The 58,840-nt window shown below is 46.5% G+C and overlaps 2 protein-coding genes across 2 annotated transcripts; both read right to left on the bottom strand.

Annotated features, from left to right (window-relative positions):
• Positions 1-12,540: 12,540 nt before the first annotated feature.
• On the bottom strand, positions 12,541-13,694 carry LOC119293289 (mitogen-activated protein kinase kinase 9-like). The gene has a single exon (XM_037571806.1). It carries the CDS (start codon positions 13,593-13,595, stop codon positions 12,750-12,752), a length of 846 nt encoding a protein of 281 aa, XP_037427703.1. The 5' UTR covers positions 13,596-13,694; the 3' UTR covers positions 12,541-12,749.
• A 9-nt stretch (positions 13,695-13,703) lies between these two features.
• Positions 13,704-15,230, bottom strand: LOC119292473. The gene has a single exon (XM_037571304.1). The coding sequence runs from the start codon at positions 15,228-15,230 to the stop codon at positions 14,562-14,564; it is 669 nt and encodes a 222-aa protein (XP_037427201.1). The 3' UTR covers positions 13,704-14,561.
• Positions 15,231-58,840: the final 43,610 nt, after the last annotated feature.

The following is a 58,840-nucleotide window of genomic DNA, read 5'->3' on the forward strand; positions in this document are numbered from 1 at the left end:
ATCACATAGCATACCCTGCAAAAACAAGTTAGACGTCCTCTAATTGTTGTTGCATGTTTTACGTGGCTGCTATGGGTTCTAGCAAGAACGTTTCTTACCTACGCAAAACCACAACGTGATATGCCAATTGCTATTTACCCTTCATAAGGACCCTTTTCATCGAATCCGTTCCGACTAAAGTGGGAGAGACTGGCACCCGCTAGCCACCTTATGCACCAAGTGCATGTCAATCGGTGGAACCTGTCTCACGTAAGAGTACGTGTAAGGTCGGTCCGGGCCGCTTCATCCCACAATACCGTCGAAACAAGATTGGACTAGTAACGGTAAGCATATTGAACAACATCAACGCCCACAACTACTTTGTGTTCTACTCGTGCAAAGAATCTACGCAATAGACCTAGCTCATGATGCCACTGTTGGGGAACGTAGCAGAAATTCAAAATTTTCCTACGCGTATCACCAAGATCTATCTATGGAGAGACCAGCAACGAGTAGAAAGAGAAGTGCATCTACATACCCTTGTAGATCGCTAAGCGGAAGCGTTCAAGTGAACGGGGTTGATGGAGTCGTACTCGTCGTGATTCAGATCACCGATGATCCTAGTGCCGAACGGACGGCACCTCCGCGTTCAACACACGTACAGCCCGGTGACGTCTCCCACGCCTTGATCCAGAAAGGAGAGAGGGAGAGGTTGAGGAAGACTCCATCCAACAGCAGCACAACGGCGTGGTGGTGGTGGAGGAGCGTGGCAATCCTGCAGGGCTTCGCCAAGCACCTACGGGAGAGGAGGAGGTGTCACGGGAGGGAGGGAGGCGCCAAAGGCTCAGGTATGGATGCCCTCCCTCCCCTCCACTATATATAGGGGCAGGGGAGAGGGGGGAGGCGCAGCCTTGCCCCCTACTCCAAGCAAGGGGTGCGGCTAAGGAGGGGGGAGGAGTCCATCCTCCCCAAGGCACCTCGGAGGTGCCTTCCCCCTTTAGGACTCTCCCCTTTTTCCTTTATCTTGGCGCATGGGCCTCTAGGGGCTGGTGCCCTTGGCCCATGTAGGCCAAGGCGCACCCCCTACAGCCCATGTGGCCCCCCGGGGCAGGTGGCCCCACCCGGTGGGCCCCCGGGACCCTTCCGGTGGTCCCGATACAATACCGATGACCCCGAAACTTGTCCCGATGGCCGAAACAGGACTTCCTATATATAAATCTTTACCTCCGTACCATTCCGGAACTCCTCGTGACGTCCGGGATCTCATCCGGGACTCCGAACATCATTCGGTAACCACATACAAGCTTCCTTTATAACCCTAGCGTCATCGAACCTTAAGTGTGTAGACCCTACGGGTTCGGGAGACATGCAGACATGACCGAGACGTTCTCCGGTCAATAACCAACAGCGGGATCTGGATACCCATGTTGGCTCCCACATGTTCCACGATGATCTCATCGGATGAACCACGATGTCAAGGACTCAATCGATCCCATATACAATTCCCTTTGTCTAGCGGTATTTTACTTGCCCGAGATTCGATCGTCGGTATACCGATACCTTGTTCAATCTCGTTACCGGCAAGTCACTTTACTCGTTCGTAACACATCATCCCGTGATCAACTCCTTGGTCACATTGCGCATATGATGATGTCCTACCGAGTGGGCCCAGAGATACCTCTCCGTTTACACGGAGTGACAAATCCCAGTCTCGATCCGCATAAAACAATAGATACTTTCGGAGATACCCGTAGTGCACCTTTATAGTCACCCAGTTACGTTGTGATGTTTGAGACACCCAAAGCACTCCTACGGTATCCAGGAGTTACACGATCTCATGGTCAAAGGAAGAGATACTTGACATTGGCAAAGCTCTAGCAAATGAACTACACGATCTTTTGTGCTAGTCTTAGGATTGGGTCTTGTCCATCACATCATTCTCCTAATGATGTGATCCCGTTATCAACGACATCCAATGTCCATAGCCAGGAAACCATGACTATCTGTTGATCACAACGAGCTAGTCAACTAGAGGCTCACTAGGGACATATTGTGGTCTATGTATTCACACGTGTATTACGATTTCCGGATAATACAGTTATAGCATGAATAAAAGACAATTATCATGAACAAGGAAATATAATAATAATACTTTTATTATTGCCTCTAGGGCATATTTCCAACAGTCTCCCACTTGCACTAGAGTCAATAATCTAGTTCACATCGCCATGTGATTAACACTCACAGGTCACATCGCCATGTGACTAATACCCAAGAGTTTACTAGAGTCAGTAGTCTAGTTCACATCACTATGTGATTAACACTCAATGAGTTTTATGTTTGATTATGTTGCTTGTGAGAGAGGTTTTAGTCAACGGGTCTGAACCTTTCAGATCCGTGTTTGCTTTACAAATCTCTATGTCATCTCCTAGATGCAGCTACCACGCTCTATTTGGAGCTATTCCAAATAACTGTTCTACTTGGAGCTATTCTAAATTATTGCTCCATTATATGTATCCGGTCTCTCTACTCAGAGCTATCCGGATAGGTGTCAAGCTTGCATCGACATAACCCTTTACGACGAACTCTTTTACCACCTCCATAATCGAGAAAAATTCCTTAGTCCACTAGTTACTAAGGATAACTTTGACCGCTGTCCTGTGAGCCATTCTTGGATCACTCTTGTACCCCTTGACTGACTCATGGCAAGGCACACTTTAGGTGCGGTACACAGCATAGCATACTGAAGAGCCTACGTCTTAAGCATAGGGGACGACCTTCGTCCTTTCTCTCTATTCTGCCGTGGTCGAGCTTTAAGTCTTAACTTCGTACCTTACAATTCAGGCAAGAACTTCTTCTTTGACTGATCCATCTTGAATACCTTCAAGATCATGTCAAGGTATGTGCTCATTTGAAAGTACCATTAAGCGTTTTGATCTATCCTTATAGATCTTGATGCTCAATGTTCAAGTAGCTTAATCCAGGTTTTCTATTGAAAAACACCTTTCAAATAACCCTATATGCTTTCTAGAAATTCTACATCATCTCTGATCATCAATATGTCAACAACATATACTCATCAGAAATTCTATAGTGCTCCCACTCACTTCTTTGGAAATACAAGTTTCTCATAAACTTTGTACAAACCCAAAATCTTTGATCATCATCAAAGCATACATTCCAACTCCGAGATGCTCACTCCAGTCCATGGAAGGATCGCTGGAGCTAGCATACCTTTTAGCATCCTTAGGATCGACAAAAACTTTCTGATTTGTATCACATACAACCTTTCCATACGAAGACTGGTAAGGAAACTCGTTTTGTCATCCATCTGCCAGATTTCATAAATGCAGCTAATGCTAACATGAATCCGACGGACTTAAGCATCGCTACGGATGAGAAAATCTCATCGCAGTCAACTCCTTGAACTTGTGAAAAACTCTTCGCCACAAGTCGAGCTTCATAGATGGTGACATTACCATCCACATCCATCTTCTTCTTAAAGATCCATTTATCTCAATGGCTTGCCGATCTTTGGGCAAGTCCACCAAAGTCCATGCTTTGTTCTGATACATGGATCCTATCTCGGATTTCATGGCCTCAAGCCATTTATCAGAATCCGGGCCCACCATCGCTTCTCCATAGCTCGTAGGTTCATTGTTGTCTAGCAACATGACTTCCAAGACAGGATTACCGTACCACTCTGAAGTAGCATGTATCCTTGTCACCCTACGAGGCACGGCAGTGATTTGATCTGAAACTTCATGATCAATATCATAAGCTTCCACTTCAATTGGTGTAGGTGCCACGGGAACAACTTCCTGTGCCCTGCTACACACTGGTTGAAGTGATGGTTCAATAACCTCATCAAGTCTTCACCATCCTCCCACTCAACTCTTTCGAGAGAAACCTTTCCTCGAGAAAGGACCCGATTCTAGAAACAATTCATATTGCTTTCGGATCTGAATTAGGAGGTATACCCAACTGTTTTGGGTGTCCTATGAAGATGTATTTTATCCGCTTTGGGTTCGAGCTTATCAATCCTGAAACTTTTTCACATAAGCGTCACAGCCCCAAACCTTTAAGAGACGACAACTTAGGTTTCTCCAAACGGTGTCGTCTCAACAGAATTACGTGGTGCCCTATTTAAAGTGAATGTGGTTGTCTCTCATGCCTAACCCATGGACAATAGTGGTAATTCAATAAGAGACATCATGGTATGCATCATATCCAATAGGGTGCAACTATGATGTTCGGACACACCATCACATTATGGTGTTCCAGGCGGTATTAATTGCGAAACAATTTCCACAATGTCTTAATTGTGTGCCAAAACTCGTAACTCAGATATTCATCTCTATGATCATATCATAGACATTTTATCCTCTTGTCACAATGATCTGCTACTTCACTCTGAAATTACTTGAACCATTCAATAATTCAGACTTGTGTTTCATCAAGTAAATATTCTCAACATCTACTCGAATCATCTGTGAAGTAAGAACATAACGATATTCACTGCATGCCTCAGCACTCATTGGACTGCACACATCAAAATGTGTTGCTTCCAACAAGTTGCTATCTTGTTCCATTTTACTGAAACCGAGGCTTTTCAGTCATCTTGCCCATGTGGTATGATTTGCATGTCTCAAGTGATTCAAAATCAAGTGGGTTTAAACGGTCCATTTGCATGGAGTTTCTTCATGCATATATACCAATAGACATGGTTCGCATGTCTCAAACCTTTTCAAAAAATGAGTGAGTCCAAAGATCCATCAACATGGAGCTTCTTCATGCGTTTTGTACCATTATGACTTACATGGCAGTGCCACAAGTAAGTGGTACTATCATTACTATCTTATATCTTTTGGCATGAAAATGTGTATCACTACGATCGAGATTCAATAAACCATTCCTTTAGGTGCAAGAGCACTTATTCAGGTTTAATACTAATCTTGATGGTAGAGGGAGCGTGCGATGTTAGATCACATCAAACTTGGAAACAGTTCCAACACATATCGTCAGCTCACCTTTAGCCAGTCTCCGTTTTATTCCGTAGCTTATATTTCGAGTTACTAACACTTAGCAACCGAACCGGTATCTAATACCCTGGTGCTACTAGGAGTACTAGTAAAGTACACATTAACATAATGTATATCCAATATACTTCTATCGACCTTGCCAGCCTTCTCATCTACCAAGTATCTAGGGTAATTCTGCTCTAGTGACTGTTCCCCTTATTACAGAAGCACTTAGTCTCGGGTTTTGGGTTCAACCTTGGGTTTCTTCACTGGAGCAGCAGCTGATTTGCCGTTTCAGAAGTATCCCTTCTTGCCCTTGCCCTTCTTGAAACTAGTGGTTTCACCAACCATCAACAATTGATGCTCCTTCTTGATTTCTACTTTCGCGGTGTCAAACATCGTGAATACCTCAAGGATCATCTTATTTATCCCTGATATGTTATAGTTCATCACGAAGCTCTAGCAGCTCGGTGGCAATGACTTTGGGGAAACATCACTATCTCATCTGGAGGATCAACTCCCACTCGATTCAAGTGATTGTTGTGCTCAGACAATCTGAACACAAGCTCAACGATTGAGCTTTTCTCCCTTAGTTTGCAGGCTAAGAAAATCGTCGGAGGTCTTATACCTCTTGACGTGGGCACGAGCCTGAAATCCCAATTTCAGCCCTCGAAACATCTCATATGTTCCGCGACGTTTCGAAAACGTCTTTGGTGCCTCTACTTAAACCATTTAACTGAACTATCACGCAGTTATCAAAACGTGTATGTTCGATGTTCGAAATATCCACAAACGACGTTTGGGGTTCAGCACACTAAGCAGTGCATTAGGGACATAAGCTTTCTACTGATCGCATAATCGCTACTATCAACTTTCAACTATATTTTCTCTAGGAACATATCTAAAACAGTAGAACTATAGCGTGAACTACGACATAATTTGCAAAAAGTCTTTTGACTATGTTCAGGATAATTAAGTTCATCTTATGAACTCCCACTCAGATAGACATCCCTCTAGTCATCTAAGTGATTACATGATCCGAGTCAACTAGCCTGTGTCCGATCATCACGTGAGACGGACTAGTTTACGTTGGTGAACATCTTCATGTTGATCGTATCTACCATACGACTCATGCTCGACCTTTCGGTCTCCGTGTTCCGAGGCCATGTCTGCACATGCTAGGCTCGTCAAGTTAACCCTAAGTGTTTTCGCTGTGTAAAACTGTCTTACACCCGTTGTATGTGAACGTAAGAATCCATCACACCCGATCATCACGTGGTGCTTAGAAGCGACGAACTGTAGCAACGGTGCACAGTTAGGGGAGAACACTTCTTGAAATTTTGTAAGGGATCATCTTATTTACTACCGTCGTTCTAAGCAAACAAGATGCATAAACATGATAAACATCACATGCAATCAAATAGAGTAGTGACATGATATGGCCAATATCATATAGCTCCTTTGATCTTCATCTTCGGGGCTCCATGATCATCTTGTCACCGGCATGACACCATGATCTCCATCATCATGATCTCCATCATCGTGTCTTCATGAAGTTGTCACGCCAACGACTACTTCTACTTCTATGACTAACGCGTTTAGCAATAAAGTAAAGTAGTTTACATGGCATTCTTCAATGACACGCAGGTCATACAAAAAAATAAAGACAACTCCTATGGCTCCTGCCGGTTGTCATACTCATCGACATGCAAGTCGTGAATCCTATTACAAGAACATGATCAATCTCATACATCACATATATTCATTCATCACATCCTTTGGCCATATCACATCACATAGCATACCCTGCAAAAACAAGTTAGACGTCCTCTAATTGTTGTTGCATGTTTTACGTGGCTGCTATGGGTTCTAGCAAGAACGTTTCTTACCTACGCAAAACCACAACGTGATATGCCAATTGCTATTTACCCTTCATAAGGACCCTTTTCATCGAATCCGTTCCGACTAAAGTGGGAGAGACTGGCACCCGCTAGCCACCTTATGCACCAAGTGCATGTCAATCGGTGGAACCTGTCTCACGTAAGAGTACGTGTAAGGTCGGTCCGGGCCGCTTCATCCCACAATACCGTCGAAACAAGATTGGACTAGTAACGGTAAGCATATTGAACAACATCAACGCCCACAACTACTTTGTGTTCTACTCGTGCAAAGAATCTACGCAATAGACCTAGCTCATGATGCCACTGTTGGGGAACGTAGCAGAAATTCAAAAATTTTCCTACGAAACACCAAGATCTATCTATGGAGAGACCAGCAACGAGTAGAAAGGGGAGTGCATCTACATACCCTTGTAGATCGCTAAGCGGAAGCGTTCAAGTGAACGGGGTTGATGGAGTCGTACTCGTCGTGATTCAGATCACCGATGATCCTAGTGCCGAACGGACGGCACCTCCGCGTTCAACACACGTACAGCCCGGTGACGTCTCCCACGCCTTGATCCAGCAAGGAGAGAGGGAGAGGTTGAGGAAGACTCCATCCAACAGCAGCACAACGGCGTGGTGGTGGTGGAGGAGCGTGGCAATCCTGCAGGGCTTCGCCAAGCACCTACGGGAGAGGAGGAGGTGTCACGGGAGGGAGGGAGGCGCCAAAGGCTCAGGTATGGATGCCCTCCCTCCCCTCCACTATATATAGGGGCAGGGGAGAGGGGGGAGGCGCAGCCTTGCCCCCTACTCCAAGCAAGGGGTGCGGCTAAGGAGGGGGGAGGAGTCCATCCTCCCCAAGGCACCTCGGAGGTGCCTTCCCCCTTTAGGACTCTCCCCTTTTTCCTTTATCTTGGCGCATGGGCCTCTAGGGGCTGGTGCCCTTGGCCCATGTAGGCCAAGGCGCACCCCCTACAGCCCATGTGGCCCCCCGGGGCAGGTGGCCCCACCCGGTGGGCCCCCGGGACCCTTCCGGTGGTCCCGATACAATACCGATGACCCCGAAACTTGTCCCGATGGCCGAAACAGGACTTCCTATATATAAATCTTTACCTCCGTACCATTCCGGAACTCCTCGTGACGTCCGGGATCTCATACGGGACTCCGAACAACATTCGGTAACCACATACAAGCTTCCTTTATAACCCTAGCGTCATCGAACCTTAAGTGTGTAGACCCTACGGGTTCGGGAGACATGCAGACATGACCGAGACGTTCTCCGGTCAATAACCAACAGCGGGATCTGGATACCCATGTTGGCTCCCACATGTTCCACGATGATCTCATCGGATGAACCACGATGTCAAGGACTCAATCGATCCCATATACAATTCCCTTTGTCTAGCGGTATTTTACTTGCCCGAGATTCGATCGTCGGTATACCGATACCTTGTTCAATCTCGTTACCGGCAAGTCACTTTACTCATTCGTAACACATCATCCCGTGATCAACTCCTTGGTCACATTGCGCATATGATGATGTCCTACCGAGTGGGCCCAGAGATACCTCTCCGTTTACACGGAGTGACAAATCCCAGTCTCGATCCGCATAAAACAATAGATACTTTCGGAGATACCCGTAGTGCACCTTTATAGTCACCCAGTTACGTTGTGACGTTTGATACACCCAAAGCACTCCTACGGTATCCAGGAGTTACACGATCTCATGGTCAAAGGAAGAGATACTTGACATTGGCAAAGCTCTAGCAAATGAACTGCACGATCTTTTGTGCTAGTCTTAGGATTGGGTCTTGTCCATCACATCATTCTCCTAATGATGTGATCCCGTTATCAACGACATCCAATGTCCATAGCCAGGAAACCATGACTATCTGTTGATCACAACGAGCTAGTCAACTAGAGGCTCACTAGGGACATATTGTGGTCTATGTATTCACACGTGTATTACGATTTCCGGATAATACAGTTATAGCATGAATAAAAGACAATTATCATGAACAAGGAAATATAATAATAATACTTTTATTATTGCCTCTAGGGCATATTTCCAACAAATATATAGGCAACTAACAATTTTTAAACTTTTCTTTAACAATTTAAACCTTGCAACGAAATAGGTTGTTTAGATGTGCAACTACATGGACAACCTATATGATGCAAAGACAACTAGCACACTAGCAAGCAATAGATACAACACAAGTAAGCTTGCAAAAGTAAAGGCACAAGATAACCAAGAGTGGAGCCGGTGGAGACGAGGATGTGTTACCGAAGTTCCTTCCTTTTAAGGAGAAGTACGTCTCCGTTAGAGCGGTGTGGAGGAACAATGCTCCCCAAGAAGCCACTAGGGCCACCGTAATCTCCTCACGCCCTCACACAATGCGAGATGCCGTGATTCCACTATTGGTGCCCTTGAAGGCGGCGACCGAACCTTTACAAACAAGATTGGGGCTATCTCCACAACACTTGGAGGCTCCCAACAACGCCACGAAGCTTCACCATAATGGAGTATGGCTTCGAGGTGACCTCAACCGTCTAGGGTGCTCAACACCCAAGAGTAACAAGATCCGCTAGGGATAAGTGGGGGGAATCAAATTTCTCTTGGTGGAAGTGTAGATCTGGGCCTTCTCAACCAATCCCGAGCAAATCAACAAGTTTGATTGGCTAGGGAGAGAGATCGGGCGAAAATGGAGCTTGGAGCAACAATGGAGCTTTGGGGGAAAGAGGTAGGTCAACTTTGGGGAAGAAGACCCCTTTATATAGTGGGGGAACCAATCCAACCGTTATCCCACTAAGCAGCCCCGCACAGAGCGGTACTACCGCTTGGGCAGGGTGGTACTACCGCTTAGGGCGGTACTACCGCTCTTACCCAGCGGTACTGCCGCGCTGACAGGGTCCTGACCCCAGGGGGGTACTACCGTGGGGGTAGGCGTGGTACTACCGCCACTACTACCGCACTTAGTACCGCAAAACCCGACACGAAAAACTTCGTTCTCGAATCGAGGCGGCAGTAGCCCGGAAGCACTGCGGTACTACGGCCGAAGACCACAAGCGGTACTACCGCTTGGGAGCGGTACTACCGCTGGGGTGCTTCGGCGGTACTACCGCTGGGGACTGTGGTACTACCGCTGGGGCAGGACAAAGCATACTCAGGGGAAAAAGGGTAGCTCCAATGAAGAAGAAGGAAAACGACGGGTGTGATATGGATGTGTACGTATTGATTCCACCCTAGCCTTACCAAAGCGGATCCCCTCTTGATAGTACGGTGACTCCTACGAAACTAGTCCACCAATAACGAAACGAAGGAGCTACACCGTCTTGAATAAATCACCGAGGGGAGATAATCGCCTCGTGCCAAAGGATGAATCTCTGAAAGAACTTAACGCACACGATTAGTCCGCACAAGCATTGTCATCAATCACCAAAACATCTTGGGGATAAATATGCCCTTACAACAATGTAACTAGATTATTGACTCTAGTGCAAGTGGGAGACTATTGGAAATATGCCCTAGAGGCAATAATAAAGCATTATTGTTGTATTTCCTAGTTCATGATAATTGTCTTTTATTCATGCTATAATTGTATTATCCAGAAATCGTAATACACGTGTGAATACATAGACCACAACATGTCCCTAGTGAGCCTCTAGTTGACTAGCTCGTTGATCAACAGATAGTCATGGTTTCTTGACTATGGACATTGGATGTCGTTGATAACGAGATCACATCATTAGGAGAATGATGTGATGGACAAGACCCAATCCTATGAGCACAAGATCGTGTAGTTCGTTTGCTAGAGCTTTTCCAATGTCAAGTATCTTTTCCTTAGACCATGAGATCGTGTAACTCCCGGACACCGTAGGAGTGCTTTGGGTGTACCAAACGTCACAACGTAACTGGGTGACTATAAAGGTATACTACGGGTATCTCCGAAAGTGTCTGTTGGGTTGACACGGACCGAGACTGGGATTTGTCACTCCGTATGACGAAGAGGTATCTCTGGGCCCACTCGGTAATGCATCATCATAATGAGCTCAAAGTGACCAAGTGTCTGGTCACAGGATCATGCATTACGGTACGAGTAAAGTGACTTTCCGGTAATGAGATTGAATGAGATATTGGGATACCGACGATCGAATCTCGAGCAAGTAACATACCGATTGACAAAGGGAATTGTATACGGGGTTGCTTGAATCCTCGACATCGTGGTTCATCCGATGAGATCATCGAGGAGCATGTGGGAGCCAACATGGGTATCCAGATCCCGCTGTTGGTTATTGACCGGAGAGCCGTCTCGGTCATGTCTACGTGTCTCCCGAACCCGTTGGGTCTACACATTTAAGGTTCGGTGACGCTAGGGTTGTAGAGATATTAGTATGCAGCAAACCGAAAGTTGTTCGGAGTCCCGGATGAGATCCCGGACGTCACGAGGAGTTCCGGAATGGTCCGGAGGTAAAGACATATATATGGGAAGTCGAGTTTCGGCCATCGGGAAAGTTTCGGGCGTCACCGGTATTGTACCGGGACCACCGGAAGGGTCCCGGGGGTCCACCGGGTGGGGCCACCTATCCCGGAGGGCCCCATGGGCTGAAGTGGGAGGGGAACCAGCGGGGAGGGGGCGCCTCCACTTGCCTTGGGGGGCAAGGCACCCCCCTTGGCCGGCGCCCCCCTAGGAGATCCCATCTCCTAGGGCCGGCGCCCCCCTGGGGACCCTATATATAGAAGGGGGGGGGGAGGGAGGGCAGCCACACCCTTGCACTTGGCGCCTCCCTTTCCCCTTGCTACACCTCTCCCTCCCGCAGAAGCTTGGCGAAGCCCTGCCGGGATCCCTGCTGCATCCACCACCACGCCGTCGTGCTGCTGGATCTTCATCAACCTCTCCTTCCCCCTTGCTGGATCAAGGAGGAGACGTCACACTGATCGTACGTGTGTTGAACGCGGATGTGCCGTCCGTTCGGCGCTAGGTTCTCCGGTGATTTGGATCACGACGAGTACGACTCCCTCAACCCCGTTCTCTTGAACGCTTCCGCTCGATCTACAAGGGTATGTAGATGCACTCCTCTTTCTCGTTGCTAGATGAACTCATAGATTGATCTTGGTGAAACCGTAGAAATTTTTTTGTTTTCTACAACGTTCCCCAACAGGAGGAGATCCATGAACGAGGATGGGGTTGCCATTTCCTCGAACACCTCGTGCACGGCGGGAGGAGGTTCGGCGATGGCGGCGGACGGGGCCAAGGGCGGGGCCGCGGGCTTCTTCCGCACCGCGGGCTTCTTCCGCGGCTTCTTCACGGCCGAGGACGAGCTGGCGACCTTGGAGGCGGGCGGGGCGGGCGCGGCGGCGGCGGAGGCCTCCATGGCCGGCGGGGGGCGAGGCGGCGGGAGGAGCCGGGAGGCGGGACGAAACTTCCCTCCCGCGCGAGACGAAAGAGTGCGGGTTGGGGGAAGTTTTTCCTCTCAACCCTCACTTCTACAGGTTGGGAAACAGTTTGAGGTTGGAGCTCTAAATTTTTTTACGGGTTTGAGAGTTTAGAGGTTCTAGTCTACGACTTTTTTTCGACGAAAACTGTAAAAAGGCATTTATTTTTAAGGGTTTGAGGGTTTGAGGGCTCTACTAGACTTGCTCTAAGAGTGTTCACTGGGATTGCTTACAAAAATGACGTTCCCTGGTTAGCGATGTCAAATTGATGATCTGTAATCTTGTCGACAGAAATAATGCAACGGATAGACACCAAAACTGTTGTACCATATTAAACTATCTGGTCGATTTAAAATTTTAGTGTTCTTCCACTATCTGTATCTGCAGCTGTGCAAATGTTTGGCTACAGTTTGAGAACGGACAGTCCAATATCTACACGCGCTGCTCGATCACTTCCCGGAGCGCATGTCTCGCTGCTGCCACGTCCCTCCCGGCGACGAACGGGTGCGCGAGGAGCTCCGCGGCAGATGGCCGCCTCCGGTGGTCCTTCTGCAGGCAGGCGGACACGAAACTCCGGAGCTCCGGCGACGCCGCGCCATCGGGAAGTGCCGGCAGATCACCGAAGCAGATGGCGCACATGAGCGCCGCCCAGGTCAGCTCCTGCCCGGCGGGGAGCAGCGGGTAGCGCCCAATCAGAAGCTCCAGGACGGTCACGCCCAGCCCCCACACGTCGGCGGCGTAGGGGTCGACGCGGTTCCCCTCGCCGTCGTGCAACCGCTCCGTGTCGAATCGCTCGGGGCTCATGTAGGCGGCGGTGCCCTCGTATGCCGCGCGGTACTTGCCGGCCCGGGAGACGACCTCGGCGATGCCGAAGTCGCCGATTTTGACCTGCCCGGCCCTGTTGACCAGGAGGTTCGCCGGCTTCATGTCCCGGTGGACGACGCGGCGTGAGCGGAGGTACGCCAGGCCGGATAGCGCCTGCGCCGCCACCTCCGGCAGCGCCGCCTCCGGGAAGCCTCCCTGGCCGCCGCGGACGAGCGAGTCGAGCGAACCGCCGTCCATCAGCTCGAGGAGCAAAGCAGAGTCGCCGGACGCCGTCGGGAGTACCGAGTGACACCGGACGATGTGAGGCGAGTCGACGCGGCGGACGACGTCCACCTCCTCGCCGGCGCCGGGATGGCCGCGGTGAATGATCTTGAGCGCGTACAGCGCCGACGTGCGGCGGTGCGAGACCTTATGGACGGTCCCGCCGTTCCCGCGTCCAAGGACCTTGAGCATGTCAAAGTCGCTCAGGCGGAACTCGCCGTCCGGCCGAGCCGCCGAGGTGGACGGCGTCGCCGCGGTGACCGGCGCCGGGGCCGGGCACCGGAAGGCCCACGTTGGGGCGTCGAGCGTGAGGTGCAGCTGCGGCAGACGTCTTTCTCGGGCGGCCGCCATTAGATTGATCGCCTTGTGCGTCTGAACTCTTAAGATCGAATTTCGAAGCTGATTGATGATTTTGGATCGAGCCTTCGAATTCAGGGGGGAATGATGGAGGAGGGATCGTGATATTGGAATTCAGGTATGCTTTATACTGAAAATTGTGGCGGCTGAGATTGTGACGAGTAACGGCCGTCCTTTTTAAATCTTTCCTTGGAAAGCAATGTGAAAATGGCAATTCTTAATTAGCTTAGCCGACTACCTTATGAGAGATGTGGATATGCATGGAATTTATATCTCTGCTATTTTAGGAGTTTGGTGCATACTCAAGCTGGCTGGAGACCTACATGTTGAAATTGACAGGAAATCAATAACCTGGAGAATGATGATTTCAGAACAACAACACATGAGGATCTTTGGGATTTTTTTAGTATCCTATATACTTAAGAGCATCTCCTGGGGGGCTGCCGGCGAAATTTTTTCCTTGTGAACGAGAAAATGTCCACTCATTGGCCCCACCCACGCACTTATCCACTCGTCACCGCAGGGCAGGCCGCCTCGCCTGCCGCTCGCCGCCTCCGCCCTCGGCCCTCCTGCTCGCCGCCCTTGCCACGGCGCTGCTTGCCGCCACGGACAGCAGCGTGGACTCCATCCCCTTCGCCGGAGACCAGGACCAGTGTGGCCTGCCGGGCGTCTCGAGCAACTCGACCAGCCATGGCTTCTGGACCTGGCGCATGGCGCCCGTCCCGCCCGCACCGCGCCGTGCCCACGCCTCGCCGTCCAGGCCACAGCCGCGCCGTCGCTGATCCGCACGAATGGGGAACCTCACCACGGCGTCCTCCACCCTCTCCCGCTCCTTCCCGACGACGGAGCTGAGGCACCGCGCGAGGACGACGGCGTCCTCCAGCGCGACACACGCGCCCTGTGCCAGGTCCAGAAGCCATGGCCGTCGGGGTGCTTGGCGTGCCCCCACGAGCCCTTGTCATCCCACCCACGGCCGCGCCCGCCCATGCCGCGCCCGCCCACGCCCGCGCCCGTCCCGCCACGGCGGGGGCAGTCGTGGCGGCGTCGTTCGCGGGCTTCGCGCTCTAGGCGCTGCGTGGTGGGCAGCGAGTGGTCGGACGCGACGACGCGGCGGACCCCGAAGCGCACGCCCAAGTGCCCCGGCCGAGCGCGGCCGCCTCCTCCTCGTTCCCAGTCCCACCAGCGCTTGAGCGGGCCGCCCGCGTACTCGGCGGCGAGCGACGGCGCCAACCGGGTCCGCCGGAACGCCCACTCGGCGGACGCGGAGGAGATGGGCTGGATCTTGCGAGGATGGTGGCCATGGCGCCCAAGCGAGGAGGAAGGAGATGGTCCGCGAGCCTTGCCCGGCCATGCACGCTGTGTGGAAGGAAAGGGAGAGGAGAGGAGAAAGAAAATAAAGAAAGGGGAGGAGAGAGGAGGGAGAGGGGAGAGAGAGGGGCTGACGAGTGGCCATGTGCATGCAAAAGTCATCTGCCGGCATCCCCAGCTGCCCCCCGGGGGGCTGGGTTTGGTGTGGTAGCGCCGACCGTAAATCTTGCGGAATCCGGCAAAAAACGTGTCTCTAGGGACCCGAGTGGGGCGTTTTTTGCCCGCCGGCGTCCAAAAAATTCCTTGGGAGGCTTCCTTGGGGGGGCGGGGGCGGCTGGAGATGCTCTAAGAAGTTCACCCCTACTACTTGATTTATCTCAACATGCAGCATAGCCAAGTCATCATCCATTCACATCCAGCCACGTCACACCTCATGCATTCCCACTCAAGACAATGCCAGGTTTTTTACATATAAAAAGGTTTTCCTTCTCTGTGTAATCTTTCTATAATAATTTCTACAATGCTACATGGCACGTAATTGTAACTCTTAACATGCCACGTTTCATTACCAGCGTCCGACTGTACACCTGCCTTCTCTTGGTTTCCACTTCCAGCCGTAACACACGGACATACAACTTCATCATTGGAAAAAACACAAAACGATCGACCCCTCTGTTCCCCACAAAGAAGGACACCAGTTTTCTCCCCCGCTATGGAGGCTGGGAGCCGATCTCTACATCAGGGAACTGCTGCTCTCCTCGGGGGCTCTCTGGGATTCTCCTTGCCGGTGTATTTCCATGCGTGCGCTGGTCCTCCACTCCCCGTGTTTGCCTCCGTCATGACTAGGTAGCTGCACAGCCATTGGGGAGGTCGATGTCGGCCGGTTCCAGCAGAATCAGATCGGCGGCTGGTGGGTTTCTAATCTGAAGTTGGCTTTCTTTTCATCCTCGAAGGAACTCGATCATTGGTGCATCGCTGCACATAGCCTCAGCCATGGCGTGGAGGTATTTGTTTTCTGCCTGGAGGGAACACCCGGTGTACCGATGAGTCCACCGGGTCACGATGTCATCCAATTTTCATATTTTTCCCTTTTCATCATGGCAGGAACACATTGGTGTGCCGCCGGGCAAGGCCTCAACCATGGCGTGGAGGTTTTCTCTTTTTGGCCTGGAAGGAACTCCCATACAGGAGTCCACCGGATCACCGTGTCATTCAATTTTCAACAGAACATTGCTCCTCTCCATCTCCTACACAGTCAAGACTCTTCTCCATGCAATAGAAACAATCAATACAACGATTCTGGCATGTAACCGATGAGGCAGGCGAGTAGTCAACTTCCTATAATATATCTTGCTCACCACATCCATGCCAAAATAACGATGTTCTACTATACCCAGGCAAGCTGTTGTTACCTTTTCTTCCTGCCTCCCATTCCACGGTGGCCACCCAACCCCGGTAGTGTGCACGCCTTCACGGTTCATTTCCGAGTCCCGCCGCACCGTCTGTTGTACACTCACTGGTCTAGGTTACCAACTCTTTTGGGCGCTCTCCCTCCTCTAGCGCTCTCCCTCCTCTAGCGCTCCGTGCCGGCCGCCACTCCAGCGCCGGCGGCCACCAACCGCGCCGCCCTCCACTCCGGAGGCGGCGTCCACCGCTCCGCTGCATGGCTTCGAGGGTTTCCCGCTCTGGTTCCGCCTTCCTCTCCTCGGACGCGGGCTCCGCCATGCCCGCCTCCCCGCCGCCGCCTCCTCCCCCTCCCCCTGCTCCTGCGGCACGGCCGGTGCTCCGCTCCATCATCGTCCCGCAGGTCCTGGGCACGGCCTTTGGCCCGCTCGTCCAGGGTGGTGGCGCTGGGCCGTCGCGCGCCGCTCGTCCCCCTCCGCCGGACGGGGGGTGGCAGGTCAAGGTTGAGCGTCGTCCGAGGACCACGCGTGAGTCGGCTCCCCGGCGCCGCTCTGCCGGGCCGTCTCGTGTGTTGCCTGCCTCCCGCCCGCCACATGCCTCAAAGCTGCCGCCGAAGCTTTACGGGTGCTAGTACAACTGCGGAAGTGAGGGGCACATCCCTGTGGACTGCACGAACCCGCTGTTCTGCGTGCGCTGCCGGGGGGTGGGGCACATCTCGCGCGGCTGCACTCGCCCGCGCAGCCCTTCTCCAGTGGATATGCCGCCGCGCCTACCGCCTGCCATTCGGCACAGGATGGATGTGGACCACGCGTCTCCGCCGCTGCCGTCGCCGCCAAGGCGCGCGCTTTCTCCTCCCCTGCCACCACCACCGCCCGGCCCGCCGCCTCCTGGTGTTTTCCGTCTCTGGACTGATGCTGTGCGCGCACCGCCCGCGCCCAGGCTGCCATCTATGCACGCGCCGTGCCAGCCGAGGCCGCCGTCCGCGGGGAATTTGGCGGGGCCGGAGTTCTCGGCGCCGTTTGGCTTCGCGGAGGCGGGGCCGTCTAGGATGCCGCGGGATTGCGAGGATACGGTGGAGGCCTGCTTCTTGGAAGCGGCTGAGGATATTTGGCAGATGGAGTCGGAGCTCTCCAGGGCTATCCTCGTCACGGTCACCGGAACCAGGCCGCAAGTGGATCTGGCCTCTACTGTGGAGGCACTGCATGCGCTTTCGACGTCGGGCCGGCAGACATGTCCATTAGGGCGTTCTTCCCGGAGGACTTCCTCGTGCTCTGCCGGAGCGGTGATGTTCATGATCGGATGGTGCGTGAGGGACGGGTTCTTGCTCCCTGGTTCGAGCTGTCTCTTAGGCCATAGATCAGGCAGGCGCAGGCCACTGCTGCACCTCTCCCTTACCTCGTCCCGATCTCGCTGAAGGGGGTGCCGGCGCATGCATGGTGCCAGCGGACTGCAAGTGTGAGCTTGCGCGGCCTTGGCTACGTGGTGGGCATCGACGATAGTACTGCACGCCGGCTGGGCATGACAGATTTTCGGGTCTGGCTGCGCACAGACCGCCCAAGGCAAATTCCATGCCGTCGTCTTCTTTTCAGCGATGAGCCAAGGCGCACTCTTTGGGCGGAGCCTGAAGGGCAGAGGATGTCCATTGGAAGAAGGTCAAGCACATTGTGGTATCCCATTGAGATCACTGTTCTTGCGGATCCACGGTTGGACGATGGTGCTCCTGAGAACCGGCAGCCACCGCCGCCCTCGCCCCCTCCGATGATGCCGATCCTGAACTCCGGCAGGTGGATGGTAGGGCTATGAGGAACAATGCGGTAGGTCATGGTGATCCTAGTGGTTCTTCGCCGGGTTCGGTCGGGTCATCGACGGCGATGCCGCCGGCGCCGCCGACAGGCATGCATAGGAGGATTCAAACGGCTCTGTCTGCGGTCGTCGAGGAGGCCTGCAACTGCCGCGTGGCTACCGTCACCGGTCTGTTGCCTGATACGGTGGTGGGGCCAGGAATTAGGGGTGCTGCATGCTACCTCTTGAGCACTGCGTTGGATTTCCCCGAAAAGGAGAGGATGATGCGGTAAAGTAGCGTAAGTATTTCCCTCATTTTTTGAGAACCAAGGTATCAATCTAGTAGGAGACCACGCACAAGTCCCTCTTACCTACACAAAACGATAGCAACTCGCAACCAACGCTTAGGGGTTGTCAATCCCTTCACAGTCACTTACGAGAGTGAGATCTGGTAGAGATAATATTTTTGGTATTTTTGATAGATAGATGCAAAGTAAAAAGTAAAGGCAAAGTAAAAATAAAGCAAGTAAATAAAGTGATATAGATTGATATGATGAGAATAGACCCGGGGGCCATAGGTTTCACTAGTGGCTTCCCTCAAGAGCATAAATATTCTACGGTGGGTGAACAAATTACTGTTGAGCAATTGACAGAATTGAGCATAGTTATGAGTATATCTAGGCGATGATCATTTATATAGGCATCACGTCCAAAACAAGTAGATCGAAACGATTCTGCATCTACTACTATTACTCCACTCATCGATCGCTATCCAGCATGCATCTAGAGTATTAAGTAAAAACAGAGTAACGCCGTAAGCAAGATGACATGATGTAGAGGGATAAATTCATGCAATATGATAAAAAACCCATCTTGTTATCCTCGTTGGCAACAATACAATATGTGCCTTGCAACTCTTTCTGTCACTGAGTAAGGACACCGCAAGATTGAACCCAAAGCTAAGCACTTCTCCCATTGCAAGAACTACCAATCTAGTTGGCCAAACCAAAAAGGATAATTCGAAGAGACTTGCAAAGATAACTCAATCATACATAAAAGAATTCAGAGAAGAATCAAATCTTTTCCATAGATAATACTGGATCATAAACCCACGATTCATCGGTCTCAACAAACACACCGCAAAAAGAAGATTACATCGAATAGATCTCCACGAGAGAGGGGGAAAACATTGTATTGAGATCCAAAAAGAGAGAATAAGCCATCTAGCTACTAGCTATGGACCCGAAGGTCTGAAGTAAACTACTCACACTTCATCAGAGGGGCTATGGTGATGATGTAGAAGCCCTCCGTGGTTGATGCCCCCTCCGGCGGAGCTCCGGAACAGGCCCCAAGATGGGATCTCGTAGATACAGAAGGTTGCGGCGGTGGAATTAGGTTTTTGGCTCCTGTTCTGATCGTTCGGGGATACGTAGGTATATATAGGAGGAAGGAGTACGTCGGTGGAGCTTCGAGGGGCCCACGAGGTAGGGGGCGCACCCAGGGGGGCATGCCCTCCACCCTCGTGACCTCCTCGGGCACTGCTTGGAGTAGGGTCCAAGTCTCCTGGGTCACGTTCGGTTGGAAAATCATGATGCCGAAGGTTTCATTCCGTTTGGACTCCGTTTGATATTCTGTTTCTTCGAAATACTGAAAAAGGCAAAAAAACAGCAATTCTGGGCTGGGCCTCCGGTTAATAGGTTAGTCCCAAAATTAATATAAAAGTGGAAAATAAAGCCCAATATAGTCCAAAACTGTAGATAAAGTAGCATGGAGCAATCAAAAATTATAGATACATTGGAGACGTATCAGGCATCCCCAAGCTTAATTCCTGCTCGTCCTCGAGTAGGTAAATGATAAAAAAAGAATTTTTGATGCGGAGTGATACTTTGGCATAATTTCAATGTAAATCTTCTTAATTGTGATTTGAATATTAAGATCCGAAAGATTCAAGACAAAAGTTCATATTGACACAAAAATAATAATACTTCAAGCATACTAATCAAAGCAATCATGTCTTGTCAAAATAACATGGCAAAAGAAAGTTCATCCCTACAAAATCATATAGTTAGGCTATGCTTCATTTTTTTCACACAAAGATGTTCCCAACTTCTATACCCCCGATGACAAGCCAAGCAATTGTTTCATACTTAAATAATCTCAAACTTTTTCAACCTTCACGCAATACATGAGCGTGAGCCATGGATATATCACTATGGGTGGAATAGAATATGATGATGGGGATTGTGTGGAGAAGACAAAAAGGAGAAAGTCTCACGTTGACGAGGCTAATCAATGGGCTATGGAGATGCCCATCAATTGATGTCAACATGGGGAGTAGGGATTGCCATGCAACGGATGCACTAGAGCTATGAATGCTTGACAAAAGAAAACTAGTGGGTGTGCATCCAACTTGCTTGCTCATGAAGACCTAGGGCATTTGAGGAAGCCTATCGTAGGAATATACAAGCCAAGTTCTATTGAAAAATTCCCACTAGTATAAAAAAGACAACTTATGAGACTCACTACATGAGGAACAAGGTGCTACTTTGATGCACAATATATGAGACTCACTACATGAAGAACAAGGTGCTACTTTGAAGCACAAGTGAGGAAAAAGAGATAGTAGCATTGCCCTTTTTTTGGGCCTTTCTTTTTTATTTTTGACTTGTCTCTTTTTTTTATTTGGGCAATGCTCTAATAATGATGATCATCACACTTCTATTGATTACAACATAAGGATTACAACTCGAAACTTAGAACAAGATATGACTCTATATGAATGCCTCCGGCAGTGTACCGGGATGGTGCAATGAATCAAGAGTGACATGTATGGAAAATAATGCATGGTGGCTTTGCCACAAATACGATGTCAACTACAAGATCATGCAATGGCAATATGACAAAAGTAATGTATGTCATGATGATGATGGTGGAAGTTGCATGGCAATATATCTCGGAATGGCTATGGAAATGCCATGATGGGTAGGTATGGTGGCTGTTTTGAGGAAGATATAAGGAGGTTTATGTGTGATAGAGCGTATCGTATCACGGGGTTTGGATGCACCAGCGAAGTTTGCGCCAACTCTCAAGGTGAGAAAGGGCAATGCACAGTACCGAAGAGGCTAGCAAAGGTGGAAAGGTGAGAGTGCGTATAATCCATTGACTCAACATTAGTCAAAAGAACTCATATACTTATTGCAAAAATTTAGAAGTCATCAAAAATTCAAGTACTACGCGCATGCTCCTAGGGGGCTAGATTGGTACGAAAAGACCATCGCTCGTCCCCGACCGCCACTCATAAGGATGCACAAGCCAGGTACACTTCATGTTTCAAATTTGTTACACAACTTTAACCATACATGCATGCTATGGGACTTGCAAACTTCAACACAAGTATTTCTCAAATTCATAATCACCCAACTAGCACGACTTTGATATTATTACCTCCATATCTCAAAAAAATTATCAAGCATCAAACTTATCTTAGTATTCAATTCACTCAAAAGAAAGTTTCACATATCTTGAACACCAAGTATATTAACATTAAGCAAATTACCATGCTATTAAAGACTCTCAAAATAATCTAAGTGAAGCATGAGAGATCAAATAGTTTCTTTAAAACAAATCCACCACCGTGCTCTAAAATATCTAAGTGAAGTACTAGAGCAAAAATTATCGCGCTCAAAAGATATAAGTGAAGCACTATGAGCAAAATTATCAAGCTCAAAAGATATAAGTGAAGCACACAGAGTATTCTAACAAATTCCAATTCATGTATGGCTCTCTCAAAATGTGTGTACAGCAAGGATGATTGTGGTCTAACAAGCAAAGACTCAAATAATACAAGACGCTTCAAGCAAAACACATATCATGTTGGTGAATAAAAATATAGCTCCAAGTAAATTACCGATGGAAGTGGACGAAAGAGGGGATGCCTTCCGGGGCATCCCCAAGCTTTGAATTTTTGGTGTCCTTGGATTATCTTGGGGGTTCCATGGGCATCCCCAAGCTTAGGCTCTTGCCACTCCTTGTTCCATAATCCATCAAAAGAATTCACCCAAATCTTGAAAACTTCACAACACAAAACTCAACAGAAATCTCATGAGCTCCGTTAGAGAAAGAAAACAAAAGACTACTTCAAGGTACTGTAATGAACTCATTCTTTATTTATATTGGTGTTAAACCTACTTTATTCTAACTTCTCTATGGTTTATAAACTAATTTACTAGCCATAGATTCATCAAAATAAGCAAACAACACACGAAAAATAGAATCTATCAAAAACAGAACAGTTTGTAGCAATCTGTAACTAACGCAAACTTCTGGAACTCTAAAACTTCTACCAAAATTGTAAGTCCTGGACAATTTGTTTGTTGATCAGAAGAAAAAAGAATGAACGCAAAATTACATTCCTGTGATTTATCATAACTAAATTCGTGCGTGCAAAGTTTCTGTTTTTCAGCAGAATCAAATCAACTATCATCGTAGGTTTACCTATAGGTCCTACTTGGCACAAACACTAATTAAAACATAAAACCACATCCAAACAGAAGGTAGATGGATTATTTATTCCTAAACAGAAGCAAAAACAAAAAAACACAAAATAAAATTGGGTTGCCTCCCAACAAGCGCTATCGTTTAACGCCCTTAGCTAGGCATAAAATCAAGGATAGATCTAGGTATTGCCATCTTTGGTCGGCAATCCATAAGTGGCTCTCATGATAGATTCATATGGTAATTTTATTTTCTTTCTAGGGAAGTGTTTCATACCCTTCTTTAAGGGAAATTGGAATCTAATATTCCCTTCCTTCATATCAATAATTGCACCAATCGTTCTAAGGAAAGGTCTACCAAGAATAATAGGATATGAAGGATTGCAATCTATATCAAGAACGATAAAATCTACGGGCACATAATTCCTATTTGCAACAATAAGAACATCATTAATTCTTCCCATAGGCTTTTTAATAGTGGAATCCGCAAGATGCAAGTTTAGAGAGCAATCATCAAAATCACGGAAATCTAGCAAATCACATAAAGTTTTGGGGATAGTAGAGACACTAGCACCCAAATCACACAAAGCATGAAACTCAAAATCTTTAATTTTAATTTTAATAGTAGGTTCCCACTCATCATAGTGTTTTCTAGGGATAGAAACTTTCAACTCAAGTTTTTCTTCATAAGATTGCATCAAAGCATCAACAATATGTTCGGTAAAGGCCTTATTTTGACTATAAGCATGAGGAGATTCTAGCACGGATTGCAACAAGGAAATACAACCAATCAAAGAGCAATTTTCATAATTAAATTCCTTGAGATCCAAAATAGTTGGTTTAGCAACATCACGGTTTTTATTTATTTCAATCCCACTTTCATCAATTTCATCATCAAGATCTAGGAACTCCGAATTCTTAAAACGCCTTCTAGGTAAAGGAAGATAATCTTCAGATTCATCAAGATTCATATTGCAAAACAAAGATTTAATGGGGGATACATCAATAACTTTTAGATCTTCATCTTGATTTTCGTAGGGACTAGAAGAACATGCTTTAATAAAGGCATCTTTGGAAGCACGCATCCTAGCGGTTCTTTCCTTGCACTCATCAATGGAAATTCTCATGGCTTTGAGAGACTCATTCATATCATGCTTAGGAGTAATAGATCTAAGCTTTAAAGAATCAATTTCAAGAGAAATTCTATCAATGTTCCTAGCCAAATCATCAACTTTAAGCAATTTCTCTTCAAGCAAAGCATAAAATTCTTTTGTGAATTCATAAACTCTTTAACACTACTCTCAAATTCAGAGGGCATCTTATTAAAATTTCCATAAGAGTTATTGTAGGAATTTCCATAATTATTAGAAGGATTACTAGGATAAGGCCTAGGATTAAAATTCCCTCTATAAGCGTTGATTCCAAAACTACAAAATTCACATCCATAGATTCATATTATTCTCAAGCAAATTAGATAAAGGCATATCATTGGGATCAAGAGGAGTATTTTTAGGAGCAAACATCGTCATAAGTTCATCCATCTTTTCACTCAAAACATTGATTTCTTCTATAGCATGCACCTTTTTACTAGAAGATCTGTCGGTGTGCCATTGAGAATAATTAGCCATAATATTATCAAGCAATTTGGTAGCATCCCCTAACGTAATTTCCATAAAAGTGCCTCCCGCGGCCGAATCTAAGAGATTTCTAGAAGCAAAATTCAATCCGGCATAAAAATTTTGTATGATCATCCATAAATTCAAACCATGAGTAGGGCAATTGCGAAGCATTAATTTCATTCTTTCCCAAGATTGGGAAACATGCTCATGATAAAGTTGTTTAAAATTCATGATATCGTTCCTAAGAGTGATAATCTTAGCGGGAGGAAAATACTTAGAGATAAAAGCATCTTTGCACTTGTTCCAACAATCAATACTATTTTTAGGCAAAGATGAAAACCAAACTTTAGCACGATCTCTAAGTGAAAACGGAAATAACTTCAATTTGACAATATTGATATCCATATCTTTCTTCTTTTGCATATCACACAAATCAACAAAATTGTTTAGATGAGTAGCGTCATCTTCACTAGGAAGGCCGGCGAATTGATCTTTCATAACAAGATTCAACTAAGCGGTATTGATTTCACAAGACTCATCATTATTAAGAGGAGCAATCGGAGTACTAAGGAAATCATTATTATTGGTATTCGAAAAATCACACAATTTTGTATTATCTTGTGCCATGGCAACAAGTAATCCAACACACAAGCAAACAGAAAGGCAACGGGAAAAAGGCAAACGGGAAAGAGAGGAGGAGATTGGGAAAGAGAGGGCAAATAAAACGTCAAGGGTGAAGTGGGGGAGAGGAAAACGAGAGGCAAATGGCAAATAATGTAATGTGAGAGATAGAGATTGCGATGGGTACTTGGTATGGTTGACTTGCTTGCGTGAGCCTCCCCGGCAACGGCGACAGAAATTCTTCTTGCTACCTCTTGAGCACTGCGTTGGATTCCCCGAAGAGGCGAGGATGATGCAGTAAAGTAGCGTAAGTATTTCCCTCGGTTTTTGAGAACAAAGGTATCAATCCAGTAGGAGACCACGCACAAGTCCCTCGTAGCTACACAAAATGATAGCAACTCACAACCAACGCTTAGGGGTTGTCAATCCCTTCACGGTCACTTACGAGAGTGAGATCTGATAGAGATAATATTTTTGGTATTTTTGATAGATAGATGCAAAGTAAAAAGTAAAGGCAAAGTAAAAACAAAGCAAGTAAATAAAGTGATATAGATTGATATGATGAGAATAGACCCGGGGGCCATAGGTTTCACTAGTGGCTTCCCTCAAGAGCATAAGCATTCTACGGTGGGTGAACAAATTACTGTTGAGCAATTGACAGAATTGAGCATAGTTATGAGTATATCTAGGCGATGATCATGTATATAGGCATCATGTCCAAAACAAGTAGATTGAAACGATTATGCATCTACTACTATTACTCCACTCATCTGTAGAGGGATAAATTCATGCAATATGATAAAAACCCCATCTTGTTATCCTCGATGACAACAATACAATACGTGCCTTACAACTCTTTCTGTCACTGAGTAAGGACACTGCAAGATTAAACCCAAAGCTAAGCACTTCTCCCATTGCAAGAACTACCAATCTAGTTGGCCAAACCAAAAAGGATAATTCGAAGAGACTTGCAAATATAACTCAATCATACATAAAAGAATTCAGAGAAGAATTAAATATTTTCCATAGATAATACTGGATCATAAACCCACAATTCATCGGTCTCAACAAACACACCGCAAAAAGAAGATTACATCGAATTGATCTCCACGAGAGAGGGGGAGAACATTGTATTGAGATCCAAAAAGAGAGAAGAAGCCATCTAGCTACTAGCTATGGACCCGAAGATCTGAAGTAAACTACTCACACTTCATCGGAGGGGCTATGGTGATGATGTAGAAGCCCTCCGTGGTGGATGCCCCCTCCGGCGGAGCTCCGGAACAGGCCCCAAGATGGGATCTCGTGGATACAGAAGGTTGCGGCGGTGGAATTAGGTTTTTGGCTCCTGTTCTGATCGTTTGGGGATACGTAGGTATATATAGGAGGAAGGAGTACGTCGGTGGAGCTCCGAGGGGCCCACGGGGTAGGGGGGCGCGCCTAGGGGGGGCGCGCCCTCCACCCTCGTGACCTCCTCGGACACTGCTTGGAGTAGGGTCCAAGTCTCCTGGGTCACGTTCAGTTGGAAAATCACGATCCCGGCCGAAGGTTTCATTCCGTTTGGACTCTGTTTGATATTCTGTTTCTTTGAAATACTGAAAAAGGCAAAAAACAGCAATTCTGGGTTGGGCCTCCGGTTAATAGTTAGTCCGAAAAGTAATATAAAAGTGGAAAATAAAGCCCAATATAGTCCAAAGCAGTGGATAAAGTAGCATGGAGCAATCAAAAATTATAGATACGTTGGAGACGTATCACTGCGCCGCAGTCAATTGCGGGGAGGAGCACGACTCTGCGTGTTGCGACTGTGGCTACGGGACCGGCTGGAGTGGGTGGACAGGTGGATCAGGGTGGGCCCCTGCGACCGGGGGGATAGGCTGTGTCTCCAGTACTGGTTCGCTCCCCTGATTCGGTGCAGCTAATCAGGTGGGGGCAGGCGGATAAGACTAGCGACAGGCTGGGGGCATCGGATCAGGTGCCCAATGGGGAGTCCGTACAAATTGGCTCCTACCGCATCCCTTTGCTGCATGCAAGTGCGATGGACCAGTCCTTGGACTGCTTTTCGGAAGTTTCTGCTTTCAGCATTGGCGCGCTGCCCCAGGAAGAGGATGTGGGCTACCATGTGGGCCAGGCCTGGGAAACTTTTGAGGTCAGCCTATCGACATGGAGCTGCACCCATGCAACATGTGAGGGGCCACAGGTGGACACGCCAACCCCGGACGTGGGTGGTGGCATGCAAAATGGAATCCAAGGGCAGAGCACACTAGCGCATTCACACGAGGGGAGCCCTTTGCGTGGGAGTGCCATGCAGCCGCTCAACCATGAGCCATGTACGCCATTGGAACCTGTGGTGGGGAGCCCCCTGCAGGTCTGTGTGGAGGAGCTGCGTGCTCAAATGTGCAAGACTATTGCTCCCGTCCTCCCACTGCCTGTAGACCGAGCTGGTGTGACGAGAAACCGTAACCAGAGGAAGAAAAGGAAGCTAGACACAACACCCAGGAGGAGCGCTCGACTTGCAAAGCTCGGAGCAACTAAGCCGCAACAGATCCTCATTCGCAAACTTTGCTTGGCGCATGAGGGTGAGGTCATTTCAGAGGAGGCTCTCAAGATGTATGTTGATCTATTCTCGCGGCCGCTCTCGGACGCGCACATCGCGGCGGTGCTAGCCTTGTTTGGCTGGGAGTCACCGGTTGCGCCGCTTCAGGAGACTTTGGGGGATGCCACGGAGGTGTAGGCGTCTAGCTGGCGGCATAGGTGGGACTTGAATTATGACGATTAACACACACCCCCTAAAGATGTTAGTGTGGAACGTACGTGGCCTTAATGCCCCTGCGAGGCAGAACATAGTGTATCAGGTGGTGACCTCGGCTAGCCCGACCATTTTGTGTCTACAAGAGACTAAACTGTAGGATATCTCGGATGTCATAGTACCAGTGTATCGGAAATAAATTCGAAAAGTTTTTTTACTTGCCGGCTCTTGGAACACATGGGGGAATCTGGATAGCTTGGGATGTAACTATAATCCAGTTATCGAACCCACACTTCACCAGGCATACGGTTACAGTGCTTGTCAAGTGTTTGGAAGATGAGCAGCCGTGGTGGCTTACATGCGTGTATGGTCCACAGGATGATGTTGCTAAGGTGGAGTTCATGCAATATTTGGTGGACATCCGGGATTTGCATGCTGGGCCATGGCTTGTGGCCGGGGACTTCAATCTCCTCGCCAAGCAAGAGGATAAGAGCAACAGCTTGGTGAATAGGAGGACACTTGCGAGATTCCGGGCCAAGTTAAACTGGCTGGAGCTGAAGGAGCTCTACCTCAATGGGAGGCGCTACACATGGTCGAATGAAAGGCAGAATGCGACCCTTGAGAAAATTGATCATGTTTTTGTTTCCAAAGAGTGGGATGAGGCGCACCCCTCTTGCTTCCTTTCTGCCCTTGGCACTTCGGTCTCGGACCATTGTCCATTGATGCTGAACCTGAACATGGATATCAGTACGATGAAGCGGTTCAAGTTTGAAGCTTTCTGGTGTAAATCGGATGGTTTTATGGACGTTGTCCAAATGGCATGGACGTCAACCCCGGCAGCATTGAATGTGTATCTCACACTACACAATAAGCTCAGAGCCACGACCATTAGTCTCCAAAAGTGGAGTGATCGTTGGATTGGGAATGTGAAGCTGCAAATTAATATTGCTATGGAGGTAATCAAGCAGCTTGACACCGCAATGGACTCAAGAGAGCTCTCTGAGGAGGAAAGAAACTTGTGACGATGCTTGAAGAAAAAACTGCTAGGGTTGTGCTCTCTGGATAGAACTATTGCAAGACAACGATCCCGGCTATTACAATTGCGGGAAGGAGATGGGAACACAAGGTTGTTCCACCACAAGCGAGCCACAGGCAGAGGAAGAACATTATTAGGGTTGTGCGGCACAATGGCCAAATATACTCGGGCCAGGAGGAGGTTGCCTCGGCAGTGTATGCATACTATGGGACTGCTTTTGGCACTGTGGAGCCGCGTGAGCACACTATCCACTTAGATGCCTTGAACTTACCACATTTGAACCTCTCACACCTTGAGGAGCCGTTCACAGAAGATGAGGTCGAGAGGGTGATCAAATCCATGCCCCCGGATAAAGCTTCGGGGCCGGACGGATTCACAGGCAGGTTCTATGCAATGTGTTGGCATATCATCAAAGAGGACTTCATGGCAGCCATGCGCTGCTTCTACAATGGTGACATGAGGGGAATGGCAGCGATAAACAAGTCTCTTGTTACCATCCTGCCGAAGAAAGAGGGGGCCCTGGATGTGGGGGACTTCTGCCCCATAAATCTTGTGCATGGTGCAATCAAAATCTTTGAGAAAGTGCTCGCGTGCAGACTAGTGGTGGACTTGCCGAGACTTGTAGGCAATCATCAGAGCGCATTTGTGAAGGGTCGATCGCTGCATGACAACTTCATGCTAGTGCAATGCATGGCCAGACGCCTCAACGACTTGGGAAGGCCGGCGATTTTGCTTAAGCTTGATATCTCAAAAGCCTTCGACTCGGTGAGGTGGCCTTTTCTCATAGAGTTACTACAGCAAATGGGTTTTGGACCATGGTGGAGATCATGGATTTGCGGCATACTTGCGACCTCGTCCACCAAGGTCATGGTTAATGGTGAACCTGGTGACACTATCCTCAACTGCAAGGGGCTGAGGCAAGGTGATCCCATCTCACCAATGCTATTCATTCTGACCATGGAGCCGCTTCAGCGCTTGTTTGAGTTTGCTGCCAGTAGAGGATTCCTTGCGCCCTTGGCACATGTAGGCCTAAGGAAGAGGCTTTCCATCTTTGTGGATGATGTGGCCTTGTTTGTGAAGCCTATCCCTATGAATCTTGCTATCTGTCGGTGCATTTTTCAGCTGTTTGGAGAAGCGTCAGGCCTCAAGATCAACATGAACAAGTCGGCGGCCTTGCCAATACGCTGCATGGAGGAGGAAGTCAACTTGGTTTGTAGTCAGCTTGGATGCCCTGTGGGGTCATTCCCTATCAAGTACCTTGGCATGCATTTGTCCTTGCGGAAGCAGACCGCGCCCCAGTTGCAATATCTTGTGGATCAAATGGCAAACAAGTTGCCCTCGTGGAAAGCTGCCCTGATGCTGAAGAGTGGTAGATTGACCTTGGTGCATTCGGTCCTATGTGCCATGCCAATTGATGCGATGACGGCAAGGACCTACCCATGAAAACGATTGAAGCTATGATCAAGATATGTCGAGGCTTCCTCTGGTGCAGACGATGGGAAGCGCAGGGTGGAAACTGTGTTGTGGCTTGGGACGCTGTTTGTGCTCCCAAATGGGCAGGAGGCTTAGGCCTGCCTAAATTGAGATGGATGAACGTGGCCATGCAGTCTAGATGGTCCTGGCTCAAAAGAACAGATGTGACCAGATCATGGAATGAGTTCAGCATTAAAGTCCCTAAGGAGTCCATGCAAATCTACCACTGCGAGCCCTGCTAATGATGGACGCACAACACTCTTCTGGGAAGATCGATGGTTGCATGGGCAGAGGGTGCAGGAGATTGCACCCTTGATCTACAGCAGTATACCGAAAAGGATCCAAACCTCTATGGTGGTTAGGCAGGCCACCGAGGATGCCGCCTGGGCCAGAGATGTGGGCCCGAACCTGGGGCCGGATGCGCTGCAACAATTCTTGCTGCTTTGGCAGAGCGTGAGCACTTGGGAGGTTGTGGAAAGCATGCAGGACACAACCTCATGGTCTTGGGAGATGAACGGTCAGTTTTCGGTTTGATCCGCGTATGCGGCCAAGTTTTGGGCAAGAGAGGTTATACCCACGGCGGATCTAACTTGGAAATCATGCGCGCCATCACAATGCAAATTCTTTGCCTTGCTGGCCTTGCGGAATCGATGCTGGACGTCTGATCGCCTAGCACGGCGTGGGCTACTGCACCAGGATGCGTGCCCGTTTTGTGACCAGGAGCAGGAAACAATCAACCATCTACTACTCACGTGCGTCTTTTCCAGGACGGTCTGGAAGGAGATCTACGAGGCTTTTGGGTGGCCTGATTGGGCGCCGACACAGCACGACATCCTTGCACCTTGGCTATGCAACAAACATGGACTGAACAGCATGAGCATCAAGGATCTGCGTACTATTCTAGGACTAACTATGTGGGAGATATGGAAGCATAGGAATTCCATTGTTTTCGATGGGGCTCAACCATCATGTGAGGTGTTGCTACGTAGAATTAGGCTCGAGGGCTTAGTATGGGTGTCGGCAGGACTACTGAAAGGGGATGTAAGCCCCTTCTTTAGTTGGCTGGCACGGTGGGATAGACGCGAGGAGTAGCGTACTGAAATTGAACATTGTATTATGGTGGAGGCATTCTTTTGCCCTTCTTCTTTAATATATGATATGCACACTCGTGCATATTCGAGAAAAAAAAACTCTGCGTCTTTTCACATAGACTTCACGGAGATGCACTTTCACTTGGACATAAGGTAACAAATATCTTTGTTGATTATACATTGTTTGATTGCTAATATATGTCTTTGTTTTTCTCATGATTTTTTTACCAATTACTAAAGTGTAACGGTGTAATGCCTACCAAGATTTAATTTTGTTTCCTTCACAATTAGGCCTTTCAACTTTACTGCCTTAGTTGCTCATTATTTTCCGTCATATTGATTGATATCCCTCCCTCTGAATTTAGAACTACGAGATGATGTGTCTAACAAAAAAAACAGTGCGAGTTTACAAATTGCTCCATTGAACAGGTTAGTTACACAAGTGATCTTCCCCACAGGTTATCATATAAGTGTTGCGACTTGAATCCATCGGTTGGTATGCCTTTGCAAAGTTAGGATAGATATAGAAACATCATAATTCAACATCTATAGTTCTATACATATCTTAAACATGCTATGATTTTTTGGAAGTCGAAATAAGTTCGGATTTTACCTCTTCACGGCACACATATAAGGTAGATTCATATTAACTGAGTCATGAAATGATTCACCGATCTGGCCGAATAAGTTATTTCATGTAGTAAAAATATGTTCTTCCTTTTGTCTATTAATAGTTTGTATGCATTTAATCTTGCAAGATGCATCCTGCATGCCCATTTGGAGGAGGTATATTAATTTATTACGAAGGCAATCTATTTATTGCCATTCATCTATACGATTGTATTTTGCTTTGTTTCCTTCATATTTGTTACAAAATGCACCCTATTCTCCCTTTGGCGAACTTTCTTGCACTTATTTATTCTTTGCAGAATGTGGCAATAGAGAATTATATATATATTTGGTCATTGCTTATTGAAGAACCTCTGAACTGTTTCAAGATGCTATGGTTAGCTTTCAATTTTAGAGATTTGTTTCTTTAGTACTCCCTCTGTAAACAAATATAAGAGCGTTTAGATCACTACTTTAGTTATCTAAACGCTCTTATATTTCTTTACGGAGGGAGTACTATATATGGTTTAATGGTCGCATGTTATAATTTCTTGATCTACTATCGGTTTCACAACTAAATTTATGTTTAGTTTGCATCCAAGCAATGGGAACACGATGCCATTGACACTCATAATCTATGATAGTTATCATGTCTGATGTGCTAGAGGTAACTCATCCATCATTTGTTCGTGAGTCCCCTTAACTAAGGTGATAACTTTTTCCACTGATTTGTTGGAGATGCTTTGTGCAAATTAGTGCAGTTGTTTTGATGCTTTAGGATATGTCATGTTTCAGAGCCAAAACAAGTTTCAGTTAGTGTTACTATAAAAAATGTTTCACTTTGTTTTTTATAATATTTCCATAAGATACATATGCTGGTGGTTATCAAGTGTATTCCTCATTTTCTGTCATATGCTGCCATATCAAGATGTCAATTTTGTCATGCGGTTCCAGATTAATTGTGGTGGTTATTTGTACTGATTCCAATTTCCTAACCAAACATAGTTCCCTTTTAAAGATACTTCGATAAAATGTGTCTTTCACATTCATGAGGATGGTTATGAAATGCAAAGGATCAGCACAATCGATTATCACAAAAATATATTTCAATCAGTTCCCGCCGCAACGCACGGGGTATCATCTAGTTTTATGTATGTTTGATACACAGAGTTTAGTACAGGATAAAAAAAGACTCCACTATAAATCTGATGCCAGATTTTTTACCATGGCAAATCGAACATTTTTCATGGTAAATTATGTTTTTTGAGGATGGCAAGTTTAGTTGAAAAATTGCCATTCTTGCAAAATTATATTGTCATCATCGCATCAATATAAATTGTCATGAAAAATGTCAGATTTGCCATGCCTAAAATTCTGACGTCGGGTTTTTACCGTTTTTGTAAAAAATGAAAAAAAAGCCTAAGCTCCTACTCGGGATATTTGAGATTTCTTCTTTATACAAGTTTTTTAATATTTATATCTTGAGATTGGTTACTAGCTCTAGTTTGATAGAAATTTTTTTGGGGGAACTTGAGGGGATGTGTTCTTATTTATTGATTGCTTTTTGAGTCACTGGAGATTTTGACCTATGAATACAAATTTTAGTGTTTTCTATCTTTTGGTCAATGAGTAGTTTAAAGTTAACATGGCTTTATATCCCCGGTTATCGTAAAAGTAGTCCAACCATGTAAAGCGAATGTGGTAATAAATATTAAAAGCGGGAACGGTGAAGAAATATATTGCTCTATATCAGGAATCAAATTTGAGCCATTGGATGCAACTTGGATGTCCCAGATTAGAAGATGCCCCTTGGCCGTTGTGGTCTGAAATTGCAGAGTGCCCATTTAAATGAAGAATGACCCCTTAGAAAAATGAAGAATGAGGAGCAGTTTTGTCGTGCACGCAAGCACTGCACTCGCGGACGAGGGATACCCCCTTGTTTGTTCGGTGAGGGGATAACACTCGCGATTTACTTCTAACTCCCGAGCACAAAACAAGTGATGACATGGTGATTTTTACCCAGGTTCAGGCCACCCGGATGTGTAAAACCCTATGTCCTGCTGCTTGGATTGATTATATGATGGACATGATTACTACGGTGAGCTAGGGTCCTTCTCTCCGAGGAGTTCGAGGAGGAAGAAGAGGTGCTGCTCCTTGTCGGTGTAACTCTTTCCCTAGTAGCTCTGTGGCGTGTCTAAGCGTGACAAGTCTGAACCCTTTTTCAGGGGGCTATGGATCTCTTTTATAGTCTCAAGGAGTTGCCACAATAGACAAGCTACATCTATTACAATAAAGCATGAAATTCCTCGATATGTGTCGGTCTACCCCTTGCTGGGTAGGTGAAATGCATGTCTTGTCGAAGTAGGTATACCATGACATGTCGTGGAGGAGGTGTCATGCTCTTGGGGAAATGGGGTGCTGGCTCACCATGGTCTCCACCTAACCACCTCATAGCAGTGTTCTCCATGTGACATCTCACCCCACGCCTTTGGAGGCTTGTGGCAGGCCTGTGGACTAGGCTCACCACTGTTGGCCGTGGCACGGGTTGCCGTTACGCCCATCAGCCACTCACTGCAACATTGACGAATGGTTGCCAGGGTAGGAGCTGTTGAAGCCATTGGTGGGACGTCGACGCCAAAGAAGCGAATGATTGTAGTGATGTCCACTATGCAAGTTTATTCTTGTAGACTCTATTGGGCCTCCAAGCGCAGAGTTTTGTAGGATAGAAACATTTTTTTTCTCAAGTGGATGACCTAAGGTTTATCAATCCGTGGGAGGTGTAGGATGAAGATGGTCTCTCTCAAACAACCATGCAATCAAATACAAGATATTTCTTGTGTCCCCAACACACCCAATACAGTTTTGAATTGTATAGGTGCACTAGTTTGACGAAGAGATGGTGATACAAGTGTAATATGGATGGTAGAAATAGGTTTTATAATCTGAACAAATAAAAACAACAAGATAACAAGTAGCAATCAACGAATAAACGGTATATCAATGCTTAGAAACAAGGCATAGGGTTCATACTTTCACTAGTGCAATATCCCAACAGTGCTAACATAATTGCATCATATAACCATCCTTCAATGTGTGACAAAGAATCACTTTAAACCTCCTGTCGGAGAAAGTAGGACAAGAATGTGTATCAACCTTTGTGCCTAGATTGTCACCACGGGAATCCGCAAGTTGATTATCGAAACATATATCCGGTGACTCAATAGAATACCTTAAAGACAAAGACTCAAGTGATCTCAAATCCAAAATATTCAATTCGATAACAATGAAACCTCAAAGACAAAGACACAATTCATCACAACAAGGATAGAGAGGGAAGAACACCATATGATTCCACTATATTAACAAAGCTCATGGTACATCAAGATCATAAGCAATCAAGATCATGAGAGAGAGAGAGATCAAACACATCGCTACTGGTATATACCCTCAACCCCGGGGTGAACTACTCCCACCTCATCATGGAAGCAGCGGGGATGATGATGATGGCCTCCCATGATGATATCTCCCCTCCGTTAGTGCGCCAGAACAGGGCTCCAGATGAGATCGCTTCGGAGAGGCTTGCGGCGGCAAAAAACTCATCTAGGTTAACTTTCAGGGCTTTCTAGATTTATAGGAATTTTTAGTGTTGGAATCACGCCAAAAGGAGTTATGAGGGCCCCACAAGCTCGGATGGCCCTCCCGGCACCATAGGGCATGCCATGTGAGCTTGTGGTGTCCTCGTGGGTCTTGTGGTCCTTCCCCGAAGTTTCGAGGGTCTCTCATGTTCCAAAAAAATCAATGTATTTTTTATCGCGTTTGGACATCGTTTGGTATGGTTTTTCTGCGAAACAAAGAAATAGGCAAAAAAACAGGAACTGGCACTAGGCACGAAGTTAATAGGTTAGTCCATAAAAATCATATAAAATTTCACCAAAACTATGTAGAAATTAAGTAAATATAGCTTGAATACTTCATAAATCATTGATACCTTGGAAACGTATCAGGGAGGAAGCCGCACATAGGTTGCCGGCAAGAGGTCCTAGTAACAAGTCATTGGCTGTTCCTGGGGATGTAGTATCCTTTTACTGTAATATTGGACTTGACATTGTCAGTGGTGTCAGAGAACTCCTCTTCTAGGGCGGTGGTCTTACCAGTAAGGGTGTTCACAAAGTTTGTATGTTGAGGATACGTCTTGACAAAGATCTGCATGCCACCATGTTGCCGAAAGGCAAAGCAAAGGATGGACACCTTTTGGATGTTGTAGCCAACAAGGGTGTTTCCATCCTCAAGATGCATGCCAAGAAGATGGAGCATGACTGTGGGAGGGAGGGAGCCTTTCTATTCTTAAATTTTGACAAAGATCTGCATGCCACCTTGGAGGCATCCAGGTCTTGCGTTACCATGAGGTAACTGTCCGTAGAGTGCCAAGCACGACCATGATGGCCCATGTTGGGTCTCACACCCTGGTTCTCACGGGACTTGTAAGTTCTAAAGGGAGGTTCATAGTAGGGGATTGATTCTTGCTAGGGCATGACAGAAGATTCCAACATGTAATCAACATTGTAAAAGGAACAATTTGCTCTGACGTGCTAATGTGTGCTATTATGATTCATGTGTTCCGAACAAGTATGGTCAGTTATTAGAAATTATTACTGTTGGGGAATGCATTAATTCAAAAAAAATCCTATGATCATGCAAAATCTATCTAGGAGAAGCATAGCAATGAGACGGGAGATTGTGTCCACGTACCCTCGTAGACCGAAAGCGGAAGCGTTTAGTAACGCGGTTGATGTAGTCGAACGTCTTCACGATCCAACCGATCCAAGTATCGAATGTATAGAACCTCCGTGTTTAGCACACGTTCAGCACGATGACGTCCCTCGAGATCTTGGCCCAGTATAGGATCAAGGGAGAGTTCCGTCAACACGACAACATGGCGACGGTGTTGATGAAGTTACCGGCGCAGGGCTTCACCTAAGCACTACGACGATATGACTGAGGTGTTAAACTATGGAGGGGGGCACCGCACACGGCTAAGAGATTGTCTGTTGTGCTTTGGGGTGCCCCCTGTCCCCGTATATAAAGGAGGGAGGGAGGAGGCCGGCGGCCAGGAGGGGCGCACGCCATAGGGGGAGTCCAACTAGGATTCCCAATCCTAGTTGGAGTCCCCTTCCTTTTCCAAGAGGGGGAGTGAGGGAAGGAGGAGGAGAGGGAGAAGGAAAGAGGGGGCGCTGCCCCCGCCCTAGTCCAGTTCGGACTTGCCATGGGGAGCGGCCTCCCTTGCGGCCCTCCGCTCCTTTCCACTAAGGCCCATGAAGGCCCACTATTCAAAGTGCAAGTGGCACTTATACTATATTTTGGTGTGATGACAATGTGGTTAGTTGAACTAATATCGGTTGCTAAAGTTTATCTTAGGATATTGGTTCTAAGTGCCCACGATGGAGATGTGCGACCCCTCCATTTCAAAAAGGGCAAAGGTGTGGTATTTCGACGCTTTGACGGTTTTAGTTTTGGTTTGCTTCGAGTTGTAGGAAAGACCGCACTATTAAGAGGGGTTTGTGTGGATGAAAGTCGTGTGTGAATGCCATTGCCGAACCTTACTCTCTTATCCTTCCCACTCCGACCACCTAAAGAACCTAGTGTGTGTGTTGTGGTACTCAGAAAGCTTGCAACAGAAAGTTACTGGGTACACCGTGCTCACGGGGTCTTTTGACCCCCGTGCGCATGGGGTACTGCGTAACTCTCTGAGTACCCCGTGCGCACGGGGTCTTTTGACCCCCGTTCGCACGGGGTACTATGTAAACTCTCTGAGTACCCCGTGCACATAGGGTCTTTTGACCCCCGTGCGCACGGGGTGGTGTGAAAGTCTTTGAGTACCCCGTGCGCATGGGGCTGACTTAGCCCATGCGCACCGGGTCCAATAGGCAGAATTCCCCACCAGCCAAGAACACTATATATATGCCCTTCTTCCTCCTCCAACCCCTAACCCTAATGTCTTGTTGAGCTCCACCATTGCTACACCCCATTTTTCTCAATACTCTCAATCCCTCCACCCAAACTTGTTGAAACTTTCGGGATTGGGAGAGCAAGACCTGATCTACAAATTGACCAAACCAAATCGCGTTCCCTGCAACATTTCTTCACAATTGACTCATTACTCTTGGAGCTTGGGCTCCTAGGCGGCTAGAGGTTCCTTCAGAAGCTTCCTTGCTTGTGGTGTGCTCCCGAGAAGTTTGTAAAGGTGTGGTGTTCGCCTTCAAGACCAACCCCGAGTGATTCGAGGCTCATCCGTTGGGGGTGACTCGAAGGAGATTACGGTGAGCCTTTGGTGGCGTTCTCCAAGCTTTGGCTCCAGCACCGCTCCAAATGGAGAGTAGCTCTTCCCCAAGGAAGAGTGAACTTCGGTATAAAATCTGCGTCCTCGTCTCACTTGTGGTTAGTCCTTTCCTGCACCTTACTTTGTTGTTGTATACTTGTTGGTGTGCTACTTAGTTTGTAACCTAGCATATTTCTCTTGGAGCTTGCTTGTCATATAGGTTGCATTCACCTAGTTGCATATCTAGTGAACTCTATTTATCCGCGAACCCTTAGAATGACAAGAATGATTAAAATTTGTAGTCTCCTATTCACCCCCCTCTAGTTGACCGTATCGATCCTTTCAATAGGTATCAGAGCCTCGTTCTCTAATATAAGGTTTTACAACCTTGGAGGATATGGTGAATCTAGGGAATGAGGGAGGGGACGCACCTGTTGCGGGGGATGGTCAAAACCTACCCCCCACCGCGAACGAGGCACTTGGTGCCCCGATCGTTGCTCCCACCGCTCCTCCTGACCCGGCCGCCCCTTTGACCGCGGCCGATATTCTTTCAATGTTTGCGGACCTCAAAGCCTCTATGTTGAAAGAAGTTCGGTCCTCGGTCAAGGAGGAAATTGATGCTCGCTTGAAGCCATCAACATCTGCGTCAAACTCGTTTGATCGAAATGTTGTTCATGATGCGGAGGACTCGAGGGAACCTCTTGCTTCTCCGGCTCGTACTTAAGTCCCCAAGTACAATGTCGTGGAACCCTTTTCCTCTCCCCAACCTTTGCAACATCCTCGCATTAATCCTGTTGGGACTCCGCCCCCTTTGAAAGCTAATGCGTTTGCTAAGTGGAAGCTAGATATGGAGTCCTACATGCGCAGTGCTTCAACTCAACTGTGGTGGATTGTGGTCAATGGATTCAACCCCAAGGACCCAATGAATCTCACTACAAGGGAAGCGGTTGATGACCAACTCAATGCAACCGCACACAACATGTTGCGCACCGCTGTGACCGAAGACTATAGTGACTCCATTGCTCGTCTCAAAACCGCAAAGGAAATTTGGGATTGCCTTGAGGAAGCTCTTGAAGGAGATGAAGCAATTCGAAGATCTCGTTTGGCTTTGCTCAAGCAAGAAGTCAATCTCTTTGTGAGGAATGAGGGTGAGTCCAATGAAGAGGTTTTCTGAAGGTTGAAGTCCCTTGTGCTCAATTTGAGAACCTTTGGGTGCAGTTGGGCAAATGATGACTTCATCAAGGACAAGTTCATAGATGCTATGGTTCGCACGGAACATACCATGGTCATGATGGTGCATCAACTTCCGGACTATCACAAGTTGACCGTGGCTCAAGTTGTTTCCACCTTCTCTACTCATGTTGTTTTGGAAACCAAGTCCAAGAAAACCTTTGCAATAGCTGAAGCAACCAAGAACTCCAATCTTGCTTTGAAGGTCAAGAAAGTGATAAGCCAACCCTCAAGGAAGGAAGAAGTGAGTGAAGAGATATGTGAGGAGGACATTGACACCTTGTGCCCGACAAATGATTTTGTAGAAGACTTGGCACTCTTAGTCAAGAAGTACTCCGGGACTATGGCAAACAAAGGAAAAAATCTTCAAGGAAGATCCTTTGGACGAAGGAAATGCTACAATTGTGATAGCCCAAGACACTTTGTTCATGATTGTCCATATGACAGACGTGAAGACAAGTCCGAGAAGCTTGTGCTCAAGAAGAAGAAGTTCACCAAGTTTGCAAAGAGGAAGGATGACAAGGCTCTTGTTCATGAAGAATACATGTCTGGAGATGAAGATGACGGTGATGATGATCAAGTGGGCATGACCGCCTTTGCCATGCATGCCACTACCTCCTCCCCCACCACCAGCCTCTTCGACTCCCCAAACGAGGACAAGCTATTCACTCATCGGTGCCTCATGGCCAAAGAGGAAAAAACAAAGTCCAAATCCAAGAAACCCGACAACTACACTCCCAATGTCTCATGTGAGATAGTGGAGGATGAGTGTGATGAGGGGGTGGATAATGATGAGGAATCCTTAATGGCTTTCATGAAAACTCTTCATGGTGAAGCTCGTGCTCGTTTTGGCGATCTCCTTAAGTCACTTGCCGAACGCGATGACTTTATTGAGAAAGTTGAAAACCTCCTTATAGAGGAAAAAGAGAGAGTTCATCTTCTCGAGCACGAACTTAATGAAGAGAGTGTCATGGGAGCATCACTTGAGGAAGCCTTATCGGCTCATCAAATTGACTTTGTTGAAACCAATGATGCTTTGCAACTTGCTCTTGAGAACGAAGATGCTCTTAACGTTAGAGTTGAAAAGCTTCTAGTTGATCACACGAGACTTGTTGAGGAGCATGAGTTCCTTATGTCTAGTTCCAAGGTTGTCAAAGGTGACCTCATTGCCCTCACCGAGTCTTATGCTCAACTAAAAGCTACAACCATTAAGGCTCTCACTTCCGTATCTCATATAGATTTAAGTGATGATGCTTGTACGGCTAACTTTGTTCATGATTGCGCCTCCCTTCAAGAGGAGAATAAAAAGTTGAAGGCCCAAACTGAGAAAGGGCTTGTATCATGCATCCAAGGGGAGAAAAACCTAAACGGCCTCTTGAGCAACCAAAAGGAGTGTGTTTCCAAGGAGGGAGTTGGATTTGATCCCGCATCTAAGAATGGTAAGAAAAAGAAGAAGAACAACAAGAAGATCGGTCCAACTCCTTCCCTACCCCAAAAGGTAGTGTTTGTGCAAGAAGGGCACAAGGAGAAGGAGAAGGAAAAGGAGGGTGTTGGGAGTGGCAAGGTCACTAGGGACAAGGCCACTCTCAAGAATTTTGCTGGCAAGAACAATCCATCTTATGTCCTCATGAGAGGAGATGATGGCTATACCTTTGCAAAATTTGTTGGGACTAACTATGATGATTATGCTTGGACCATTTGGGTCCCCAAGACCCTTGTTTCTAACTCACTAGGACCCATTGCAAAATGGGTACCTATAACCAAAGCTTGATTCTTGTAGGACTATGGCTCTGGTGGAACTCAATGGGTGATCGATAGTGGTTGCACCAATCATATGACCGGCGAAAGGGAGATGCTTGTGGAGTTCATTGATTCACTCAAGGCCTCTTCGAACATCTCTTTTGGTGACAATAGCAAGGGCAAGGTATTGGGTTTGGGCAAGGTGGTAATCTCTAATGATTCGTCCCTTTCAAATGTCATGCTTGTCCAATCCCCTCACTACAATTTACTTTCAACTATTCAATTGGCTCGTGCCAGATATGATTCACATTTCGGTGAATTCCATGTGACCGTCTTTAAGAGAAGCAATCTCAAAGTGGTCTTTGTTGGGCATGTTGAAGACAACCTTTACGTGGTTGATTTCTCAAAAGAGAAAACTCATCTTGCAACATGCCTAATGGCCAAGGCCAACACGGGGTGGCTATGGCACCGTAGGCTAGCCCACGTGGGTATGAGAAATTTATAATCTCTCTTAAAGGGGGAGCACATCCTTGGACTAACCAATGTGCCTTTTGCCAAAGATCGTCCTTGTAGTGCTTGCATTGCCGGAAAGCTTCATGAAAAAGCTCATAAAGTGAAGACTGTCTTCACCACCTTGAGGCCCCTTGAGCTTATTCATTTGGATCTGTTTGGACCTCCAACATATGATAGTCTGTGAGGGAGGAGGTATTGCCTTGTCATTGTTGATGACTTCACAAGATATACTTGAGTGTTCTTGCTCAAGACTAAAGATGAAACTCAAGAAACCTTCATCAACTTCGCCAAAGAAGCTCAACGTCAACATAACTATGAGATCAAGGCAATTCGAAGTGACAATGCCATCGAGTTCAAGAACTATACAATGGATGAATTCTTGAGTGAAGAGGGGATAAAGCACCAATATGCCGCACCATATACTCCCCAACAAAACAGTGTTGCGGAGAGGAAGAATCGGACTCTTATTGAGATGGCTAGGACCATGCTTGATGAGTACAAATCTCCATACAAGCTTTGGGCCAAAGCCATCGACACCGCTTGCCATGCTTCAAACCGGCTTTATCTTCGCAAGCTCAAGAACAAGATCCCGTATGAGCTCCTAATAGGGAGAACGCCTAACGTAAAATACTTTCGGGTATTCGGTTGTAAGTGTTTCATTCTAAACAAGAAATCCCGGTTAGCTAAATTTGAGTCTAGAACTTATGAGGGCATATTTGTTGGATATGCATCAAACTCTCATGCTTATCGAGTTCTCAATAAATCCACTGGGTGCATTGAGGAAACGGTAGATGTGGAGTTTGATGAAGATAATGGCTCCCGTGTGGAGCAAATTGTTCCTAGTGTTGTAGGTGATGAGGCTCCTTCACAAGCTATAAGGACAATGGGGATAGGCCACATTCTTCCACAAGAAACACCCAATGTCCAAGTAGAAGAAGAATGCGTAAGAGCCCCTCTTGTGGAGTCTCCACAAGGGAAGTCATCACCGACACCACTTGTACACGATGCTTCAGGAGATCATGAACCTATCCAAGAACAAGATCAAGTCCCTCATATTCCTGAGCAAGATCAAGAGCAAGCTCTTCCAAATGATGAAGAACCAATTATTGAGGCTCAAGATCAAGCTCAAAGTCCTGATCAAGATCAATATCATCTCCAAACCACAAGTGTCACCACAAGTGTCTTCATCCTCATCACTTCCTAAAGAACAAGAACTTGTGGTTGCAAAGAGAAGGGTGTCTCCAAGGCTAAAACAATCCCAAGGGCAAGCTTCTTCATCAAGTCCAAAACCAAGTGAAGAAGAGCTTGACCTCAAAGAGTAAAAAGTGGCTGCCAAGCTAAAACATCTCCAACATCTCACCGAGAACATCTACGGAAGCATCAAAAAGGGGGTAACTACTCATAGACGTTTGGCAAACTTTTGTGAACATCACTCGTTTGTCTCTTGTGTTGAGCCCCTTAAGGTGGAAGATGCACTTGACGACCCCGATTTGATAGATGCTATGCATGAAGAACTCAACAACTTCACCCGCAACAAAGTGTGGACCCTTGTGGAAAGACCCGAGGAATATCATAATGTCATTGGGACAAAGTGGATTTTCAAGAACAAACAAGATGAACATGGCCAAGTAATAAGGAACAAGGCAAGGTTAGTGGCACAAGGTTTCACCCAAGTTGAAGGTTTGGACTTTGGTGAAACTTTTGCCCCCGTTGCCCGTCTCGAATCCATTCGCATCTTGCTTGTTTATGCCTCTCATCATGATTTCAAATTATATCAAATGGATGCTAAGAGTGCATTTCTTAATGGTCCTCTTAAGGAGTTGGTGTATGTCAAGCAACCTCCCGGTTTTGAAGACCCCGATCATCCCTCTCACATTTATGAACTCCATAGGGCACTCTATGGACTCAAACAAGCACCTCGTGCTTGGTATGATCACCTTACGGCGTTCCTAAGCGAGAAGGTGTTCCAGATTGGGGTAATAGATTCCACTCTCTTTACAAAGAGGGTAAAAGGAGAGTTGTTTGTCTGCCAAATATATGTTGATGATATTATCTTTGGTTCCACTAACCATGCTATTAACATTGAGTTTGAGAATCTTATGACTAAGGAATTTGCGATGAGCATGGTGGGAGAGTTGAAGTTCTTCCTCAGTTTTCAAGTGAAGAAATTCAGAGGAGGAACCCTCATCAATAAATCTCGTTATATCCAAGACATGCTCAAGAGATTCAAAATGCAAGATGTCAAGCCAATGAAGACACCCATCCCACAAATGGTAAACTTCATCTTGATCCAAATGGTAAAGAAGTGGATCAAAAGGTATATCGCTCTATGATCGGTTCTCTGCTTTACCTTGGTGCATCTAGGCCAGATATTATGTTGAGTGTGTGTATGTGTGCAAGATTTCAATTCGCTCCTAAGGAGAGCCACTATTCGGCAGTGAAAAGGATCCTTCTATATTTGGTTCATACCCCAAACTTGGGCCTCTGGTATCCCAAGGGATCATCATTTGAGTTAATGGGTTACTCGGATTTGGATTGGGCTGGAGACAAGGTTGATCGCAAGTCCAGTTCAGGTTCATGTCAATTCCTACGGAGATCTTTGGTAAGTTGGTCTTCAAAGAAGCAAAATTGTATATCTCTCTCCACAGCCGAAGCTGAGTACATTGCCGCCGGAAGTCAATTATTACGGATGAGGCAAACTTTGATGGATTATGGTGTCAAATGTGACAAAGTGCCTCTTTGGTGTGACAATGAAAGTGCCATCAAGATCGCCGAGAATCCGGTTCAACATAGAAAGACAAAGCATATTGAGATTCGCCATCATTTCATTAGAGATCATGTGGCCAAGGGAAACATTGAGTTACTCCATGTCAACACCGAGAATCAACTAGTAGACATCTTCACCAAGCCTCTTAAAGAAGCAAGATTCCGCGAGTTAAGGCATGAGCTAAATATCGTGGATATTAGTAACTTGGGATGAAACCCTTGCTCACACACACATACTCATGTATTATCTTGCTTAGATGTAGGCACATGTCTAGGGGGAGCTAGCTCAACTCATGAGTTATCTTATCCTAGAAGTGCATAAATTAGACACAATCTTTCACATTAGCCATTTTAGATGGTACTTGTGCTTCAAAGATGAGTATTGGTCTTCGGCCCAAGGTTCATATCTTCGCGGTGCCATACCAAATAAACTCAAACATGATGGCTTCATCCACCGCCCTCTCTTAAGGGATGTGTCCGTGTTTGCTTCGTGTGTGTGGTGTGTTGGTTTTCTTGTCTTTTCTCTTTTTTCGTGGGTGTTTCTTGCTTCTCTTCTGGTACAAGTGCTCGACATATATCCTTCTCATAGTGATAGGACATACCTTGCGGCGTATTCAAAAATATAGACCGAGTATCTTGTGAAGAAGGGGTAAGAGTCTACACTCAGCCCTATATTCAAAAAGTCACTCATGTCAAAATTCCTGAATACCCCGTGCCCACGGGGCCCCCATGCCCACGGGCTCTATATCGTGCGCACGGGACCCCCGTGCGCACGGGTGTCACTTAGCCCGTGCGCACGGGGTCTGCAGTTTCTAGCTCTAACATGGTGGGGTGTGGGGGTGCTCGGGTTCATTCCCACCCATTCGCCCCCTCCACTCCCCAGGAAACCTCCAGCGCCGCCGTCGTCGCCTCCACTCGCCGGAGCTCCTTCGGGCTTCGTCGGGCTTCTTCCTTCGTGGATCTGCATCAAGATGGGTTCCTCCTCTGGTTGGTCTTGTCACCTTGCTCTCTCTCCATGAGTTCCTATCTAGTTTCCTAGCTTTAGGGTTTCCTTGCTCCCTAGATTCGTTATGGCCTCAACTAATTTGTAGACAGAAGTTTAGTGCATAGGCCCTGGTCCCTCTGCTGCACCCACTCCCGGAGTTCGATCTGGAAGTGGCTGCCGCTGGGAGATCCTCGTGTCCACGAGGTGTTTGACCCCCGTCCACATGGGGCCCCGTGTCCAATGTGATGTACCGTGCGCCACGAGACCCCCGTGCCCACGGGGTCTAAACCCCCGTGCGCATGGGATATCCAGGACCTATTTGCTTGTCTTCTGTCTATCCCCTTTCCATCCATCTTGCACTTGTACTCATTTGTGTTTCGTGCTTTGTGTTGTTGGGTGTTCGCGTGTGTTTCAGACTCCGCTAACAAGAGGGCTGAGCTTCGTCGCAAGCGTGCAAAGGGAGGATCCAAGGAATTCAGCATTGCTCACCGCCAGCGATCTGAAGGCATTGGTTAGGGGTCTGGGTCTGGTCAGGGCCGTGTTCGCCGTGCAGCCTCAAAGCGGCCCGTTGTTGAGGCCTCCGATGATTCCGAGGAAGAATATGACTCGCAAGACGATGCTCACTATGACAACCCCAATGATGATGAAGAGTTAGAAGAGGAAGATGATCATGTTGACGAAGATGAAGAGGAGGAAGAGGTGTCTGTTGGGGATCGTTGCAGAAATTAAAAAAAATTCTATGCATCACCAAGATCAATCTATGGAGTAACTAGCAACGAGAGAGAGGGTAGTGCATCTTCATACCCTTGAAAATCACGAGTCGGAAGCGTTATAAGAACGTGGATGAAGGAGTCGTACTCGTAGTGATTCAAATCGTGGTGGATTCCGATCTAAGTGCCGAACAATGGCACCTCCGCGTTCAACACATGCGCACCCCGGTGACGTCTCTTGCACCTTGATCCAGCAAGGAGGAGGGAGAGGTTGAGGAAGATGGCTCCAGCAGCAGCACGACGGCGTGGTGGTGATGGAGTGGCAGTTCTCCGGCAGGGCTTCGCCGAGCTCACGCGGAGGAGGAGAGGTGTTGGGGAGGGGAGGGGATGCACCTTGGATGTGGTGCTGCAGCCCTCCCTCCACCCCTCTATTTATAGGGAGAAGGGGGAAGGGGGTCGGCCCCTCTAGATGAGATCTAGAGTGGGGCGGCGGCCAAGGGGGAGGGGGCTTGCCCCCCAAGCAAGGGGGCGCCCCCTTTAGGGTTCCCCCCAACCCTAGGCGCATGGCCCCTAGGTGGGGATAGCGCCTAGCCCACTTAGGGGCTGGTTCCCTTCCACCTACGTCCCATAAGGCCCTCCGGGGCAGGTGGACCCTCCCGGTGGACCCCCGGAACCCCTCCGGTGGTCCCGGTACAATATGGGTATACCCCCGAATATTTCCGGTGACCGTAGGATGACTTCCCATATATAAATCTTCACCTCCGGACCATTCCGGAACTCCTCGTGACGTCTAGGATCTCATCCGGGACTCCAAACAACATTCAGTAATCACACACAAATCTTCCTTATAACCCTAGTGTCATCGAACCTTAAGTGTGTAGACCCTACGGGTTCGGGAATCATGCAGACACGACCGAGACAGCTCTCTGGACAATAACCAACAGCGGGATCTGGATACCCATGTTGGCTCCCACATGTTCCACAATGATCTCATCGAATGAACCACGAAATTGAGGATTCAAGTAATCCCGTATACAATTCCCTTTGTTAATCGGTACGTTACTTGCCTGAGATTCGATCGTCGGTATCCCAATACCTTGTTCAATCTCGTTACCGGTCAAGTCACTTTACTCGTTCCGCAATGCATGATCCCGTGACCAACTACTTAGTCACATTGAGCTCATTACGATGATGCATTACCGAGTGGGCCCAGAGATACCTCTCCGTCATACGGAGTGAAAAATCCCGGTCTCGATTCGTGCCAACCCAACAGACACTTTCAGAGATACCTGTAGTGCACCTTTATAGCCACCCAGTTACGTTGTGACGTTTGGTACACCCAAAGCATTCCTACGGTATCCGGGAGTTGCACGATCTCATGGTCTAAGGAAATGATACTTGACTTTAGAAAAGCTTTAGCAAACGAACTACACAATCTTGTGCTATGCTTAGGATTGCGTCTTGTCCAACACATCATTCTCCTAATGATGTGATCCCGTTATCAATGACATCCAATGTCCATAGTCAGGAAACCATGACCATCTGTTGATCAACGAGCTAGTCAACTAGAGGCTCACTAGGGACATGTGGTGGTCTATGTATTCACACATGTATTACGTTTTCTGGTCAATACAATTATAGCATGAATGATAGACAATTATCATGAACAAGGAAATATAATAATAACCATTTTATTATTGCCTCTAGGGCATATTTCCAACAGTCTCCCACTTGCACTAGAGTCAATAATCTAGTTACATTGTGATGAATTGAACACCCATAGAGTTCTGGTGTTGATCATGTTTTGCTCGTGGAAGAGGTTTAGTCAACGGGTCTGCGACATTCACATCCTTATGCACTTTATAAATATCTATGTCTCCATCTTGAACATTTTCACGAATGGTGTTGAAGCGACGCTTGATGTGTCTAGTCTTCTTGTGAAACTGGCTCCTTGGCAAGGGCAATAGCTCCAGTGTTGTCACAGAAAAGAGTCATCGGGCCCGACGCATTGGGAATAACTCCTAGGTTGGTAATGAACTCCTTCATCCAGATTGCTTCATGTGTTGCCTACGAGGCTGCCATGTACTCCACTTCACATGTAGATCCTGCCACGATGCTTTGCTTCAAACTGCACCAGCTTACTGCCCCACCATTCAAAATATACACGTATCTAGTTTGTGACTTAGAGTCATATAGATCTGTGTCGAAGCTAGCATCGACGTAACCCTTTACGACAAGCTCTTCGCCACCTCCATAAACGAGAAACATATCCTTAGTCCTTTTCAGGTACTTCAGGATATTCTTGACCGATGTCCAATGTTCCATGCCGGGATTACTTTCGTACCTTCCTACCAAACTTATGCCAAGGTTTACATCAGGTCTGGTACGCAGCATGGCATAGATAATAGACCCTATGGCTGAGGCATGGGGGATGACACTCATCTTTTCTCTATCTTCTGCCGTGGTCGGGCATTGAGCCGAGCTCAATTTCACACCTTGGAATACAGGCAAGAACCCCTTCTTGGACTGATCCATATTGAACTTCTTCAATATCTTATCAAGGTATGTGCTTTGTGGAAGACCTATGAGGCGTCTTGATCTATCTCTATAGATCTTGATGCCTAATATGTAAGTAGCTTCTCCAAGGTCCTTCATTGGAAAACACTTATTCAAGTAGACCTTTATGCTTTCCAAAAGTTCTATATCATTTCCCATCAATAGTATGTCATCCACATATAATATGAGAAATGCTACAGAGCTCCCACTCACTTTCTTGTAAACGCATGCTTCTCCATAAGTCTGCATAAACCCAAACGCTTTGATCATTTCATCAAAGCGAATGTTCCAACTCCGAGATGCTTGCACCAGCCCATAGATGGAGCGCTGGAGCTTGCATACCTTTTTAGCATTCTTAGGATCGACAAAACCTCCCGGTTACATCATATACAATTCTTCCTTAAGGAAGCTGTTAAGGAATGCCGTTTTGACATCCATTTGCCATATCTCATAATCATAGAATGCAACAATTGCTAACATGATTCGGACGGACTTCAACTTCGCTACGGGTAGAAGGTCTCATCGTAGTCAACCCCTTGAACTTCTCGATAACCCTTAGCAACAAGTCGAGCCTTATAGATGGTAACATTACCATCCGCATTCGTCTTCTCCTTAAAGATCAATTTATTTTCTATCGCTCGCTGATCATCTGGCAAGACTATCAAAGTCCATACTCTGTTTTCATACATGGATCCTATCTCGGATTGCATGGCTTCAAGCCATTTGTTGGAATCTGGGCCCGCCATCGCTTCTTCATAGTTCGAAGGTTCACCTTTGTCTAACAACATGATTTCCAGGGCAGGGTTTCCATACCATTCTGGTGTGGAACGTGTCCTTGTGGACCTACAAAGCTCAGTAGCAACTTGATCCGAAGTACCTTGATCATCATCATTAACTTCCTATCTAGTCGGTGCAGGCACCACAGAAACATCTTCCTGAGCTGCGCTACTTTCCGCTTCAAGAGGCAGTACTTCATCAAGTTCTACTTTCCTCCCACTTACTTATTTCGAGAGAAACTCTTTCTCCAGAAAGGACCCATTCTTGGGAACAAAGATCTTGCCTTCGGATTTGAGGTAGAAGGTATACCCAATGGTTTCCTTAGGGTATCCTATGAAGACGCATTTTTTTGACTTGGGTTCGAGCTTTTTAGGTTGAAGTTTCTTGACATAAGCATCGCATCCCCAAACTTTTAGAAACGACAGCTTACGTTTCTTCCCAAACCATAATTCATACAATGTCATCTCAACGGATTTAGACGGTGCCCTATTTAAAGTGAATGTAGCTGTCTCTAGAGCGTATCCCAAAATGATAGCGGTAAATCGGTAAGAGACATCATAGATCGCACCATATCCAATAGAGTGTGATTATGATATTCGGACACACCGTTACGCTGAGGTGTTCCAGGCGGCGTGAGTTGTGAAACAATTCCACATTTCCTTAAGTGCGTACCAAATTCGTGACTCAAATATTCTCCCCCACGATCTGGTCATATGAACTTTATTTTTCTGTCACGTTGATTCTCTACCTCATTCTGAAATTCCTTGAACTTTTCAAAGGTCTCAGACTTGTGTTTCATCAAGTATACATACCCATATCTACTTAAGTAATCAGTGAGGGTGAGAACATAACGATAGCCTCCACGAGCCTCAACGCTCATTGGACAGCACACATCAATATGTATGATTTCCAATAAGTTGGTTGCTCGCTCCATTGTTCCAGAGAACGGAGTCTTTGTCATTTTGCCCATGAGGCATGGTTCACATGTGTCAAATGATGCATAATCAAGAGACTCCAAAAGTCCATCTACATGGAGCTTCTTCATGCGTTTGACACCAATGTGACCAAGGCAGTAGTGCCACAAGTATGTGGGACTATCATTATCAACCTTACATCTTTTGGTATTGACACTATGAATATGTGTAACATCACGTTCGAGATTCATTAAGAATAAACCATTGACCAGCGGGGCATGACCATAAAACATATCTCTCATATAAATAGAATAACCATTATTCTCGGATTTAAATGAGTAGACATCTCGCATTAAACGAGATCCAGATACAATGTTCATGCTCAAAGCTGGCACTAAATAATAATTATTGAGGTTTAAAACCAATCCCGTAGGTGACTATAGAGGTAGCATGCCGACGGCGATCACATCGACCTTGGAACCATTCCCGACGCGCATCGTCACCTCGTCCTTCGCCAGTCTCCGCTTATTCTGCAGCTCCTGTTTTGAGTTACAAATATGAGTAACCGCACCGGTATCAAATACCCAGGAGCTACTACGAGTACTGGTAAGGTACACATCAATAACATGTATATCACATATACCTTTGGTGTTGCCAGCCTTCTTGTCCGCTGAGTACTTGGGGCAGTTCCGCTTCCAATGTCCGTTTCCCTTGCAATAAAAGCACTCAGTCTCAGGTTTGGGTCCATGCTTTGGCTTCTTCCCGGCAACTGGCTTACCGGGCACGACAACTCCCTTGCCGTCCTTCTTGAAGTTCTTCTCACCCTTGCCTTTCTTGAAACTAGTGGTTTTATTGACCATCAACACTTGATGTTCCTTTTTGATCTCCATCTCCGCTGATTTCATCATTAAATATACCTCAGTAATGGTTTTCACCATCCCCTGCATATTGAAATTCATCACAAAGCTCTTGTAGCTAGGTGGGAGCGACTGGATGATTTTGTCGACTACCGCGTCATCCGAGAGATTAACTCCTAGCTGAGATAAGCGGTTGTGCAACCCAGACATTTTGAGTATGTGCTCGCTGACAGAACCATTCTCCTCCATCTTACAACTGTAGAACTTGTCGGAGACTTCATATCTCTCGACCCGGGCATGAGCTTGGAAAACCATTTTCAGCTCTTGGAACATCTCATATGCTCCGCGCTGCTCAAAACGCTTTTGGAGCCCCAGTTCTAAGCTATAAAGCATGCTGCACTGAAGTAGGGAGTAATCATCACTACGCGACTGCCAGGTGTTCATAACGTCTTGAGTTGCTGGGAAAACGGGTGCTTCACCTAGCAGTGCATCTAGGACATATGCTTTCTTGGCAGCTATGAGGATGATCCTTGTTCCAGACCCAGTCCGTATAGTTGCTGCCATCGTCTTTCAGCTTGGTTTTCTCTAGGAACGCGTTGAAGTTGAGGGCAACATTAGTGTGGGCCATTTGATCTGCATGACATATTGCAAAGATTTTAGACTAAGTTCATGATAATTAAGTTCATCTAATCAAATTATTTAATGAACTCCCACTCAGATAGACATCCCTCTAGTCATCTAAGTGATACATGATCTGAGTCAACTAGGCCGTGTCCGATCATCATGTGAGATGGACTAGTCATCATCGGTGAACATCTTCATGTTGATCGTATCTTCGATACGACTCATGTTCGACCTTTCGGTCTCTTGTGTTCCGAGGCCATCACTACTATAAAAAGGGCTGCTAGTGGTGCACCTGTTTTCGCTACTAATGGCGCACTACAAGTGCGCCACTAGCACCATGCCATTAGATTTTTTTTCTAATGGCGCACGTGTGGTGCGCCATTAGTATCTGGCATACTAATGGCGCACCCGCTGGTGCGCCATTAGAATAGCCCAGGGTGTGCCATTAGTATCTGGTATACTAATGGCACACCACATAGAAGTGCGCCATTAGTAACAATATTTTTTTAAATTTATTTTCAATTTTTTTAAAAAAAAATCAGTTTTTTTTTCGTTGTTTCTTAATCTCAATTCACTATGGCTTAATCTCGGGTCAATATGCTTAATCTCAAGTCAAATCGCACTCCGTGGTCAAACTTCCTGAAAGGTCACCCATCCTCACACTACTCCAGCCCAAGCACGCTTAACTTCAGAGTTCTATCCAACCCCAGCAACAGCTCACTTCACAGGCACTTGTTGATATATCTAGCATATCAATCCTATTATACCTTGTTGATGTCTAGGACTTTGTTCATGTTCATGACTATGATGAAATTTTGAAAAATATTTCAAACTTCCCGGTCATATTACGTATCATTTTTTGAAAAAAAATACAAAAAAAAATTTCAAAACCAATTTTTTTTCTGTTACTAGTGGCGCACCACATCCATGGTGCGCCACTAGTAAGTTTGAAATTTTTTGATTTTTTTTGCCTCTAGATCTTGAAAGCCCCGTAACTTTTTTCTGTTAGGTTTTTGGGGATTGTAAAAATGTTTAATGGGGTTCCCCCCCGTTAAATTTGGATGTAACTTTTCGAGTAGATGATTTTTCATATAAAAAACTTTTTTATCCGAGTTCGTATGCAAAAGTTATGCCCATTTTACAAATTTCCAGAGAGATTTTGCAAATAAAGTCGAAATTCATATTTGTAAATGTTCCCAACAACTAGACCAAATATCACATGGGAAACTTATTTTCTTTTATTTTTTTGACATTTCCATCATTTTCTTTTATTTTTTTTTAAACTGAAAAGGCGATCCATAGGGGGGGGTGTGCATTCGGGAACTTTTGGGCCATGTTAGTAATGGCGCACCGTGGGGTGGTGCGCCATTGATAGTTAAACTACTAATGGCGCACCACACCCACTGTCCACAGGTGCGCCATTACTAACTATTTTTTTTATTTTTTTATTTTTTTTTCAAAACTACTAATGGCGCATGGTGGGTGTGGTGCGCCATTACTATGTCAACATAGTAATGGCGCACCACTCCCGCTGTGCGCCATTAGTAGTTTTGAAAAAATAAAATAATTTTTTTTACTAATGGCGCACCGTGGGATGTGGTGCGCCATTAGTATTTGCACACTAATGGCGCACCAACACATGGTGCGCCATTAGTATTTAGTAATGGCGCACCACATGTACAGTGCGCCATTAGTGTCAATCCCATCTATAGCCCTTTTCCTAGTAGTGCATGTTTGTACATGCTAGGCTCGTCAAGTCAACCTAAGTGTTTTGCATGTGTAAATCTGGCTTACTCTCGTTGTATTTGAACGTTAGAATCTATCACACCCGATCATCACGTGGTGCTTCGAAACAACGAACCTTCGCAACGGTGCACAATTAGGGGGAACACTTTCTTGAAATTTTATGAGGGATCATCTTATTTATGCTACCGTCATTCTAAGCAAATAAGATGCAAAAACATGATAAACATCTGATGCAATCAAATAATGACATGATATGGCCAATATCATTTTGCTCCTTTTGATCTCCATCTTCGGGGCGCCATGATCATCATCGTCACCGGCACGACACCATGATCTCCATCATCGTGTCTTCATGAAGTTATCTCGCCAACTATTACTTCTACTACTATGGCTAACGGTTTAGCAATAAAGTAAAGTAATTACATGGCGTTATTCAATGACACGCAGGTCATACAATAAATTAAGACAACTCCTATGGCTCCTACCGGTTCTCATACTCATCGACATGCAAGTCGTGATTCCTATTACAAGAACATGATCAATCTCATACATCACATATATATCATTCATCACATCCATTTGGCCATATCACATCACACGGCATATGCTGCAAAAACAAGTTAGACATCCTCTAATTGTTGTTGCAAGCTTTTACGTGGCTACTATAGGTTTCTAGCAAGAACGTTTCTTACCTACGCCAAAACCACAACGTGATATGCCAATTGCTATTTACCCTTCATAAGGACCCTTTTCATCGAATCAGATCCGACTAAAGTAGGAGAGACAGACACCCGCTAGTCACCTTACGCAACTAGTGCATGTCAGTCGGTGGAATCTGTCTCACGTAAGCGTACGTGTAAGGTCGGTCCGGGCCGCTTCATCCCATGATGCCGCCGAATCAAGATAAGACTACTAGTGGCAAGTAAATTGACAAAATCGACGCCCACAACAACTTGTGTTCTACTCATGCATAGAAACTACGCATAGACCTAGCTCTGATACCACTGTTGGGGATCGTTGCAGAAATTAAAAAAAATTCTACGCATCACCAAGATCAATCTATGGAGTAACTAGCAACCAGAGAGAGGGGAGTGCATCTTCATACCCTTGAAGATCGCGAGTCGGAAGCATTACAAGAACGCGGACGAAGGAGTCGTACTCGTAGCGATTCAGATCGCGGTGGATTCCGATCTATGTGCCGAACAACGGCACCTCCGTGTTCAACACACGGGCTGCCCGGTGACATCTCCTGCACCTTAATCCAGCAATGAAGAGGGAGAGGTTGAGGAAGATGGCTCCAGCAGCAGCACTACTACGTGGTGGTGATGGAATGGCAGTTCTCCGGCAAGGCCTCACCAAGCTCACGCGGAGGAGCAGAGGTGTTGGGGAGGGGAGGCGCTGCACCTTGGATGTGGTGCTGCAGCCCTCCCTCCACCCTTCTATTTATAGGGAGAGGGGGCCGGCGGCCAAGGGGGAGGGGGCTTGCCCGCCAAGCAAGGGGGGTGCCCCCTTTAGGGTTCCCCCCAACCCTAGGCGCATGGGCCCTAGGGGGGATGGCGCCTAGCCCACTTAGGGGCTGGTTCCCTTCCACCTACAACCCATAAGGCCCTCCGGGGCAGGTGGACCCTCCCGGTGGACCCCGGGAACCCCTCCGGTGGTCCCGGTACAATACCGGTATACCCCCGAAAATTTCCGGTGACCGTATGATGACTTCCCATATATAAATCTCCACCTCCCGACCATTCCGGAACTCCTTGTGACGTCCGGAATCTCATCCAGGACTCCGAATAACATTCGGTAATCACACACAAAGCTTCCTTATAACCCTAGTGTCATCGAACCTTAACTGTGTAGACCCTATGGGTTCAAGAATCATGCAGACATGACCGAGATAGGTCTCTGGCCAATAACCAATAGTGGGATCTGGATACACATGTTGGCTCCCACATGTTCCATGATGATCTCATCGGATGAACCACGATGTCGAGGATTCAAGTAATCCCGTATACAATTCCCTTTGTCAATCGGTACGTTACTTGCCCGAGATTCGATCGTCGGTATCCCAATACCTCGTTCAATCGCGTTACCGGTCAAGTCACTTTACTTGTTCTGCAATGTATGATCCCATGACCAACTACTTAGTCACATTGAGCATATTATGATGATGCATTACTGAGTGGGCCCAGAGATACCTCTCCGTCATACGGAGTGACAAATCCCAGTCTCGATTCGTGCCAACCCAACAGACACTTTCGGAGATACCTATAGTGCACCTTTATAGCCAGCCAGTTACGTTGTGACGTTTGGTACACCCAAAGCATTCCTATGGTATCCGGGAGTTGCACTATCTCATGGTCTAAGGAAATGATACTTGACATTAGAAAAGATTTACAAATGAACTACACGATCTTGTGCTATGCTTAGGATTGGGTCTTGTCCATCACATCATTCTCCTAATGATGTGATCCCTTTATCAATGACATCCAATGTCCATAGTCAGGAAACCATGAACATCTGTTGATAGACGAGCTAGTCAACTAGAGGGTCACTAGGGACATGTGGTAGTCTATGTATTCACACATGTATTACGGTTTCCGGGTCAATACAATTATAGCATGAATGATAGACAAATATCATGAACAAGGAAATATAATAATAACCATTTTATTATTGCCTCTAGGGCTTATTTCCAACAGTGTCTAGTCCCGAGCAAGCCATTCCAGGCGGACATGACCTCCGGAATATGCCTCTTGCCAAGTGGACCAAGCCAGAGCTCTGGGCTGAGAGACAGAGTCATCCTTATGCAGCTGCCACTGGTATGGGAATGGATCCTCGCTTCAAGAACGAGTTTCAACAAAGGGTCTACCATGAGTGATACGTCTCCAACGTATCTATAATTTTTTATTGTTCCATGCTATTATATTACCCGTTTTGGATGTTTATGGGCTTTACTTTACACATTTATATCATTTTTGGGACTAACCTACTAACCGGAGGCTCGGCCCATATTGCTGTTTTTTGCCTATTTCAGTATTTCGAAGAAAAGGAATATCAAATGTAGTCCAAACGGAATGAAACCTTCGGGAGCGTGATTTTTGGAATGAACGTGATCCAGAGGACTTGGAGTGCAATACAAGAAGCAGTAGAGGCGGCCACGAGGGTGGAGGGCGCGCCCACCCCTACTAGGCGCCCCCCCTATCACGTGGGCCCCTCGGGCGTCCACTGACCTACTTCTTCCTCCTATATATACCCACGTACCCCGAGAACATCAAAGGCGACCACGAAAAACTATTTCCACCACCGTAACCTTCTATATCCGCGAGATCCCATCTTGGAGCCTTCGTCGGTGCTCCACCGGAGGGGGAATCAACCATGGAGGGCTTCTACATCAACAGCATAGCCCCTCCGATGAGTTGTGAGTAGTTTACCACAGACCTTCGGGTCCATAGTTATTAGCTAGATGGCTTCTTCTCTCTTTTTGGATCTCAACACCATGTTCTCCTCGATCTTCTTGGAGATCTATTCGATGTAACTCTTTTTGCGGTGTGTTTGTCAAGATCCGATAAATTGTGGGTTTATGATAAAGTTTATCTATAAGAAATATTTGAATCTCCTTTGAATTCTTTTATGTGTGATCAAGTTATCTTTGCAAGTCTCTTCGAATTATCAGTTTGGTTTGGCCTTCTAGATTGATCTTTCTTGCAATGGGAGAAGTGCTTAGCTTTGGGTTCAATCTTGTGGTGTCCTTTCCCAGTGACAGCAGGGGCAGCAAGGCACATATTGTATTGTTGCCATCGAGGATAAAAAGATGGGGTTTATATCCTATTGCATGAGTTTATCCCTCTACATCATGTCATCTTTCTGAATGCGTTACTCTATTCTTATGAACTTAATACTCTAGATGCATGCTGGATAGCGGTCGATGTGTGGAGTAATAGTAGTAGATGCAGGCAGGAGTCGGTCTACTTGTCACGAACATGATGCCTATATACATGATCATGCCTAGATAATCTCATAATTATTCGCTTTTCTATCAATTGCTCGATAGTAATTTGTTCACCCACCGTAATACTTATGCTATCTTGAGAGAAGCCACTAGTTAAATCTATGGCCCCCGGGTCTATCTATTATCATATAAGCTTTCAATTTACTTTTATTTGCATCTTTACTTTTCCATTCTATATTATAAAATACCAAAAATATATTTATCTTATCATATTATCTCTATCAGATCTCACTTTTGCAAGTGGCCGTGAAGGGATTGACAACCCCTTTATTGCGTTGGTTGCGAGTTCTTTGTTTGTTTGTGTAGGTGCGTGGGACTTTTCAGGAGCCTCCTACTGGATTGATACATTGGTTCTCAAAAACTGAGGGAAATACTTACGCTACTATTGTTGCATCACCCTTTCCTCTTCAAGGAAAACCAAAGCAAGCTCAAGACGTAGCAAGAAGGATTTCTGGCGCCATTGCCGGGGAGGTCTTCGCTCAAGTCAAGACATACCAAGTACCCATCACACACTCATCTCCCTCACATTTACATTATTTGCCATTTGCCTCTAGTTTTCCTCTCCCCCACTTCACCCTTGCCATTTTATTCGCCCTCTCTTTCCCAATCTTCTCCTCTCTCTTTCGCTTGTCCTTTTTGTGTGCCTGCTTGCCCTTATGGCTTTTCCTAAGAACACCGACCTTCATCTTAGAAGGTTGGAAGAGATTGAATCAAACGTTAGAAGTTTTATGACTTTACAATTTGAGCATAATAATTTCTTCAGAAAAGAGCTTAAAGAACAAAAAGGTTTTTTGGGGTTTACGAACAAAGAGCTTGATGATATGTCTAAAGAGTTTTATGGTTTGAACTCCCAAATTACTCGGCTTGAAAATTCTATAGCCCAAATTTCTGATAAGCAAGCTACCTTAGTCAATAAGATGGCTGCCAAACCAGAAAAGTTAGGTGAAAATAATGATGAAGATCTTAAAGTTATTGATGTGTCCCCTATTAGATCTTTGTTTTGCAATATGAATCTTAATAATGATGGGACTGGAGATGAGTCAACTTTAGTTAAAAGGTGTCCCAATGATTCGGAGTTTTTAGATCTTGATGCTAAATTTGGTAAAAGTGGGATTGGAGAGGTCAAGACTTTAAATAGCATTGAACCCACTATCTTGGATT

Source organism: Triticum dicoccoides, chromosome 4B (assembly GCF_002162155.2).
Source record: "Triticum dicoccoides isolate Atlit2015 ecotype Zavitan chromosome 4B, WEW_v2.0, whole genome shotgun sequence".
NCBI classification, from domain to species: Eukaryota; Viridiplantae; Streptophyta; class Magnoliopsida; order Poales; family Poaceae; genus Triticum; species Triticum dicoccoides.

Coding starts and splice junctions, on each gene's coding strand:
- LOC119292473 (XM_037571304.1), bottom strand. CDS start 15,230: ATGACTTTTGCATGCACATGGCCACTCGTCAGCCCCTCTCTCTCCCCT.
- LOC119293289 (XM_037571806.1), bottom strand. CDS start 13,595: ATGCTCAAGGTCCTTGGACGCGGGAACGGCGGGACCGTCCATAAGGTC.